The 60,948-nt window shown below is 52.7% G+C and overlaps 2 protein-coding genes across 9 annotated transcripts; one reads left to right on the top strand and one right to left on the bottom strand.

The window, feature by feature from the left end:
• The first annotated feature begins 5,000 nt into the window (after window positions 1–5,000).
• Window positions 5,001–10,083, top strand: MRPL16 (mitochondrial ribosomal protein L16). The gene is made up of 4 exons (XM_040259466.1): window positions 5,001–5,176; window positions 5,480–5,545; window positions 7,351–7,499; window positions 8,545–10,083. The coding sequence occupies exons 1-4, from the start codon at window positions 5,122–5,124 to the stop codon at window positions 9,028–9,030; spliced, it is 756 nt and encodes a 251-aa protein (XP_040115400.1). The 5' UTR covers window positions 5,001–5,121; the 3' UTR covers window positions 9,031–10,083.
• STX3 (syntaxin 3) lies at window positions 9,892–56,350 on the bottom strand. 8 transcript variants are annotated; one of them, XM_040259457.1, is made up of 11 exons: window positions 56,201–56,350; window positions 38,532–38,615; window positions 26,040–26,139; window positions 25,292–25,366; window positions 24,168–24,235; window positions 21,143–21,251; window positions 20,034–20,107; window positions 19,795–19,929; window positions 18,018–18,128; window positions 16,468–16,569; window positions 9,892–13,934 (listed from the first exon to the last, which is right to left on the bottom strand). In XM_040259457.1, exons 1-10 carry the CDS (start codon window positions 56,228–56,230, stop codon window positions 16,486–16,488), a joined length of 870 nt encoding a protein of 289 aa, XP_040115391.1. In that variant the 5' UTR covers window positions 56,231–56,350; the 3' UTR covers window positions 9,892–13,934; window positions 16,468–16,485. The 8 variants fall into 8 exon arrangements, with proteins under 8 accessions (XP_040115391.1, XP_040115395.1, XP_040115397.1 ...); XM_040259461.1 differs by lacking the exon at window positions 16,468–16,569 and having other exon boundaries at window positions 9,892–11,096; window positions 11,606–11,696; XM_040259463.1 differs by lacking the exons at window positions 16,468–16,569; window positions 18,018–18,128 and adding an exon at window positions 17,795–17,905 and having other exon boundaries at window positions 9,892–11,096; window positions 11,606–11,696.
• Window positions 56,351–60,948: the final 4,598 nt, after the last annotated feature.

Raw genomic sequence — 60,948 nt, 5'->3', positions numbered from 1 at the left:
AAACTTGATTAGGTATCAGAATCACTGAGAGGGCTAGTTCATGACAGGAATTCCTGAACCTCATCTTTAGAGTTTCTTAATAAGTAGTAGTATTACACTTGTCCAAGGTAAGGAGGAGCGGCTATGCTTGCTGGAGCAGCTGTGAAGAGATACCCCACGCCCAAGGTAAGAGAAACCCAAGTAAGATGGTAGGTGTTGCAAGAGGGCATCAGAGGGCAGACACACTGAAACCATACTCACAGCAAACTAGTCAATCTAATCACACTAGGACCACAGCCTTGTCTAACTCAATGAAACCAAGCCATGTCCTCCGGGCAACCCAAGACGGGCGGGTCATGGCGGAGAGGTCTGACAGAATGTGGTCCACTGGAGAAGGGAATGGCAAGCCACTTCAGTATTCTTGCCTTGAGAATCCCATGAACAGTAGGAAAAGGCAAAATGATAGGATACCAAAAGGGAATCTCCCCAGGTCATTAGGTGCCCAATACGCTACTGGAGATCAGTGGAGAAATAACTCCAGAAAGAATGAAGGGATGGAGCCAAAGCAAAAACAATACCCAGTTGTGGATGTGACTGGTGATAGAAGCAAGATCTGATGCTGTAAAGAGCAATATTGCATAGGAACCTGGAATGTCAGGTCCAGGAATCAAGGCAAATTGGAAGTGGTCAAACAAGAGATGGCAAGGGTGGACGTCGACATTCTAGGAATCAGAGAACTAAAATAGACTGGAATGGGTGAATTTAACTCAGATGACCATTATATCTACTACTGTGGGCAGGAATCCCTCAGAAGAAATGGAGTAGCCATCACAGTCAACAAAAGAGTCTGAAATGCAGTACCTGGATGCAATCTCAAAAACAACGGAATGATCTCTGTTCGTCTACAAGGCAAACCATTCAATACCACAGTTATCCAAGTCTATGCCCCAATCAGTAACGCTGAAGAAACTGAAGTTGAACGGTTTTATGAAAACCTACAAGACCTTTTAGAGCTAACACCCCAAAAAAGATGTTCTTTTCATTATAGGGGACTGGAATGCAAAAGTAGGAAGTTAGGAAACACCTGGAGTAACAGGAAAATTTGGCCTTGGAATGCGGAATGAAGCAGGGCAAAGACTAATAGAGTTTTGCCAAGAAAATGCACTAGTCATAGCAAACACCCTCTTCCAACAACACAAGAGAAGACTCTACACATGGACATCACCAGATGGTCAACACCAAAATCAGATTGATTATATTCTCTGCAGCCAACGATGGAGAAGCTCTATACAGTCAACAAAAACAAGACCAAGAGCTGACTGTGGCTCAGATCATGAAGTCCTTATTACCAAATTCAGACTCAAATTGAAAAAAGTAGGGAAAACCACTAGACTATTCAGGTATGACCTAAATCAAATCCCTTATGATTATACAGTGAAAGTCAGAAATAGATTTAAGGGCCTAGATCTGATAGATAGAGTGCCTGATGAACAATGGACGGAGGTTCATGGCATTGTACAGGAGACAGGGATCAAGACCATCCCCATGGAAAAGAAATGCAAAAAAGCAAAATGGCTGTCTCTGGAGGCCCTACAAATAGCTGTGAAAAGAAGAGAGGCGAAAAGCAAAGGGGAAAAGGAAAGATATTCCCATTTGAATGCAGAGTTCCAAAGAACAGCAAGGAGAGATAAGACAGCCTTCCTCATCGATCAATGCAAAGAAATAGAGGAAAACAACAGAATGGGAAAGACTAGAGATCTCTTCAAGAAAATTAGAGATACCAAGGGAACATTTCATGCAAAGATGGGCTCGATAAAGGACAGAAATGGTCTGGACCTAACAGAAGCAGGAGATATTAAGAAGAGGTGGCAAGAATACACAGAAGAACTGTACAAAAAAGATCTTCACAACCCAGATAATCATGATGATGTGATCACTAATGTAGAGCCAGACATCCTGGAATGTGAAGTCAAGTGGGCCTTAGAAAGCATCACTACAAACAAAGCTAGTGGAGGTGATGGAATTCCAGTTGAACTATTTCAAATCCTGAAAGATGATGCTGTGAAAGTGCTGCACTCAATATGCCAGCAAATCTGGAAAACTCAGCAGTGGCCATGGGACTGGAAAAGGTCAGTTTTCATTCCAATCCCAAAGAAAGGCAATGCCAAAGAATGCTCAAACTACTGCACAATTGCACTCATCTCACATGCTAGGAAAGTAATGGTCAAAATTTTCCAAGCCAGGCTTCAGCAATACGTGAACCATGAACTCCCTGATGTTCAAGCGGGAGTTTTAGAAAAGGCAGAGGAACCAGAGATCAAATTGCCAACATCTGCTGGATCATGGAAAAAGCAAGGGAGTTCCAGAAAAACATCTATTTCTGCTTTATTGACTATGCCAAAGCCTTTGACTGTGTGGATCACAATCAACTGTGGAAAATTCTGAAAGAGATGGGAATACCAGACCACCTGACCTGCCTCTTGAGAAACCTGTATGCAGGCCAGGAAGCAACAGTTAGAACTCGGCATGGAACAACAGACTGGTTCCACATAGGAAAAGGAGTACTCCAAGGCTGTATATTGTCACCCTGCTTATTTAACTTCTATGCAGAGTACATCATGAGAAACGCTGGCCTGGAAGAAACACAAGCTGGAATCAAGATTGCTGGGAGAAATATCAATAACCTCAGATATGCAGATGACACCACCCTTATGGCAGAAAGTGAAGAGGAGCTAAAAAGCCTCTTGATGAAAGTGAAAGAGGAGAGTGAAAAAGTTGGCTTCAAGCTCAACATTCAGAAAACAAAGATCATGGCATCTGGTCCCATCACTTCATGGCAAATAGATGGGGAAACAGTGGAAACAGTGTCAGACTTTATTTTTCTGGGCTCCAAAATCACTGCAGATGGTGACTGCAGCCATGAAATTAAAAGACGCTTACTCCTTGGAAGAAAAGTTATGACCAACCTAGATAGTATATTCAAAAACAGAGACATTATTTTGCCGACTAAGGTCCGTCTAGTCAAGGCTATGGTTTTTCCAGTGGTCATGTATGGATTGAGAGTTGGACTGTGAAGAAGGCTGAGTGCCAAAGAATTGATGCTTTTGAAGTGTGGTGTTGGAGAAGACTCTTAAGAGTCCCTTGGACTGCAAGGAGATCCAACCAGTCCATTCTGAAGGAGATCAGCCCTGGGATTTCTTTGGAAGGAAAGATGCTAAAGCTGAAACTCCAGTACTTTGGCCACCTCATGAGAAGAGTTGACTCATTGGAAAAGACTCTGATGCTGGGAGGGATTAGGGGCAGGAGGAGAGGGGGACGACCGAGGATGAGAAGCCTGGATGGCATCACGGACTCGATGGACATGAGTCTGAGTGAACTCCGGGAGATGGTGGACAGGGAGGCCTGGCGTGCTGTGATTCATGGGGTCGCAAAGAGTCAGACACGACTGAGCGACTGAACTGAACTGAAGTGAACTGAACTGAATAAGTTGTAACCAGATATTTACATGTTTAATGAAGGTCTGAGGAAAGTCTGAAAACCAGCTTTTTGGAGATGCTAGCAAACATTCCAATAAAACTCAGTCTGTCAAGATTCCCTATTTTGCACCATACTAGCTGTATAGCAACTCATGTAATCCCTGAACCTCATTTTCCTACAAAGAACTAGCCCTGAGCTATCAGAAGAGACGTGTAAGTAAACAGCTGTGAAAAATTTGAGGGGAAAAATCATTTTCTGTGATCTGGGGAGACCTCAGGTCCATCCTTCCATTTTTCACACCCTTTATTTATTCTTCTCATATCTCAGTGTTAGCTATTTGTATTCCCATCATATCCTTTCTACATAAATTCATAAAAATAGGATCACTGGATTTTCATATTTGTACCCTCCATTGTACTTAACTCTTACAAAGAAAAAAATAGACATTACAGTTACTACTTAAATGCAGAAATTTGAGTTAATGTTTAGTTCTTTTAAAATAAGTAATGAGGTAGACGTTTCAGGGTACCAAAAGACTTAAGAGCCCAATCAAGGAGTGTCTGTACTGCAGGTTTATTCTCCACCCAAAACAATATTATACAGCGTTCAGCTTGAGACTTTTAAATGCCTGAGCACGTGGGAATCGCCCACTTTTTGTGGAGAGGCAAGGAGAGCACAGAAGAGCTGCCCAAAATCTGACCCAGGCCGGGCAGGTGGGGGGTGGCGGGCAGTTTAACGCTTTCAGAGCCGTTCTTGGGACAGATATGAATGGCTGCAATAAACCCCACTAACTCATCTGATACAGATTCAGCGTGCAAACAGTCAAGAAGTACATAAAACTGTGGGCAGGGAGGGTTCTCCCAACAGCTCTGCGAGATTACAGGTTTTATTGTTGCCATTTACGAAATTAATCCTTGGAGAACCACGCGCGGATTTAGCAGGACTTGAGTACAGTAGATATCAGCCTCGACTGGTAATCTCATTTTCCGTCTAGAAGCTTGGGGAAAGAGCCGCTTTCTAAATATGAAAAAGCTTCGGGCCCATAAAGATGACTTGCCCAACCTTCTCCCAGAATAATCACACCGTTTTTCATTTTAACTGGATACCAGGTTTTGACATTGTGCGTTCACTGCGTTTCGGAATCGCAGACTAAGCTCAAAATCGGGTTGCACCACTTTCCCGGTGAGGGACGTGCGGAAAGAAACCTCTGGCCTGGCAGATGGAATCTGCGGAGTGTACGGACGCGCTGGTTGCAGAGATTTGTTGAGGACTCAACGCCAGGACGAGGCGCATTCAGTGCAGTGCCCGGGAAACGTTAAGGTGATCGTGCGTCCGTCGCTTTTTCCCACTCTCCCGGGAGGGAGGAGGTACGAGGGGCGGTGGGCTGCAGTGAACCGCACGGCAGCACCTCACCACGCGCGCCCGGCCCTCTCCGCGCGGTCCTCCGCGGAGACAGCGCCCGCCCCCGCCGGACCCATCTCGGGACGGACCGCCAGGCCGCGCGGGCGCCAGGCCGGAACCCAGGTCCCGAGCCTCCGCTTCCACCCGGGACTCCCTGCGGCCTGGACCGGCGCGAACGCAACTTCCGGCCCGACGGAGCGGCGGCCGGAACCGCTGGGGACGAGGCTCACGGGCGTCGCCTTCGGCGGCCCCGCGCGCGGGACCATGTGGCGGCTGCTGAGTGGCGCCCGCGCCCCGCTCCTGCGAGCGGCCCTGTCAGGTCAGCTGTCCCCTGTCCCCCAGGCCTCACCCCCGCCGCCCGTCGGGTGTCTCGCATCGCCTGAGGACCCCTCGCGAGTGCTGAAGCGCGGGCGGGCCTGCAGCGCCCTCCGCCCCTCGCGGAGAGACTCGTGCAGAACCGTCCGCGCGACCTGGGGCCGCCCCGAGTCCCCGGCCGGTCCTTCTCGGGGCCGAGAGCCTCGGGTCTCCCGGAGTGGAGCCCGCGGCCCCCAGGACAGCTCTGCCAGGAGCGTCAGGCCGCGGCCCTGCCGCCTTCGGGGTGTAATCTGACCTTTCTTTGTAGATTCGTGGGCAGCGCCGCCCGCCCGTGCCGGCCTGAAGACGCTGCTCCCGGTGCCAACGTTTGAAGGTGAGAGCTTACCTGTCTTCTGGTTGATAAGCGTCTTCGGTGATGGAACCTCGCGGGGGGTGGGTGACGAGCAGGCGTGCTCTTGTGCCCCCATCCCCGTTCATCCATTCAGTGATCGTGTGCTGAAGGCACACTCTGCGCCGGGCAGTGTTCTCAACGCTAACCTCATCAGTGCATTACCCCCGCTATGCCCTGCAACTGGTGCCAGACCCGAAACCCCTTCTCAGCTGCACCTAATCGGCCTCCCATTTAGACTTCTGGTGCTTGCTCCAGATGAGGTCACATGTGCATGTACCTACTGTGTGAAAAGCATTAGTTTATTAATAGAAACAGCAAGGTAAGCCACAATTTGATAAATTTGTCACTTTTGAAAATATATTGGAAATCTCAAAAATATGAAAGATGCCTGGACTTCTGAAGCGCCTCATCTTGTACAAATAGCTGTGAAACTACTGCACCCACTGGAGTGCATACAGCCTTGGAGACGGGAGAAAATGTCACTAGGTTTCTCTGTTGTGTGCTCATGGTGTCTGACTCTTTTGCAACTCCTTGGACTATAGCCCGCCAGGCTCCTCTGACAATGGGATTTTCCGGGCAAGAATACTGGAGTGGGTTGCCCTTTCCTTCTCCAGGGGATCTTCCTGACCCAGGAATCAAACACACAACTCCTGCATCGACAGGCAGATTCTTTACTGCTGAACTGCCAGGGAAGCCCAAGACACATAGAAATGGCAGGGGGCAGTTTTTTGTAGTCCTTAAAATCTCTTGTTTTATATTTGACTCCATCACAGACCCATGCTTATTTTACTATGGAAATAACTGTAAATGACAAGTTAATTTTTTTCCATATTGTCAAAGTGTCAGAGCTGATACAGACGTAGTGTGTGTGGCCTGGGTTTCTGCCCACCTACCTTCACCAGGCAAGCACATGGTAGGGCGTATACAGCTCCCAGTGTGAAATGCCCTTGAACGTGTGAAATAACCTTGAACATGTGAAATGCCCTTGCACAGATAAAGCAAAGAGCATAAATCAAAGGAGCACTAGGTTGTAAGTCTCCCAGTAAGAATGTGACAAGCAGGACAACTTAACTGCTTTTATGTACAATATAGTATCGTACTGTCCGGCTTTGCTGTTTTGGATGGCCCAGATCAAATTATAAAATGTCTCCAGGCCTGAAGTTCCTCTACTATAAAATGGAGATTAAAATTACCACCTTCCATTTCTTGGTCTGGATGATAGTCATGTGTGCATGTTTGTGTCTTCACTTTGTGATAATTCACATTTTATATTGGACCCTTTAATATATGTGTGTTAAACTTTTAAAAGTTTAAAAAATTTAAAAAGGAAGCCCTAAAAAAAAAACAGGGCTATAAAGTTGTTTTGAAGATTAAGAGATAATGCATGTAAAGAATTCAGCTTAATTGCAGCATGTGAAACATTCACATACACAAAAAAATGTTACCTTGTGTTATTTTGTGACTGTCTCATATCTCTATACCTTCCCTAACAGTCCCTTTAGGGTAGGCATTTTAAAAAGGCATTTTGGTTGGCAATTTAAAACTTTGCTATCTTAAAAGGTTCAAAAACACTTCTATCAACAACTGTCATAGTCAAACGATTCCAGTGTCAATGAAAGTATCCACAAGGTAAATCTAATACACTTTTGGAATTGTTGTTGAGTGGTAACTTTAAGGCTTTGACCTGGTTGTTATGAATCTGTCTAGGAAAAAAATGAATCCTTCAACATTGACCGAAGTCAAATCCTTTCGTTTGACTTATTCTTGCTTGTCTATGCTCCTTTTAGATGTCTCCATTCCTGAAAAGCCCAAGCTGAGATTTGTTGAAAGGGCACCACTTGTGCCAAAAGTGAGAAGAGAGCCTAAAAACCTGCGTGACATACGAGGTCCTTCCACTGAAGCCACTGAGTTCACAGAAGGCAACTTTGCAATCTTGGTGAGTTCAGCGTCAGACGGCTACAGGACGGAAGCCAGGGACTAAAACAGACCCCTTGGGTTCCTTCTGGTCTCTTCCTCCACAGCTTTCACTAGAACTGCCACCAGCAGCTCTTTAAACTGATGTGGAGCACCCAGTAAGCATTGAGTCATAAACGTTTTTTAATGTGGAGTGAAAATAATGTAAAAGCAGGAGACGGAAGAAGTTAACCTCATTTATCCCATAGTCAGACCGTGAGATCTACTCAAACCTCTGATCAGGATTATCCATGATTCAGTATGTGGGATGTCTAGACATATCCTGCTCATCAGGTAGCGTCTGTGAAAGCTTGACGTCGTTACCTACACAGATGGCTGTGGACGGCGGTTTTGTTCCCACCAGGCAGCCAGAGGTTTTCAAGTCTGCTTCCCAAAGCCTGTCCAACCAGCCCCTACCAGCCTTTCAGCACCGCGGTGTGCTCCGCGTTCCTCTCTCCACCCCAGCCACACTGGCTTCTGCTCAGGCTCACTGTGGGCTTCGCGTGTGCCATTCCTCTGCCTAGAACGCTCATCTGTTTTCCCTTGGCTGGTTCGTTCACTTCTGGCGTTAGCTATAAACCTCACCTCCTCAAAGAGGTCTTCCCTGGCTGTCCATTGAAGTGGGTCTGCAGTTATTCTGTTACGATCATACCCTGGGCTTTCCCTCCACTGCGCTTGTTAGAATTCATATTCTTACTTTGATGTGTATCATTGAAGCCACAGTTAGCATGAGAGACCTAAGAAGAGCACCCAGCCGTGCTAGATCGCTTCAGTTGTGTCCAACTCTTTGCAATGCTGTGGTCTCTAACCTGCCAGGCTCCTCTGTGCATGGAATTCTCAAGGCAGGAATGTTGGAGTGGGTTGCCATGGCCTCCCCCAGGGGATCTTCCCAACCCAGGGATCGAACCTGTCTCTCTCATGTCCCCTGCATTGGCAGGAGGGTTCTTTACCACTAGCACCACCTATTAAAGCACAAATGAAGGATATCTAAATTTCTATGTGTTTCTAATGCTTCCATTCACTTCTAGGCACTGGGTGGCGGTTACCTCCATTGGGGGCATTTTGAAATGATGCGCCTGACAATCAACCGCTTCATGGACCCCAAGAACATGTTTGCCTTATGGCGAGTACCAGCCCCATTCAAGGCCATCACCCGCAAGGGTATGGGGCAGCGCATGGGGGGCGGCAAGGGTGCCATCGACCACTACGTGACTCCTGTGAAGGCGGGCCGCCTCATAGTCGAGGTGGGCGGGCGCTGCGAATTCCAGGAGGTACAAGGCATCCTTAACCAAGTTGCCCACAAGTTGCCTTTCCCTGCCAAGGCCGTGAGCCGTGAGACTCTAGAGAAGATGCAGAAAGACCAAGAGGAGCGAGAACGGAACAACCAGAACCCCTGGACCTTTGAGCGCATCGCCACCGCCAACATGCTGGGGATACGGAAGGTGCTGAGCCCCTATGACCTGACCCACCGGGGGCGGTACTGGGGCAAGTTCTACATGCCTGAGCGCGTGTAGTGAGGCTCAGGAGCGGGAATCCACGCCTTCGTGCCCCTAAGCCAGTCCTTCGGGTCTTTGGGTACCTCTGATGTCATAACCAAGGAGCAGCATATGAAGAGACGCGCTGAAAAACTGTACATCACCTGTCAGATTCTTTTAAGTGCATTATATTAAAGTGTGAGCATCAGCTCAAGATGATGTGACTTCTCACTGGTCGCTCAGTCCCTTAAAGGATTAAGAATCAGACCTAACTGACTGGTTCTCAACGGAAAGAGGACTGTCTTCAAGGCTAAATCACGTTTCCTTTCCCACCTCTGATACAAGTTAACCTTTTATATATACACACTTCAGGAGCTAGTTTTTATGCCACTTTACTAGTTACAAACTTCTGTTTCCAGAAAAACAAAACAGCAGTACACAAAATAATTGACAACATATTTATTTACGCCCAGCTACCCATCTTCTCTCAGTCGTGGAAGGGGGGGTGTTGGGACAGTGTGGCAAGAGACATAGCCTTGCCTTTTAGCAAAAGGAACTGATGGAAAAGCTGAATGCTGTGGTCCTTCCTACCTAGGCCTGAAACCCTCTGAGGATGGAGGGTGCTTGGCTCTGCGTCTGTGTCCCTATAGGTCCTAGCACAGGGCAGGGGCTGCCCGGCACTCAGGTCCCTACTGCTGAATGAGCGAGGGCCTGGGTCATTCAAAGGCCCATGGTTCCAGCTCCATGTCTGCCTTGAACAAAGTTCATCTGGTTTTCAGAGCTAGCTAGCAGTGGTTGCCATCCTGTGTGCAAACCAAAGGAGATAGAGATTGATAGAAATATTTGCTTTGAAAGTGGGCAGAAAACAGCACACTGACTGAAGTGTCCATTTTTTTACCCCCCCCCCTTCTTAAAAAGTTAGACTTGATGGCAAAATAATTTACTTTCCAAAGTACAGATTCATCTAAGCAGTTGAGTAATGCTCAAGAATCGTATACTGTGATTTTAATGTATTTTTAGTGACTCTTGTACAATAATCACTAAGCTGCATTAGAACACACCCAAACCTTGAATAGAGGACAGTGTTTGGAACAGTTTGTTGTACACACGTTGCTGGCCACTGCAGCCCGTTTCAGCAGGCAGCATGAATCGGAATAAAGACGGGTTCATTTGGCCTTCTGACCTAACATCGTCACCTCTTTGTTAGGGCTCACGGAGCAGTGGTGTTGATGACTGTGGGGCTTTCAGTCACAGCATAAGCCTGTTTCTTTTGGGGTCCACGTTTAATTACAGAACCACAACCCTTGGGCCAGCCCTCTCCGCAAAGTCACAGGCTATGCACACCTCCTATCCCCGCCTCCCGTAGATAAAGGACTTTAAAGTGTATGTTGTGGAAATGGGGGGTGAGGGGCACTCCTGTACTTTTGCATAAGTGGATCAACCCACTCTGGCATTTTTATAGACTTATGATATAGATCATTTCCCACTGATGGCTTAAAGTGTTTAAGAATCAAATCCAAGGATTCGTCCATAGCAGAAATCAGCATAGTAAAGTGGACAGACAGCAGCTGTTAAGTGACGGGCACTGTGCTAAGCACTGTGGATACAGCAGTGAGGAGCCATGCTCGAGCTCTATCACTGTACAGTCGCCTCAGGGAGGAGGCTCTGAAGAAGGAAGGGGTCGGAGGGTGGGTCAAATGTGAGACCTGGAACCGGAAGTGCAGCAGCAGCAGCAGCAGCAGCAGCAGCGGGTGGACGGCCCCCCGCGGTGAAGTCCCGCCCCCAACAGCTGGAGTCGGGGGGCTCCTGCTCCAAGTCCATTTCCTAAGGGGGTCCCCTTCCTACGCAGTCTCATCCGTGTACCGCCGTCCTAACCCGCCACAAAGTGCCACGCCCCCCACCCAGTCACCCTGCCTGCCGCCCAAGGCCGTGTTCTCCTAAGTCTCCCTCTGCGTCACTTTGAATGGAGAGAAGGCTGAGGTCCTGTTTCCTACGAGGTTTCACAACGGAAAGAACGACTCGGGAGGAGTCTGCGGCGGCGAAGCAGCGGCCCCACAGAGGTGGAAGAAGCGCTGAGAAAGCAGGTGGGGGTCCATCTGTGAGGGCTGAAAGGACGACAGAAACGGAGGGGAGATCACAGCATGTGGCAGGGCAGCCGCGGCAGCGCTCAGGGCTCGGCTGCAAAAGCCTTCCTGGCCTCCGAAGGGAAGGACGTCACTTACTCTGGGCTCGCCCTGGGGCCCGCTCCAGAGCTTCAGGGTGCTTCTAGTCAATATCGAGTCTGTTCTCCACCGTTCCCATGTGCCGAAGCCCTCGCTGGGGGAGGGTCTTCGCCACAGGAAGCCAACACCCTTAGGCAAAGGATTCCCAACAAAACCCTCTGCTGCCAGACCTGCTTACAGGACAGACGGCCTCTTTCTGCCTCCTGGTCCACCCATGCTCTACCAGCTCCCTCTTCACTCGTGTCCCTGTTTCTGGGTTTTCTCCAACTGTTACTGCAGCACCCAATCCCACGCAGATTAAAGCACCGGGTGACAAGCCTTCAGGACACAAGCATCTCGGGTGAAAACAGGTCTGACCCCCTCCCCACCCCCGGCCCCCAGAGCTGGCTCACCTGTTGGTTTTTTTCAGGCAAATATGCCCCCAATAGTAGAAGCTAAGATGATCGCAAGGATAACACAGCAGATCATGATCATAATCTTCTTCTGTTCATCCAGACGAGGAAAGAAAAAGCACGTGAGAGATGACGGCACTGCAGAGAGGGTTTCAGAGGAAGGCGGACAGGGATGGGTCTGGGTGCGGAAGCAGACGTGAAGGGGGAGGAAGATGGATCTGGCTTCTAGAACCCAGGATGCTGAGAGACACGTCACCTCTCCGTGAAGAGTCACAGTCAACAGCAAGCTCAGAGGAGCGTTCTGCCTTGCGGCTGCGTGACATCAGGCTCACCCCACCTACCCAGAGCCACAGGTGTTCTCAGTGAGTCAGCCAAAGTCTTTCAGGGGGAATCCCTTGAAATCTAAGATCCAAATACATGGATCGTTACAGTGCATTCTTTGGGAGTTAAACCATTTTCAAAAATTGGAACTTTGGATCCACCTGCTCCAGCACACGGTTAAAAATTTTTTTCACCCCTTTCCAAAACAAACACAAGTCACCACGTGGGGCAGCCCATCAGCAAGTGTTTCACAGGGACCTGGAGCCAAAACTTCAGTCAGTACATAGAGTCATTTATTTTTAAATTAGCGATTAAAATTATCCAGTTTACATTTTTAAAAAAGAACAAAAAAACCCTTCACTTGTATCCAAACGATAAGCCCCAGGCCTGAGTCTCAGGAGAGCAAAGGTCTGATTGGAGCTTGGCTGCCTGCATTGCTGGAGCCAGGCCTGAGTCGGACATCACAGCCACAGGCAACGGGGACCCCCCGGCTCCGTCCGAGTGCTGGGCGCTGGCTGAGTGGCCCTGGCACAGGAAGGTGGGGTGCCTGGGTCAGGCTGCTCCCCTATCCTAGAAAGCACTCAAGTCAAAGCTGAAGTACGAATCGGGAGGCTGGCCGGGACCAGCCGGGAGCTTAAGAATTTCCTGGCTGTTGTTTCCTCCATGACGCGTGGGGGTGACAAGCAATCTATCAAGTCCACTAACCTGGGAGCAGGAAGAACTGCTGAGTGGACCTTGGCTTCCCGAGCTGCCTTAGTCCTGGACACAGGACAGCCCCACGGTCACGTGAACAAAACCAGACTGCGATGGGGTGTTCGCAGGACAAGCCCAGCCTGGGCAGCAAGTGGGGAGGGGTGGCGAGCTCGTCCCTCCTCGTGTCTGCTAGCGGGGACCCGCCTGGTGCCCACCCCAGCCATCTGGGTGGTCTGAGCGCTTGTGCAGAAAACAGCAAGTTTCCCGATGACAGGAGAAGATCACGTTTCTACCATGAATTCCTGATTTTTCGCCGAGCTCAAGTTACTCTCTTGAAGTTAGACTATCCTCATTTCCAGTTCCCTACTTCCTGAGAGACCCATGCACATGTGCACATACATGTCACACGTACGGTTATAGAAATGCATCGGGAACACATGAAATGCCTGACTCACAGCTGCCCCGTCTGAAAGCTCCCAGAGCCTGCACCTCGAGGGCCTGGGTCCCGGCTGCGTTATTCTGGGCCTCCCTGCGGTCAGCAGCAGCTCCCCAGACCCAGACACGGCAAGGGTGACGCCACAGCCCAGCCTGGACAGACAGTAATCAGATGACGGTCTCAGGCGGTGCGTCCCTGAGTCCACGTGAGGAAGTACAGCAGAGGCAGAGGTGGAAGGTGGCCACGGAGCTCAGCACACTGAGAGCGTCGTTTCAAGGCTGCGCTGCAGAGAAGGCAGCTTCCGAGACCACAGCGACCTCTGCCTGTGCCTCCTGCTTCCAGACGAGGACCAGAAGCTGGGAGGCCTGGGATCCTGCCAGGCAGAAGGCTCCGGCCCAGGTCTTACTGTTGCCAAACTTGGAAGAATCCCCTTGCTTTGTTAAAGATATCCCTCTTTAAAACAAACCATTACAGTGCTGGGGAGAACACTCTGTGAGGTAGACAGCACAGCACCTGGGGAGGTCTCGGGTGGGCTCCCCAAGACACAGGACACAGTCTGACACATCGGAGGGGAGACAGAAGCCGGCGTGGTTCCCACAGTCCAGGAGGAGGTGCTTCAGAGCCGGGGGGGCAGGAAAGGTGGTGAGGGGCTCAGGCTCCTCCCGGGCGCGTCAGGCCCAGGGGTGGTTACAGGGAAACAAAGGAACGGGGCTCTCTCAGGAAGGCCATTCACACTCCGCTCCCATCTGAAGGCAGGGGTGGCGGCCACACCAGGCTGGGGTGAAACCGGGCTCTATGACAGGCGGGGTTGGGGGAGATGCTGGTCGGGCCAGCACCCCGGCTGACGGTGAAGAGTGACAGTAAGACTCAGCCACACACCTGGAAGACGGAGAGGAGAGATGAGCTGCAAACAGAATCGTGGAAGAGTCACCACGCAACCCAACAGCCGACAGGCATCCACGACGGGGCCTGAAGGAAGCACCCAGCACGCAAGAGCCCAAACGTCCTGGTCTTATTGAGCGGCTCAGGTGTATCCAACTCTTTGTGACCCCATGAACTACAGCCCGCCAGGCTCCTCTGTCCATGGGGTTTCCCAGGCTAGAACACTGGAGTGAGTTGCCATTTCCTTCTCCAGGGGATCTTCCTGACCCAGGGATTGAACCCACATCTCCTGCTTGGCAGGCGCATCCCTCACCACTGAGCCACCTGGGAAGATCTGAAAGCCCTGTTACAAGAGACAGAGGGAAAAAGGGAAACCCCTGGGCCTCTTAGACCCTTCCCAGGGGCTGTCAGCTCCAGGGACGGACGTGTGGGGGGAGAGGCACGGTCGCTGGAGAAAGACACCCGTGCGGTGTGCAGGGCCCCCGTCAGCTCCTTCCGAATGCGGCTCAGAGGCTTGCTGGCACTGGAGTCTTCTCACTCCCTCAACGCCCACCCAGCCTGTCTTAGAAGCAGAAAGGCACAGCGAACAGGACACGGAAATGTCCAGGAGGCCTGTCACGGTGGCTCTGCCTTGCGAGCTGAGCTCCACCGAGCTTCCCCGACGAAAATGGGGGTGATGCTGTTAGCCTAGAGCACAAGTGGGGAGCACGGACGTAGGCTGTCTTCTGTTCTGAGGTCTGACTCCCGAGTCCAGGCCTGTGTGCCAGTCGGCCTGGACTCGGTCAGGGAACAGGGAAGCGACCCAGCAAGGGCTCAGCAACTTAGCATCTTAGAAGTCGGGTAAGTCAGCTAAAAACAATGGATTGATCTGCCTCCTCATTTTACAAAATGATTTACATTCTGAATTCCTGGAATTAGGAATGCTGAGGGGCTCTGTGAATTTGGAAGACATCTTTCATCCATGGATGTGGAGAGATACTGACTATTATACCTTTTCTTAATGTTAATATCCTTTCCAGGGGGATTGTGAAGAGTCAGAACAAAAATCTACAAAAAAAAAAAAAAATGTCAAGGACTAGAGTCCAAGTACCAGGAGGGGGAAAAAGCAAATCAATTAATTACTTATGAGAGATCAGTCACCTAATGGATGTATGTATCAAGAAGTTGAATGTTTAGGGTTAAAAATAATCTGACTTTGAGATCCTCTAGTCACATGGGAGGAGGAGGAAGGAAAAAAAGGCAAACAGGGAAAAAGTGAAGGGTCAGCTCTGGTATCACGTCTATGTATCTATTACCCCAGTAACCCACCTTCTATGAATTTGTAAGAAAGAGGAAAACATTGTAAAAGTTAATCATACGTTAGTCATAGCAAAACAATAATAGCAAACCTCCAACGTTGGGAACAGGTTGAATAATTGAGAGTATATTCACAATCTTGTTGACCATGAGATTCCCAAAGATTTGAGTGTTGAGAAATGATGCTTGTGACCTTGTAACTGGGTACCAAACTGTTGATGACATAGTGTGAATCATGTAAAACCACATCCGAGTGTGTGAAAGTGCCGTAAGATTATCGGCAATAATATCGAAAGTTAATTCCGTTCGCCTTTTCAGTGTTTACCAGTCTGTTCTTAACCATACATAACGCTGTGTTTTAGTTGAGAAGCCTCGGCAGTCCTCGCGGTCCCAAGAACAGGTCTCTCGTGCCGTGCTGCTGCCACATACGTGAAGCCCTGGGTCAGTGGCCAGCTCTGTTGTTTTAACCAGAGTTTTTACAAATTAATATCCTGAATTTTAAAGTCGCCATCCTCTGAGGCTCTCTAGACTTTATAGACGATGATAAATGGCCACCTTGTTTTACGAAGAGTAGCTCTGACATAGAATTCCCCTAGGTCCACTATTAGCTGTGTGCTCAAACTTAGCCCTGTTACTTAACCTCTCTAAGCCTGAGCATCTTCACCTATAAAACAGAGATGATAACAGCGCCTGTCTCCTGAAGGTGGGGTGAGGAGCCAATAATGCCTGTATTAGGTGTTAGCACAACTGCACAGTCAAAAAACCTTAGCGATTCGAGATCCAGCCAGTCAGCCACCAACAAAACCCTACAGCCATGAATCCCGATTCAAAGCTCCATTTACAAGGAAAGGAAAGGGAAGGCAAAGCCCACCAGCCCTGAAAGACAGCGAGAACTCAGAGGACACACCCCAGATCCCGGCCGGAGACCGCACCCAGCTGAGGAGCAGGCTTGCTCAGGACAGAGAGTGAAGACGAGGTGCTCGGGAAACAAAGAACACATTGACAAGACCAGAGCCAGACCCCTTGGGGCACAAACCAACGAGAGACCGAGCCCGGCTGCAGCCAGGACCCAAGAAGAGGACAAGACGGAGGTAAGAGCAGGCACAGGACTGACAGTGTGGGGCACTCGGCGTGTCTGCGGACAGCCGTGAGAGGAGACGCAGAACCGGAAATCCCAGGCTAGGTTCTCGAGAGCGAGCGGGTCCAGAGTCCCGAGAGCCTTCCCTTTACTTACATGTCAGCACGGCCGCCCTTACTTCAGCCCAACGGAAAGTCCGATAATCAACGCTAAAAGGCCCAGCAACACAACTACTATCACAATGATAATTACCAATTTCTGGAGAGAGGGATAAGAGAAATAAAAACAAGTCGTTACTACAAACCACCGAAAAGCCGCAGTCAGCCATCCAAAACCCACCTCTGCACTGGAAGCATCTTATCAACCCAGGCGGAGTGGAATGAAAAGCTGACATCCCTATGTAAAGACGCTCTGCTGGGATCTCTTGGTTAAGCTGCCTCTGCACTAGCAGTGCCAGCAGGCAGCAATACGGGGCCTCCTCCAGCTCCGCGCTCACACTGCAGCCCTCACGCGTGGACAGACGTGACCGCAACCGTCACGGGGTCTCCAAGCAGCAGTTAACCAAGATATAACGGGACTGAGCTTTTCCTTTTCAAGGGGAGTATGAAGACGTATTTGACACAGTCCTAAATGCAAACTCCCATCCCTCTCTCCCCCAAAGAACACTCCCACCTGTCAAACCCAGGACAGTGACTGAGGGCCTGAAAGTACAGGTCCTGTTGTGAACAGGACAGGATTCATCATGTGAAATAACTTCCCAGCTCCCTAGACACCTGCCCAAGCAACAGGCAGGGCAGGAAGAAAAGAACTGAAGCATGGAAGTATCAGAGCACCGAGTCAGAAACGAGCAGGCTGAAAAGCAGACCCCACCAGAGCTGGCTACTTGGGCAGAGAGGCTCCAAGCAACAGGGACACCAGAACCAGAGGTGGGGGCGGGCCGTGGAGCAGGATGAGGTGATGGGAAGAGCTGGGCTGGAACCCGAATGTGAATCCCAGGTTCCTACGCTTCCTAGGTGGCCAGGGACTAAAGTGATTCTCAACTGTTTGATCTATCAAGTAGAAAACACAGGTGTGCCCTGAGCGTTGACATAGACATCAGCACACAGCTGGGTTCACAGCAGGGAAAAGAGACCGAAGAGGACAGGTGTGGGCTGAGTGGAAGGCAGCGCAGAGGAAGCTCCTAAAGGGCAGAGGAGCTGCGTAACCCCGGACGGACCGAGAGTCCTGTCCAGCAGAGCAGCAGCAACGCTGGGCAGGGACGGGTCCATCCCGCAGAGCTGCCTGCCAGGGTGGGCTCTCGGGTGGAGACGGTGGGAGCCAGATCCATGCGGGACACACCGGGGAGGGAAGGGGAGCTATTCCCCAGGGAGAGCTGGTGGAGGAGGAGGCTGGACGGAGGGAAGGCAGGGGCACCTCAGGGACATGGACGGGGGTGGCCAGGGAGAGAAGAAGCCGGCCGGTCCCGCCGAGACGCGGGGCTCACCCTGCGAGCTTCACTCTGATACTTGACCGCCTTTTTGGTGTCTGCCACGGCCCGCTCCACGAAGCCCACGGACTGGTCCATGTTGTTCTCAATACGGTCAATCATGGCGCCCTTTCCCCGGATGCAAGAGGTGGCGGCAGCAGAGACAGAGACGGGGAGAGGGAGGAGACAGCGAGAGAGCGCACACGATGGACCTGTCCTCCGGGGGCGGCAGGGGGCTCACCTTCCGGGCCTGACCCTGGTACTTGACGGCTCTTTTGGTCTCCTCCTGAGCCTTCTCCACGTGGTCCACCGTGTGCATGACATTCAGCTCTATGTTATCTAACATCTCCCCCTGCGGAGGACAGACTGCGGTCACACCCTGGGCACGCACCCCCGACGGTCCCAGCTCTCGTGCGAGGCCACGGGGAGCGCCTGGAAACCTGCCCGTGCGGCCTTCCGCGGGGTAACCCTGCACACCTCCCCAGGATGGCCGGTGCTTTCCCAGGCCGAGGCGGCGGCCACCCGGCCTCGAAACATCCACTCAGTTACTTCTCCGTGCGAGACAGCGCCCTGCACACCAGGAGCACGTGGTCTAGATGCCTGGAATACCCTGAAGGGTCCCCCGCGCCCCTTTTTTTTTAAAATGAAACGTGAGAAGAGAAGCCAGAATGCATCTCTCATGCTGCTAGGAAGGCTGGCCTCTTCCTGGTCACTCAGATCTGAGCCAAGCTCGTTCAGTCTGGACCAAGTGCCCGCTACTACAGAAAGTGCCCGGTGCACAGCGGGTGCTCAGTAAACAGCTGAGGTGGGGACGCTTGCTTTCTCTAAGGTATCCCCAGGCCCTGTAAGTAACAAGACGTTGGTTTTCCCTGAGTTATCTGGTTAACAGATCATGGTCACTTAGCGAGAGTCCCGACCTTTCTCCAGCTGTTACTTCCTGACCTGAAGTTCAGTCTTTCCAACTGATTTCTGTGCATCTTAAGATGGGAATTCCCTCCACCCACCTGGACCTTCATTCCATGCAACCCCTGGCTTTCTGCAGAGAGAACAGCACTTACCATCACTTGAATCTCAAACCAGTTCCTCGGCAAGGCAGTGTGGGGAGAAAAAACAAGAGTGCAGGTGGAGGGACGGGAGGAACGGGCTCCAGGGCCGGAGGGGGTGGAGCAGAGGCACCCGAGCCCAGAGCAGGAAGGCGTCACAGCCAGCCACGCGGCGCTCGGGCGCCGTTAGGATTCCTGCTACACGGGAAGCAGCTTCTGATCCTTCCCAGGTGGCAGAGCCACTGGGAGCTCACGGTGAGAGTGGCTCCACACCGTTACGCGGCGGTGAATCTGACTGCACCCTAAGAAGCGGGGGCCACGGGACCCGTGACCCTGACCCCACAGGCAGGGAACAGGGCCATCCGTCCCTGGGCAAGCTGGCCCGGAACAGAGCAGGCTGTCAAGCTCGGCTCCGTGACGGACTCGAGTTCTCCTGCTGATATTATTGCTGTCCCTTCATTGCTTTTGTTGTTCCTCAGCAAAAAAAAAAGTCAACATTTTTGGAAAACCTCATCCAGAAGAAAAAGCAAAAGTGGGAAAACACAAAAATCTCCGTGACACCTAACTTTTCACCATAAACTGGGGGAAAGACCCCATGTTTTCAGTGTCACCAGTGAAACGCCGATAGTTCCTATGAGAAGAGTGTTTTAAGGCATCACCATTAAGAACCCGCATCACTAATAAAAATTAACGATGATGATGATCCCAAGGCCGGAGGGAACAGGTATGTTACAGAGCACTTCAGACCTCACGTTACTTAGACCTGACTTCCAGGCCAGAGTAACCAGCAGGAATAAGGCTGCGACCACCCCAAGCGTCAGCATCCCAGGTGCCTTCCTCTCCTGGGAAACTGGGACTCCACTACACCAATTCCCGATGCTTCTCCCTCCCGACTCGACCCCCGTGGCTTTCTCGGAGGCCCCCCGCCCTCCTCAGGAAGCCCCCTCCCCACCCCCGCGGTACCCAGCGCCTCACCTGGTTCTCCACCAACATGGCGATGTCGATGAACATGTCGTGAAGCTCCCTGATGCTGCTCTCCAGCCTCACGATGTCCTTGTGCCGGCCCTCGATCTCGCTGAGGGCTTGCTTGGAAATCTGAGAGTCGATGATCTACAGCGGGCCGCAGAGAGATGGACCATCGGCCCCCTGGCCTGCCACAGCCCCCCGGGGACCCCTGCGGGACTCCCACCCCCCAACCCCGCACCATCACTCACCCCGGAGGTGAAGAGGGCAGAGTTCCCGCTCTCCAGCATCTCCTCCAGCTCCTCGTCGGTAGTCTTTTTGCCGGCTTTATAACAAAAGAAGGAGAGCGTCAGATAGAAGATCAAAGCTCATCATTTCAAAAGCTTCCTGAAGACGGCCATGTTCCGTCGCTCAGTTGTGTCCAACTCTTTGCAACCCCATGGACCGCAGCCCACCAGGCTTCTGCCCGTGGGACTTTCCAGGCAAGAATATTGGAGTGGGTTTCCATTTCCTCCTCCGGTGGATCTCCCCAACCCAGGGATCAAACCCACGCCTCCTGTGTTTCCTGCATGGGCAGACAATTCTTTATCACTGAACCACCTGGAAATCCCAGTGGGAGCACAGTGGCCTTTACAAGCCTGCTCGCCTTTCTCCAATGTCTCCCCTAACCCAATCCAGCCTCAACCTTATCAGCAATTACCCTCCTGAAGTCTGTGTCTGATTATATTCCTTTCCAGCTTGGAACATCTCCTGGCCCCCCTCACTCTGCCACCGGGTCCAAAGTCCTCAGGACAAAGGGCCAGTTCCCAGGTGAGCCCTCCCTCCAACCGACTTACCCCCACCCTGCTCTGCCCAAGCGCACCCTGTCCCCAGGCCCTGGCCGGCCTGCCCTCCCTGCCTGCGACGGTGTTCATTTAATCCTGCACTCACAGCATGTTCCGCGCTGGGGAGCCCTGATGGCTACTGATTCCTAAAGTTACTCCTAAAGTTACTGATTCCTAAAGGGTAGGGCTGTATTAACTCACAAACAGGGCAACCTGCACCATTCTCTGCTGTCAAAGAGGCAGCAAAGATGCCATGAGCCCCAGGAAGCAGGGCAGCGGAGCAGGTATTCCCCTCCATGGATGTGGAAATGCTGGTTCCCATGGCAACCAACGCTTGGAGCTGGTAGCACGGAGCTACCCTCTTCCAGCCTAAGACACGACGTCCAGGCGGCGGCAGTGCCGTGAGCCCCGTCCTTGGCTGGGGCGCAAAAGGGAAGGCAGAAGCCACCTGGAGGCCCCGCCTCCCTGGCCCTGATGCCCAGACAGACCAGTGCCCGACAGGCCAGGAGGGCACAGAACGCGCTGCAGACACGCACTGATCTCGAGCTGCCGCTGGATCCGCCCTTTGCTGCGCTCACGGAAGTCCACCTGGGCCTCGTTGTACTTGGTCATCACCTCCACGAACTTCCGGGACAGGACAGAGTGCTGCGGGGACAAGGGCAAGGCCGTGAGCCCCCAGGAGTGAGGGGCACAGGCGCAGCGCCCCGGCCCCGGCCTCGCCCACAGCAGCACCAGACCCAGGACTGCGAGGCCAAGGGCAGCTCCTGGCAGGAAGGCAGACTGGTGCAGCCACTGGGAAACTGGAGATTTCTAAAAAAAAAAACAACTAAAAATAGAGCTACAATTTGACCCAACAATTCCACTCCTGGGTGTGCGTGTGTGTATATATATGTATGTATAAAAAAATGCTAATTCAGAACAATACGTGCACCCAGTGTTCACAGCAGCATTAGTCACAGCTGCCGCGAGACGGAAGCCCCCCAGGCGTCCATCGACAGTGGACTGGATGAAGAAGGTGCGACACACACACACACACACGCAGACACCAGGAAACACCACCCAGCAATTAAAAAGTGAAATCCTGCCATTTGTGACAACCTAGACTGGTCTAGACGATATTATGCTAAGTGAAATAAGTCAGGGAAAGACAAATGCTGTATAACATCACCTTATATGTGGAATCTAAAAAACACAGCAAACTATGGCCATAACAGAGAGGAAGCGGACTCACAGATACAGGGAGTGAACTAGCGGCGGCCGGTGGGGAGGCAGAGAGGGCACAGACGGCCGGTGGGGAGGCAGAGAGGGCACAGACGGCCGGTGGGGAGGCGGAGAGGGCACAGACGGCCGGTGGGGAGGCGAGGAGGGCACAGACGGCTGGTGGGGAGGCGGAGAGGGCACAGACGGGTGGGGGAGAGGGAGGTACAAAGTCCTGGTGTCAGACAGGTTCGAGGATGCGTTCTACAGCAGGGGGAATATAGCCAAGATTGTGTAAGAACTATAACTGGAAAGTAATCTTTCAAAATTGTAAAAGAAATGAAAAACAAAAACCCAAAGGCCAAGGGCAAGACTCGGCATTTCTGGCTTCCTAACTTCACACCAGCTCACCTTTTCAAAGCATGTTTTCAGTTTTCTGTTAACCTGTGTTGCTGAACTCACAGAGTAATTGAGGCCAAAGGAGATACTCTGGGAATCCCAGAGGCCCTGCCCGACTCCCCTCCACATCCAAAGACCCTTGCATTCTTACTCAAGCGGATCACCCAGCTTTTCCCGCTTCAAATCTTCTTGCTTCTGACTCAGTGCATTCCATCAACAGCCCTGGTACCTAAACTCAAATCATCACCATTTTTATTCCTTGCCCATTTCTCAGCATCAAGACCCAACAAAGGTTTTTCCTTTGCCAAATCACCAATATCTACACTTTTTTTAAACCCACCATCACCAGGCAAATTCAGACCAAAATCATTGCAAAAACCCAATGAGAGACCCACGTGCCCCACGCTGAGCCAGTTTTCAAATGGCTACCAGATTATCCTCCTAACAGACTGGAACCCAAAGTAAATGCATACCAGCTAGTTGATCAGATCCAAACTCCTGAGACCGCAGTCAAAGGCCCCTGGAATATGGCACTGGGTTCTCTACCAAAAACTCAACACCCACTATCCTGTGACAAACTTTTGTCTCTAGACAGACTGTTCTCTTCACGTCTGCCCCTACCCACCCTACACCACCCCTACTCTACACACACCACTCCTGCCCACATGCCTCCAAGGACAACCTCTCCCTGAGCCTGCCCATGCTGACACCCTACCCACCCAAGGCCCAGCCTCCTCTGGGCACCTCAGTCCTTCCAGGCTCTTCCGATGCTGGGAGCACAAGGATTTGATCCTACCTTCCTACCCTCTCTCCTGCGGGTCCTATGTCATCGCTTCCTTGTGGCACTGGAACGTCATGCCCGTTCTTCAGTGACAAGGACCGTATCTTTCATGACCGCCAAGCAGCCTGACTCCAAGCTGGACAACCGACGACCAACAGTCTCCAGAGAGAAGACTTCAGTTTCCTCTTCTATAAACCAAGGAGGCTCACTACACCTTCCTCTGTGCTCTGGGAACCTCAGGCGCCTCCTGAGAGGACGGTGTGAGAGGGGCCACCAGGGCTGGTCTCAGCCCTGTCCCCCACTTCGACCTGGGCAGCTCCCCTCTACGAGTTCTTCACACTGAGTTCCAAACAAGGTCTGTTTGTTTGTTTTTAGAGATCCACAGCTAGAAAAGGGAACTCTCCTCCATTGTTGGTGGGAGCGTAAACGGTGTCATGGAGAACAGGAGGGAGGTTCCTTAAAAAACTAAAACCAGAGCCACCATATGATCCGGCAATCCCCTCCTGGGCACAGATCCAGAGAAGATGAAAACTCCAATTAGAAAAGATACACAGACCCCAGTGTTCACTGCAGGACTAGTCACAAGAGCCAAGAGATGGAAGCAATCTGTGTCCATCAACAGGTGAATGGATAAAGAAGACGTGCCGCACATATGCAATGGGATAACCCTCTGCCGCAACAAAAGAAGGAAAGACGGCCGTTCAAGCAACGTGCATGCGCCCAGAGAGTAGCTCACTCACACGCACTAAGTCACAGACAGATGTCATATAACATCACTGGTATAAGTATGTGGAGTCTAAAAACTAATACAAATGAATTTATTTACAAAACAGAGAGACAACAAACTTATAGTTACCAAAGGGGAGGTGGGGGAATAAATTACGAGTATGGGGTTCACAGACACACACTGCTATGTATCAAACAGGGGTTACTGCATAGCACAAGGAACTAGATTCAATATCCTGTGATAACTTACAAGGGAAAAGGGTCTGAAAAAGCAATACACACATGCGTGCGTGTACATGTCATAACTGAATCACTTTGCCATGTGTCTGACACTAACACCATACGGTAATCAATTCTACTTCAATAAATATATTTTTTTTAATTAAAAAGACTCCACAGCTAAGGGAAAAAAATTTTTTAAAGACTGGGATAGATGGTTGCTAGGCCAAGAATCTCACCTGGGATTTCCGAATCCGAAGGTCTGCCGACGACCGCACCTCGTCTTCCTCAATATGCCTCTCCATGCCTGGACGGGAGAGGTTATTCCAGCAATGCAGCCCCTGCTCTCCTCCAAGAAACTCACTGTGCAGTGCAGCCTCCTCTCGCAAACACACACACCGGCCCCGGAGACTAACGGCAGGCAGGTCCTGTCTCAAAAGCCGGCTCACGTCTGAGCCCTAGGACACCTTCACTGCAGAGTCTCCCTCGGCCACGTCTCAGCGCAGCAGTTAACAGCACGAGTCCCCATCACCCAAGACCCGGGCTCAAATCCCTGCCCGGCCACGTCCCGGCGTGCCACCTGGAAAGGCCGCGTGCGCTCAGCCTTCCTGTTCTCCGTTCTGTAAAATGGGTGCGCTGCAGGGCCCCCCTCGGAATGCCAACATGAAAATCAGACGTGAACACGCAGACGGTGGGCACAGGCTCCCTGCCGGACTGGAAGCGGCCACCGGAAACCTCCACTCCATCCCCATGGAAACAGGCAGTGCTGCCCAAAGCGGGCGAAGAAATGACACTTCAGGCTCAGCAACGCCACCTCTCCCTGACCAACAGCGCACACTCATCACCAAAGACAGCAAGTGGGGCGAGAATGCAGATGACAGCCGCGGGCCTGAGGAGGCCTCTGGGCTCCCAGGCGAACTGAATCTATGGCAGCGGCTTCGTAGAGCGCTGCCCCAGCTGAGGGCTGGGAGTGGGCGTGAGGGGAGCTGGCACACCTGCCCCCGGGAGGCCTGCAGACGAGTCTACCTGGCACCCTCATATCACTAACGTCACTGTTCACACGCACGCAGCTGCTGGGGCAGGAAACGGGACCAGAAAAAGGCGAGGGGCTGAGTCAAGGGGCCCGAGCCACCAGACATTCACCAGCTGGAAGCACACTTCTGCTCCCGTCCCCAGACCTCAGTTCTCGCCTCACTCAGCCACACAAAGCTCTGGGGCTATCATCCGTCATGCCAAGACAGAGCCCAGAGCACGAGCAGAGGCCACGCGCAACGTCACCCCCATGAGGAAGCGTTCTGCTGCAGGAGGGCCAGACCCCCGACGCGGGGTGGCTGGGGGGCTGGCTGCTCCCTTGGCCCCTTACTCTTCAGCTTGTTCCGGACATTGTTGGCCCTCTTCTTGATCTCGGTCGTGAGCTGCTCCAGGTCGTCCTTGGTTTCTGGGTAAACAAAGGCCGGCAGAATCAGTTAGCAGAGACTGAACGCTTTGTCAGCGACAACAATCAGCGGAGGAGGCGTGGTGGTTTCTCAGGCATCCAGGGCAGTACGCATCCCCAGGGGCTCCCCAGACACCCATCATCAGAACGCAGCGAGCTTAACTTATAAGGGCATTTTTCCAGGCACCCTGCCCTTGACGACGTACAGAATAAAAACACCTCGTGGAAGAAGAGGAGGGTCTGGGGAAGCATTTCAAGCAGAGAAAACAGCACAGGTGTGCCTTCCAGAAACCCAAGGTGGGGGCAGAGGCAAGGCACGCCAGCAGCAGCAAGAGTCCCCGCCAGCCACGGGACTAGGCTCGTTGGGAAGGAGACGAGAGTCTGGCCAAGTGGAGCCACAAAAAGCAGAGGGGACAGGGGCGTCCCTGGGGTGCAGTGGCTAAGACTCCGCGTTCCCAGTGCAGGGGGCCCGGGTTCGACCCCTGGTCAGGGAACCAGATCCTACAGGCCCAACTAAAGAGTCTGCATGCTGCAGCGAAGAGTGAAGACCCCGCGTGCTGCGTCAGAGAGCTGGCGCTCACAGGGCGGTGAGGGCAGGAGAGGGGGAGGAGGGCGGGCGTGAGGGACACGCCCTCCCCTGCGACTCCCGGGACGGTGACCAGGCGCGTGCACTCACTTGGCTCGGGGATGGGCGCAGACAGGATAACACTGTGGAGCCTCTTCGCTTCCTCCAAGTGCTCGGAGATCTTGTCAATGTGGACGCGCGTCTCCTCGATCTGTAAGTGGAGAGGCGTCAGGAGGGGGAACCGCTCAGCCGAGCTCCCCGCCCAGCCTCGGGCTCATGCACGGAGGTGGTGACCCTGGGCAAGCCTTCCGAGGCCCACGGCCCCAGGGAGCGCCCGGTCCACCCCATCCGCAGCCAGAGAAGGGCGTGCCGGCAGCCGACCCGAAGCTCGGTCCGCAGTGCTCCCTGAGGGGACACGTGCCGCCCACCTCGGATGGGGTCCCGGCTGGAGTCAAGAAGAGCCAGGGAAAGCCAAAGGAGCGTCAGAGGGAAGGGTCAGGTCACCGGCAGGGCCTCAGCTGCTCCGGAAGCGGGAGCCACGGTGAGCGAGGAGAGGCAGGGAGAAAGCAAAGAGGCCAACAGCGAAAGGGAGAGAACGCACCGGAGTGAGAAACAGTGAAGGGGTAAGAGAGAGAGGAGCGCCGGAGCACGGCCGCCCGGGCCGGGCCCGCCCAGCGCCCCTGGACACGCCTCCTACCAGCTGACCGCCCCGGACGACCGGGACCGGAGCTGGAGCCGGGTCCGCCCCGTGCTGAGGCTCCTCAGTCTGCCAGGGGTGCGTGGGAAAGTCCCAGGGGCCTCCCTGGAGCTCCAGCGGCTAGGGCTCCCTGCTCCCAGGCGGGAGGCCTGGGCTCAATCCCTGGTCGGGGAACTAGAGCCCACGGACTGAAACTAAGAGTCTCCACACCACAGCTGAAGAAGCTCCTGCACACTGCGGCTAAGACCCAGTGTAGCCAAATGAATACAAAGAAAGCACTTGGAGGCGTGCCTGGACCCGCATGGACTGGGCCACCCACGTGTGAAGTTCAGCCTCAGCTCTGTCTTCACAGGCACCAGGCGCCCCGGCCCCACAGCCCCTCCGGGGGTGGCTGCAATGAGCAGAGCACAGCTCGCTTGGAAGAGGTCTCGAAGCCTCCACATCCACCTGCCTGCCCTCCACAGCAAGGGGCATGCCAACACGGCCACAGTCAACAAACAGAAACCTCATAAGATGCCACACAGGAGGGTCTCAGCCCGAGATGCAATGGAAAGACAACTCACGATGCAGCTTCCAGCAGCCCTTTCCTCCAATGAATAATCCACTTCTTTAAAAAAAAGAAGAAAACCTGATCACAGCTCTGCAACTGGCAAAGCAAGCAGGGCAAAGAAACTTGAGTTCTCTTCTATATTTACTCATATTTCTGGTTGCACTGGGTCTCCGTTCTGGTGTGCAAGCTTCGCAAGGCGGGGGCATGTCTTGCTGCAGAGCACCGGCTCTAGACGCAGGGGCATTAGCAGCTGTGCCCGGGGCTCAGCAGCTGCAGCCCCAGGCTCGAGGCATAGGGTCAGGAGTTGTGGCGCATGGGTCAGCTGCCCCGCAGCACGTGGGGTCTCCCAGACCAGGGGTCGAGCCGGCGTCCAGCCATCTCATCCTCTGTCGTCCCCTTCTCCTCCTGCCCTCAATCTTTCCCAGCATCAGGGTCTTTTCGAAAACAGTGAGTCAGTTCTTCCCATCAGGTGACCAAAGTACTGGAGTTTCAGCTTCAGCATCAGTCCTTCCAATGAATAAATACCCAGGACTGATCTCCTTCAGAATGGACTGGTTGGATCTCCTTGCAGTCCAAGGGACTTTCAAGAGTCTTCTCCAACACCACAGTTCAAAAGCATCAATTCTTCATTGCTCAGCCTTCTTTATGGTCCAACCTTCACATCCATACATGACCACTGGAAAAACCATAGCTTTGACTAGATGGACTTTGTTGGCAAAGTAATATCTCTGCTTTTTAATATGCTGTCTAGGTTGGTCATAGCTTTTCTTCCAAGGAATAAATGTCTTTTAATTTCATGGCTGCAGTCACCATGTGCAGTGATTTTGGAGCCCCCCAAATAAAGTCTCTCACTGTTTCCATTGTTTCCCCGTCTATTTGCCAAGAAGTGATGGAACTGGATGCCATGATCTTCGTTTTCTGAATGCTGAGCTTTAAGCCAACTTTTCTCTCTCCTCTTTCACGTTCATCACGCGGCTTTTTAGTTGTTCTTCACCATAAGGGTGCCATCAGGGTGCCGTCATCTGCATACCTGAGGTTACTGATATTTCTCCCTGCAGTCTTGATTCCAGCTTGTGCTTCACCCAGTCCAGCACAAACAGAAACTTGTGCGCACCAGGACCCAGGTGACAGGAGCTGTGACCCCACAAGAGACTGATTCAAACTTGCCTGAGTGTCCAGGAGTCTCCGGCGGAGGCGTGGGTTGGCAGTGGCCTGCTGCAGGGTTGGGGGCACTGAGTGGAGCAGTGCATCATGGGACCTTTTGACGGAGGTCCCCATTATCCTCATTACCTCCACCATAGTTTGGCCCCAGGTAAATAACAGAGGGAAAGAGCCCCAGCCATCATCAGAAAATTGGGTTAAAGATTTACTGAGTTCGGCCCTGCCCGTCAGAACAAGACCCAGTTTCCCCCTCAGTCTCTCTCCCATCAGGAAGCTTCCATAAGCCTCTTATCCTTCTCCATCAGAGGGCAGACAGAATGAAAACCACAATCACAGAAAACTAGCCAATCTGATCACACGGACCACAGCCTTGTCTAACCCAATGAAACTATGAGCCATGGCATGCAGGGCCACCCAAGACGGGCGGGTCATGGTGGAGAGGTCTGACAGAATGTGGTCCGCTGGAGAAGGGACTGGCAAACCACTTCAGTATTCTTGCCTTGAGAACCCCAGGAACAGTAGAAAAGGCAAAATGATAGGACGCTGAAAGAGGAACTCTCCAGCTTGGTAGGTGCCCAATATGCTACTGGAGATCAGTGGAGAAATAACTCCAGAAAGAATGAAGGGATGGAGCCAAAGAAAAAACAATACCCAGTTGTGGATGTGACTGGTGATAGAAGCAAGGTCCGATGCTGTAAAGAGCAATATTGCATAGGAACCTGGAATGTCAGGTCCAGGAATCAAGGCAAATTGGAAGTGGTCAAACAAGAGATGGTGAGAGTGAACGTCGACATTCTAGGAATCAGCGAACTAAAATGGACTGGAATGGGTGAATTTAACTCAGATGACCGTTATATCTACTACTGCAGGCAGGAATCCCTCAGAAGAAATGGAGTAGCCATCATGGTCAACAAAAGAGTCTGAAATGCAGTACTTGGATGCAATCTGAAAAATGACAGAATGATCTCTGTTTGTTTCCAAGGCAAACCATTCAATATCACGGTAATCCAAGCCTATGCATATATGTGCAATCTGAAAACTGGTATAGATGAAGCTATTTGCAGGGCAGGAACAGAGACACAGACACACAGAATGGACAGGCAGACGCAGCGGGGGCGGAGCGGACGAGATGGACTGGGCAAGCAGCACTGATGTGGAGACACAACATGCGGGACGCAGCCCGCAGGCGGGAAGCCGCTGCGCCGCACAGGGGCCAGCCCAGCGCCCTGTGACGGCCGAGAGGGCCGGGCTGAGCGGTGCGGCGGGGGAGGCCAGCAGGCAGGGGACACACGGGCCCAGGCAGCTGATCACAGCAGGAACTATCACAACATCATAAAGCAATTATACTCCAATTTTTAAAAAAAGTCCCAAGCGTAAGGTTTTGATGACTCCTAAGGACTGGATGACTTGAAAAATATCTCCCGGAATATTATTATTCCATAACGTGAAGAGTATCCTGACTCAAAGTCTGTTCAGTGGTAGGAAGACAAGCTAGGAAGTTGGTAGGATGAGACTGTCGGACCCCAAGCTCAGAGTCGCTCTAGACACTTGACTAGACGGCCCAGCGGATGGGAGAACTGGACCCCAGGCTCCGTCCTCAGCCTGTCCACAGAGCTTCCCGGGTCAGGGGCCTCCACTGCCGCCTCCACTCCTCCTCCAGCCACAGAAGCTGCCCCTCCCTCTGGCCTCAGTAGGCTCCCCATCTGGAGCTGCTTCAGGGACTCTGAGTAATCCAGCGATTTAGTCAGTGCACCAAGGAATCGCAGAACCCTTCAGGACTTCAGGATGGGCAAGTGGCCAACCGCAGAGCTTTTTTCTTCCTTCTTCTAACTTTGTCTGTCTTTTCTTGGAAGCGTTGGTTTTTCTCAAAGGTGCCTTTCTGAGTGCTTCATGGCAGCAGGCACGTGCAATCAACTTCCTTTCCATGCATTTGCCAGAGAACGAAAGCCGGGGAAGGGCAGGGCGAGCAGGAGATCTACGTGCTGAAGCAAAACACTCAAGTGCTGTTTGTCTGTGTGTTCGGGTTCTTTTAAAGAGACTGACATTACCCCGCACAATAATGTATTTGAGAACTAAACCTGATTTAACTCACACCTGTCCCAGAAACCAGGCTCTTCCCTGGACGGCTGTGACGTCACCATCACTACCCTGTTCATGGGCGAGAACACTGCAGCTCAACGCAACCGAGGGCGTCAGTCAAGGCCATACTTTGGCCACCTCATGCGAAGAGTTGACTCATTGGAAAAAACTCTGATGCTGGGAGGGATCGGGGGCAGGAGGAAAAGGGGACGACAAGAGGATGAGATGGCTGGATGGCATCACCGACTCAATGCACATGAGTCTGAGTGAACTCTGGGAGTTGGTGATGGACAGGGAGGCCTGGCGTGCTGCAATTCATGGGGTCGCAAAGAGTCGGACACGACTGAGTGACTGAACTGAACTGAACTCTGGAGACAAGCTTGCTCCATAAACCACTATGAAAAAGAAAAGTTTATGACAGCATTCTCGTCAGTGAGTTCATTTCTCTCATTAGCAGAAGTCGCACGTCAGAAAGGGCTCCGTGAAAAAATAACTGTTGAGACAGGTAGCCTGACCCGGTTCCTTCACTGCAGGGCTCCTTAGAGCCTGCAACAAGCTCGTGTGCGTGTCCAGTCTCCACGGGAGGAAAAGAGCAGGGAGTGTTTCTCAAACAGGATTGGAGTCTTCGGGCATCTCATACCGCAATCCAAACAGCCATCCCCACCTGGGCCTGCCCTTCCGTGTTAACAGAGCCATTTCCTCTGGGCAGCGGGGTTGCCAGGCCTAGAGGCTGGATTGTGGCTGGTCCTCTGGTAATCCTGACGGTCCTGCCCCTTAGCCGTTTCTCACTTTTCTGATCTCCACTCTAAGCGAAGAGTGGACACGACCATGGGATCCGTCGCCAGCCAAAGGGCCACGAGCAAGGGCAGCGTGAAGGATCTGGGTAGTTTTCCTCCCTGAGAAGAGGGTTTCTGAACGTTCTCCCTGCCTGTGATGCTGGTGTGTGCGTTCACTCACTCAGTCGTGTTCGGCTCTTTGCAACCCTAGAGACTGGAGGCCACCAGGTTCCTCCGCTCGTGGGAGACCCCAGGCAGCAGTGCTGGAGTGGGTCGCCATGTCCTCCTCCAGGGGGTCTTCCCGACCCGGCGATCGATCCCAGGCCTCCCGTGAAGTGATGCTGGTGTAGGGTGATGCCACATGGAGCTGTGACTCCGGTGGTTTTAAAACATGGCATGGGGACTTGCTTCCTGGCCCGGTGGCTAAGGATCTGTCTTCCAGCGCTGAGGACATGGGTTTGATCCTTGGTCGGGGAACTAAGATCCCGCACGCCGCAAGGAAACTCGGCCTGTTGTGCTACAGCTACTGAGAAGTCTGCACAGCATAACGAAGAGCCCATGCACCGCAGTGAAGGACTCTGCACGCTGCAGCCAAGACCCAGTGCGGCCAAAGAGAGAGAAGAACAAGTGATGGACCACACGGTCACGGCGCAGTCCCGTCCACTCCTCATGGAGAGGCCATCTGTGCAGTCCTCTCTTGAGTCAGGCAGGCTTCTGACTGCCTCAGCAACAGCGCACAGTACAAGTGATGGGCGGTGTGACTGCCACAGCTGCCGGGCCCGCCCTGGAGCCCTGAGCTGCCCCGCAAACCAATGACCCTGAGTCCATCGTGCTGAGAAGCCCAAGACACAGAAAGAGGTGAAGTACAGGTCTCCTCTGAGACACCCTGGTGTCTCCCTCAGGCACCAGACGCCTGAGTTAAAAGTCTCTGAGATTCCAGACTCTGGCTAGTCAAGACGCCAGAAACTGTGCAGCAAAAATAACCCACCTCTGGGAGTTCCCCGGTGGTCTAGTGGTTAAGACTCAGTGCTTTCACTGCCGGGGCCCAGGTTCAATCCCTGGTCAGGGAACCGAGATCCCGTAAGTCACACCGCAGGGCCAAAAAGAAAAAAAAACAAAAACCTCCACTGGGCCCTTGTCTGAACCCTAAATCCCTAATCCACAGACTCCATCAGTATTACAGAAGGGCTATTCTACCCCACTGACTGATAGAGGGATTTATTATATAAGCAGATACAATCAGAGCAGACGCCATTTCTCAGGTAGGTGCTGTTTCCTCTAAAACTTTGTCCTCTCTGCCAGCTGAACAAAAAGACCAAGGCAAATATGCAGACAACTGCAAATTAGACAAAAATCTGAGGTTTATCATTTGCTAGACCCTGGCTTAATCAGCCTGTGAGGCCTCAACACCCAAGGGTCAATCCTTTTCCGTAGTAACTGAGAGGCGAGAGAAATCATTCGAGTTTCACAGAGCAAAGTACATTTTGAAAACCTCCTGGTCTTGTGACTGGATCTGTACCTTGAAGTGCCTCCCTGACCATCTGTGATTCCCACCGTCAGGCCTTGCAAATAACCAGGGGTGACCTACTTGCTGGAAGTGGTCCAGAAGCCCGAAAGGTGAGGGCTTGTGTGCTCTTTCACAAGAGCACACTCACAAGCAAGCCTCTGCTCCATCCTGCAGGAGGCACTGGGTGTGCTCCTCGGACCCGTGGAGAGGGAGCCTTTCCATTTCCCCAACCCCCATTATCTGGAATGCACATTAATCCACCTTCGAGGATATTTCCAGGCGACATTCTCTAAAGTAGACTCTGTGATGTATACGTGCGCGCTGAGTCACTTCAGTCACGTCCGACTCTGTGAGACCTTATGGACAGCAACCCACCAGGCTCCTCCGTCCACAGGATTCTCTAGGCAAGAACACTGGGTGGGTTGCCGTTTCCTTCTCCAGTATGTATGTGTGTGTATGTGTATATATATATACATACACATTAACAAATATACTGGGGAACAGAATGGTGAAAAAGCTTAAATTTACTGAAGACAAACTTAGCATAGGTCACACGCTGTGCAGGTATATCCATTACTTTCTCATTTTATAACAACCAGCAGGAAATACTGCTGGTTATTATGAATATAATAATAAAAAAACCTGCAGTCACTCTCACCAGAGTCCCATTTGATGTCAGGAGGCATTACTTTAAACCTTGTGATGCCTCGGACAGGCCCATCTGTTCCATCAGAAGTTGAATGCTAAGTTGCATCACTTGGAGCTTACTGTAACCTTCGCTGATTTGCCTAACCTTAAAATCTTGTTGCTATTTTTTTCATGTAGCTTTTTTCTTTTTCCAGTCTTTTAAGGAAAGCTTCATTTCCCAGCACATCCCTGTATGTGCACCTATTTTAATGCACATCTCTGAAACAAAGATTTTTTGTTCACAACTATGACTAAAGCTGGAAAGTCAGCCTTCAGGGAGGGAGGATAAAAACATCCTATTAAAATTTATTCAGGAAAGACAAATTGGGTGGCAGGGGAGGGAAAGTCCTCCTTTCCTACCCTTTACCCCTTTTTATCCCCATGAGAAACAGTCTCCCTCTGTAATCAGGGTAATCTGCATTTTTGAGCTCTGATAGGTATACATGAATGTGTTGGCAAAGAAAAGTCTTTCTCACGTGCAGAAACTGGCATTATGTGGGCAGGGCCACCCATAACCCAAGCGACCAGAGACAGTAACATACAAGAGACTTGGGGAAGGTACTGGAGCTGCTGGGACAAGTGTCAAAGATTGGGATCCATTGTGCTAGCCTTCATGTTAAGAAAAGGAAGCTGTATTTTGTTTAAGAAGATTTAAAAAATGGGGGCTGATGTTACTCTGGGGACCTGTTATCAACATGGTTTGCATGCAGCCCCCTGACCCCAGCTGCAGAGCCATGCCACAACTGTGGGGACCTCTCACACTGGGCTAGAGCTCAAGGTGTCTACCACCACATCACACTTTAGGATTTCTTTATTAACTATTTAATAATGCCATACATTTTTATAAGGTTAGATTGATTGTTTGAAAGCATCTGTTTACATTCCATATTCCAATAAAATTGTATTGGTATTGGTAGCAGGTCCTATCTCTAAATGTAGATTATATTTTTGTCATTTGGTCAGTGGGAACTTAAAATACAAATAAAACAAGATCCCAAAGCCAGGAAATGCATTAAAAAAAAAAAAAACCTTTGATTATTATACAGTCAAAATCAAAGTTATTATAAAAATCAAAATCACTGTGGATGGTGCCTGCAGCCATGAAGACGCTTGCCCCTTGGAAGGAAAGCTATGACCAACCTAGACAGCATATTGAAAAGCAGAGACATTACTTTGTCAACAAACATCCGTCTAGTCAAGGCTATGGTTTTTCCAGTAGTCATGTACAGATGTGAGAGTTGGACTACAAAGAAAGCTGAGCGCTGAAGAATTGATGCATTTGAACCGTGGTGTTGGAGAAGACTCTTGAGAATCCCTTGGACTGCAAGGAGATCCAACCAGTCCATCCTGAAGGAAATCAGTCCTGAATATTCGTTGGAAGGAATGATGCTGAAGCTGAAGCTCCAAAACTTTGGTGACCTGATGTGAAGAGCTGACTCACTGGAAAAGACCCTGATTTTGGGAAAGACTGAAGGCAGGAGGAGAAGGGGACAACAGAGGATGAGATGGTTGGATAGCATCACCGACTCAATGGATATGAGTCTGAGCAAACTCAGAAAGACAGTGGAGGACAGAAGAGCTGGCATGCTGCAGTCCTTGGGGTCACAGAGTCAGACACGACTTAGTGACTCAACAACAACAACCACACTGCTAGGCCTGTTCTAGAGGAAAGTGGGGCTGAGAGCAGCTACACAACTTTTCCAAAGCTACACCACTGCCACGAGCCGAGCTGAGATGCAGCAGACCAAGACCCGTGCACCGGCCCCTCCTGTCTCTGCCTGAGACAGAGCCTCCAGTACGGACCCTCTCTGCACCCCATTAGATGTGAAGGGAGGGAAATAACCTTTACCGACGTCCCCTGTGAGCACTTTCTCCGTGTTGGCTGCTTTCACCCCCAACTTATCTAGGAGATGAATATTTTTCTCCCCACTTCACAGCTAAACCCACAGACACTTAGAGAGGTTAAGACACGTGCCCGATAGAAGAGCATCTAAACAGACATTTCTCCAAAGAAGACAGGCAGATGGCCAAGCAGGCACGTGCAGAGATCTGCAACGTCACTAGTGACAGAGGCGTGAGAATCAAAGCGACAGTGAACTATCCCCTCACACCAGCCAGAACGGCCGTCACCAAGCAATCCTCAAATAAGTGCCGGAGACGATGCGGAGAGAAGGGCGCCCTCCTACACTGCTGGTGGGAACGTCAGCTGGTAAAGCCACTACGCAGGACGATACGGAAGCTCCTTAAAAACTAAAAATAGAGCTAGCCTGTGACCCTGCAATCCCACTCCTGGACATACGTCTGGAGAATACGACTCGAAAGGATACATGTACCCCCGTGTCCACAGCAGCACTGTTTACGACAGCCAAGACACAGAAGCACCCTACACGCCCATCAGCAGAGGAATGGATAAAAAGATGCGGTACGTACAAGCGATGGGATATTACTCAGCCGTGAAAAAGAAGGGGAAAATCTGCAGCCACAGGGATGGACCTAGAGAGCGTCACACTGAGACAAGTCAGTCAGACAGAGAAGGAGAAATACTGTGGGACATCCTGACAGGTGGAGCCCGAAAGGCAGCGACACACACGAACTGACTCACGAAGCAGAAGAGGTGCACAGGCTTTGAGACCATGCTTACGGTTGCCGGGGAGAAATCGGGGGAAGGGATAGTTAGGGAGTCTGGGATGGCCGTGTATACTGTGGTGCACGTATTTAAACCAATACCCAGCAAGGACCTACTGTGCGGCACATAGAACTCCGCTCAGTGTTACACGGAGGCCTGTAGGCCTGTATCCCAGGGGAGTTGGGGGAGAATGGTTACATGTATATGTATGGTTGAATCCCTTGCTATTCACCCAAAACTATCGCAACATTGTTAATCAGCTACGAATGTGAAGAGACACTTAGTCACGCCCAGCTCTTTTTAACCCTTGGACTGCAGCCTGTGTCCACAGAATTTGCAGGCGAGAATACTGGCATGGGCAGCCATGCCCTTCTCCAGGGGATCTTCCCTCACTGCAGGCAGATTCTTTACCCTCTGAGCCACCAGGGAAGCCCATTAATCAGCTGTGCCCCAAAACAAGATAAAATGTTGAAAAAAAAAAAAAAAAAAGACATGTGCCCAAGATCACACAGTTAGTGGCAGATAAGGAATTAAGTCCAAAAGAATCATGCTCTTTCCAGCCAAGCATGCTGTCTCCTTCTCTACCTTAAATATGATGGGGCTTTTTTTTTTTTTAATGATAGAAAAACATTTAACAAAGAGAAAGCAAGAAGAAAAGCAGCAGCCCCCGAGACCTTGTTAAGTCTCCAAAAATAACTACCCTCCATCTGGCGCTTTCCAGCTCAGATAATGCTTTCCAGATGTACGATCCTTATGTGATCTCAAGGGAATCCTCAGGCCAGGCTTGAAAGGTAAGTTCTGCTGTTCCTGATTTCCAGAGCAGGGATTAAAGCCCAGCTGGGTTCAGGAACCAGCCCAAGGTCAACTGCTATTTAAAGGCTTGAGGGTAGACTCAGACCAGGTCGCAGAAACCAAGGCCCACCCATCTGCCCACCTCCCAAGGAACACTGCCTCTCAGGTCCCCACTTACTGGGTTAAGAGAAAAGGGAGGACACCGTTACTGCAGAAAGTCCTGATCTTAGGAAAGAAGTCAATGTAACTGGTTCTCCAAGGCAAGACCAGGGCAATGAGCTGCAGTGACATCACACAGCTCCTCACGCCCACCCCCAGCACTGAACTGAAAGAGCTTTTCCTTCCAGGGTCCACACCTAGAACAACACTGGACCCATAGATAACTCAAGCATCGTCTGATCTCATTATGACTCCTCCAGCAAAGGGACGGGCCCACCGTCGGGAAGGGTGGGGCGCAGTCCGGGCTAACTTCCCAATCAGGCGTGCACACGCTCACGCTCACCCTGAACCCGCTCTGAGCCTCGCAGATGAGTGGCGGGAGCCATCGAGCCCCGCTCCACTGAGAGGCAGACCAGAGGGTGGCTTTTCCACACCCACAGCCCGGAGGCCGAGAGGAACCCACACCTGCCCTGCAGAGAGCGCAGGACACCTCTTCAGATACAGCAATTAAAAGCCTAAATAAAGAAGCCGCGGTATGGCGGCAGTGCAGCGCTGGAGCTGGAGCGCTTTGTACGGCAGGTGCTCATGAACGCTTCAGAAACAGGAACCCGCTTAATCCTCCTAACAGTCCTTAGGGAATTATATTATCAGTCCCAGTGTACAGATAAAGAAAGCAAGCCTGGAAGGAATGTTCATAGAACGGCAGCTGTCAGAAGGGCTGAGATGTTTTTTTATGGGTCATTCATTTTTAAAGCCTTAACTGAATTTGTTCCAATATTGCTTCTGTTTCATGCTTTGGTTTTTGAGTCATGGGGCACGTGGGATCTTAGGTCCCCCCCGACTGGGGAGTGAACCCACCTCCACTGCGCTGGGAGGTAGAGTCTTAGCCTCCGGACTGCCAGGGGAAGTCCCCAGGGCTGAGACGCGAACCCAAGCTGGCTCCAAAGCCTGCGTTTTTGTCCGTGATACGTGCACCCCTTCCCCAAGCTCTCCGTCACTCTCGTCTCCCATAGCACCTTCCAGCAGGAGCCTCTCCCTCAAAGGCCATGGGAATCTGTGCACACAGGCCACCCATTTCTGCCTCTGCTGAATTTCAAACTGGTGGTCTCTTGGTTTGTGAGTTGTTACCAGAATTAAGTCAAAGGGATTGAATTTTTGGTAACAACAATTCTGATCTATCTCAATTACAGGCCTAAAAATTCCATGAAATGCATTTTTCTTTTCTTTTCTTTTCCTTACATTCGTGGCTGGGTGCCCTGCTTGGTTCCCTATTTAAATTCTGTACTGTAGGAAGAAAGGGCATTATGAGAACGTCATCAGGAGCGTAAGACTCTAACAGTGTCTCTTTGCTGTGCACGGTCTGCCTTCTGCTGGGTTTCTCAGTGAGATTAGAAACCCACGTCCTCCCCAGTAACAGGAGGCTCTCCTCGCAGCCTCTCGGCCTGGCTCCCCCCAGCAGAAGACTGGCTTTCCTCTGCTGCCTCTGAAAGGCCTACAGGCTTTATTCTTGCCTAAGGAAGCTGTGGTTCCTTACGTCCATTCAGAAGAAACACACCGGAAGGCACCCACCTCGGAGAAGAACTCGTCCATGAAAGCTGTGTTGTCAACAGCGATCTCGACCTCGTCGGTGTCGTCATCCTGCGTCAGCTGCTTCTGTGAAGGACGAAAAGGACGAAAAGGACGAGGTGAGACCAAAACCCCCAGGAAGCACTGAACGCGTGCCAAGCACCGGGAGCTGTATCTGTAGTGCGCGCCTCAGACACGGCCCGCAGATCGCAGAGCAGCTCTGCGACACACCAACCCTCTCACACATGAGTTTAAATCCTAGCTCCCAAAAGAAGGTATATATGTGTGTTGCTGAATCACACCAGAAATTAATGCAACATTGTAAATCAACTACAGGGAGCTCAGCTGGTGAAGGACCCGCCCGCAGTGCGGGAGGCCTGTGTTCGATCGCTGGGTTGGGAAAATCCGCTGGAGAAGGGAAGACTACCCACTCTAATGTTCTGGCCTATGGACTATATCACAGAAAGTCAGACATGACTGAGCAACTTTCAATTAACTATAGAGAGAGACAAAAAAGAAAAACACCAATCAGTCGATCGACCCCAGCTTTCCTCATCTATAAAGTGCTAATCATAACACCACTTAAATCACAGGTTTGTTTACAAAATAAGTGACCCGATGAAAATGAGACTTGTACCCGGTACCTGGCGTACCGCCAGCACTCAGTGAACACCGTGTTTCGGGGGCTGGTGATGATGGCATTGGTGCTGTTATTGCCACTTATTCCAGTTGGAGACTCTAGAACAGAGAGGCTAAGTAACTTGCCCAAAACCACACAGCTAGTGTTGGAGACGAGATTCCAGCCTGTCCTTCAGGTCTGGATCCCGTGTTTCTAACTGTTCTCCACGATGTTCGGGTGCATGAACTACCCCACCAGGGATATATGTATCAGAACAGTTCTGATTCCTCCAAAGCACCAGCTTCAAATCCTTACAGTGGGAGCAAACCTTTTCCTGTTTTCAGCAACTACCTGTTGTAAAGGAAACAGTACCACGAGAGCTCCCGGTCAGAGCTCGTGTTCACAGGAAACAGAGAGCTCCCTGCAGCCTCCAGCGACCCCAGCTTTCTGAGTCTCCTTCAACCACCTCTGCAGGACCACAAAGTGGCAGCAAAAGGAAGTGCCCCCATTCCCACCCGCCAAAGGGCCCGAGCTGCTTCTGCGTTCTCCCCCAGACGCCCCCCGGACTGCTGCAGCGCACACAGCGCCCCACCTCCAGGCACGAGCGAGAAGGGGTGCCGGGGGTGGAGGTGGCGAGGGGGATGAACCTCGATCCTGGCTCTCCACCCGCTTCAGGGGCCCATGGCCTCCTGAGCCAAGACGCGCCACTCTCAACACAGGACTCCAGGAGCAAGCAAGGCCACCAGGGCCCCCGTTCCCTTCCCGGGCACCATCCCGGGGATGGTCTACGCCTGATGGAGTTCCTGGAACTCCCCCTGAGAGGTGGGGCTCTCCAGCCCTCTGGGAAGCCGCCTTTGACTGCCGCCCCCTCATCTTGGGCTTCCCTGAGAGCTCGGTGGGTAAAGAATCTGCCTGCAATGAAAGAGACCTGGGTTCGATTCCTGCATGGGGAAGATCCCCTGGAGGAGGAAACAGCAACCCACTCCAGTATTCCTGCCTGAAAAACCCCGTGGACAGAGGAGCCTGGTGGGCTGCAGTCCCTGGGGTCGCAGAGAGGCGGACACAGCCGAGAACTGAGCGCCCCCCGCCTCGTTCTCTGGTGTGTCTGCAGCCCTCAGCAACCCAAGGGTGACAGCCTCGTGCAAGGACTTGGACGTCGAGGACGCCGCTCCGGCCCCGCGAGCACCTTCCTGACATTTCCCAGGATTAAAAGTCCCAAAGCCTAGTGGCCCTGTGCCCAGATAGGATGTTTCCTACCTAGAAAATCCCAGGCCCTTTCCTGAAACCAAATTCATTCCTTAAGAATTCAGTTAAGTGCTGTTAGGTGCTTAGATATTGTTGGGTCAGGTACTCTCACCTCCTTCAGTATTCTTTAAGGTTTTGTGTTCAAGAAAAGGAAAATAGAAGAGGGGGAAATGCCCCCAAAATGGTCTAAGGGGAAAAAAAAGTCCCGAAGCCTAACAGAGCTCACGGGCCCCCTAAGATCTGGCTCCCCTCACAGCTCTTTTTTGTTTGTTTAATTGAAGGGTAACTGTTTTACAGAATCGTGTTGTTTTCTGGGAGCCCTCTGCATCAACCAGCCACAGGTGCACGTGCTGTCTTCTCTGTGGTGCGCCTCTGGCCAGGCGCTTGGAGCCCCTAACACGTTTCTGGACACGCCATGCTTTCATCTTGCCGAACTGTCATCTGAGGACTTCTTCCTGAAACGCATTTGTCCAGCTGGCAAAATTTCACTGAGCCTTTAAAATTCAATCTTGAACAAATTTCTCTGTCTCCCTGATCTGACACTCCCCCACCCCAACCCCCTGCAACATTTAAAACCTCCCTGAGCTCCCAATGCATTCTGTGCAAACCCTCTTCAGTCCCACCCCGCCCATATTAATCACCCCTTCACCTACTGATCCTTCCCCACCGACCTGAACTCCGGGGGGCTCGGGGCTGCCTTGGGCTTCGCCTGGAGACTTGGAGTGTGTCCCTGCCCAGAACACCTTCCTTCGGGAAGGTACCTAACCTCCTCCACCTTCCACACATGATTCTGGGAAAGTTATCGGTGCCCACCCAGGCTTCTGGAGGATTCTGAATCAACAGAACCAAATCGCCCTCCAGCAACACCCAACAGAGACGCTACCCTCGTCTCCACTCTCCCAAAGCCAGTCCTCGGCTCAGAGCAAGCTCTACAGACCTTCCGCAGCCCTCTTCCAACAGCATTCTTGTAATACTGCTTTTCACTTCTTCAGCCAGAAGCTTCTGTCACTTGCAATTAAAGTTACTCGTGCTTGGACCTCCCTGGTGGTCCAGTGGGTAAGACTCCGCGCTCCCAGCACAGCGGGCATGCATTCAATCAGAGATCTCACAGGCCACATGGCAAGGCCAAAGGGGAAAAAAAGTATGAAATGAAATCAACTGTGGTGGTAGTGGTTTAATCGCTAAGTTGTGTCCAACTCTTGCAACGCCATGGACTGTGGCCCGCCAGGCTCCTCTGTCCATGGGATTCTCCAGGCGAGGATACTGGAGCCGGTTGCCATTTCCTTCTCCGGTTCCTTCTCCAGGGGATCTGCCCAACCCAGGGATCGAGCCCTTGGCTCCCAGGTTGCAGGCAAATTCTTTACTGCTGAGCCACCAGGGAGGCCCTGAAATTACTTGTACTTGTCATTAATTAACCTATTCTGAACGTATACCGAGCGGCTTCCATATACTGTAGATGCAACAAAAACTGAATCAACTCAGTTTAATAACTAACTCCCACTGAGACCAGCAGCCTGGATCCACCTAGCAGTCTCTAAAGTTTGAGACAAAATGCTGCTTTTACCAACTATCACTGATACCTGGGCATCTCAGTGGACTCCAGAGGGCTCCATCTCCCAAGAAGGGTCTCCAAGACCCTCGCTCGAAAACAGGAGCCCGACCTTCCCACAGGAACGTGACTTGGCACAGCCCTGATAGAGACCCCCACTGAGGGAAACACCTTGGCTTTGTGACAGACACGTAGCTCACACACAAGACACACGGGTGTGCCCACTCAGTTTCATTCAAACAGGCACATGTGCTAAGGAAGTGAGATGAGGCTGCATCGTGGGGTGGACTCAGAGAAGTTTCTGGAAGCTGGGAACGACCGTGTCCCGGAGCACGGGAGGCAGGCTGAGCCCTCCGTCATGATACGCACGAGAGTCCTGGCCTTTGGACAGGGACTCCCCACCTGCCGGCTTTGAGCAGGTACCTCCAGTGAGAGGGTGCCCGAACTGGGGAAAAAGCAGCCTTGGGTCACCCAGAGCTGCGGTTCATGGCCTGTCGTTATCACTTAGCTGCTGTGAGGCCTGCGACAAGTTCTCTGACTGCTCTCCGCTTTCCTGCTGCTAAGTGGTCAGAACACCACAGACCCTGGGACTCCTAAGAGGCTCACCGGTGGGAAGCTTCGCACAGCACACAGGAGTGCCTAGTAAGTGTCTCTTTGCCCACCACCTAACTGTAAGGACGTGCAGTCTAAACGCACAGAAGTGCTCACATAAAGGCTTAGTCAAGGTCAATTCTGCAGCAGCAGGACCACCAGGGCTCGGTAAGTGAGTCCCTCGCATGTTCGTCGTGCCTGCGCGCTCAGTCATGTCTGACTCTGTGAGCCCGTGGACTGGAGCCCTCCAGGCTCCTCTGTCCGTGCGATTTCCCAGGCAAGAACACTGGAGTGGGCTGCATGCTCTTCTCCAAGGGATCCTCCAACCCAGGGATCAAACCCACATCTCCTGCACTGGCAGGGCTGGAATCTTCACCACTGAGCCACCCGGGAAAGCCCCCTTCATGCTAGTCACTGAGGCTCAATGACTGTTTATTTACTTGGCTCAACATCTCTGAGCCTCAATTTCCTTACCTACAAAACAGGAGCAACAGTGTCCACCAGGGCTTTCGTGAGGATTAAATAAGACAATCACTTGAAGTTCCTTACACGATGAACAGCACACGGCTGTTGCTGTTCCGTCGCTCAGTTGTGTCCGGCTCTTTGCGACCCCATGGACTGCAGCACACCAGGCCTCCCTGTCCCTCACCATCTCCCGAAGTTTGCCCAAGTTCATGTCCCTTGCATCGGTGATGCCATCCAGCCATCTCAACCTCTGATGCCCTCTTCTCCTTCTGCCCTCAATCTTTCCCAACATCAGGGACTTTTCCAATGAGTCAGCTGTTTGCATCCGATGACCAAAATACTGGCATATGGTAACATCTCAATAAAACAACCATACGCAAGATCTCTACAGCTTTTATCTGGATCTAAGCGCTCTTAAACAGGAAAGAACCAAAAATGATACAGAACGTTAGAGCCGAAAGTAACCCTGCAGATTCTATCATCAAATTCTCTCACTTGAGAGATTCTCTCACCACAACCCAAGACCAAATCACGAGTTATCGGAAGAGCCGGGAACAGAACCCAGGTTCCTTGACTCCCATCTTCCCGGGATGGGAAGCTTTTCCCACAGTTTTTCCCACTGCAGCGAGCTGCCCCCAGAAATGACAACTACAGCAACAAAGCTCAGTCCAGATGAGACAATTCCAGGAAGCGGCCGTCGGCCCAGGTCATCTGAGCCACGTGACACCGGGCCAGGGCTTCCCTGAGAACAGATCCACCAGATGCTGGGCGGGGGGCCTTCTCTTCAGACACATCCGTGCTCTCACAGGGGCCAAGGGGCCCCGGAGCCCCAGGGCCAGCAAAGCACGTGATGCGCCTTAGCTCAGGCCAGACTTCGCACCGCCTGGAAGGGCACTGGGCCGTCTCTATCGAGCCGCGTGGCAACAGCAACGTTACAGCAGCTGCCACAGCGGCCGCAGCGGAAAACGCCTGCCAGGCCGCGCGCCCGCCACCCGCGCCCGCCTCCCCGACTCCTGCTCCTCGCCGGCCAGGAGACACGGCCGTGACTCAGCCGCACTGAGCTCGCCTCTGTCCCCCACCCCTTCGCCCCGGCCCGGGCCCCGGGCCCCTGAGGACGGCAGGGCCGTGCCGCCCTCTCTGGACACGGTGGGAGGAGGACGCAGACCCAGGACTCGGTGCCACCCGCAATCCCGCCACCCAGCCTGACCGCGCCTCGGGCCCTTCTCTGTCGGCTCAGCCTGTGGGCCCCCTTCGCGGGCTCCTTTCGGAGGAACCTCTGCCGCCCGCAGGGCCCTTGCCGTTTCAGTTGCTCGGGCGTGTCCGTCCCTGCCACCCCGTGGACTGGACCGCAGCCCGCCGGGCTCCTCTGTCCACGGGATTCTCAGGCAAGGATGTTGGAGAGCTTTGCCATGGCCTTCTTCGGGGCTCTTCCCGACGCAGGGATCGAACCCACGCCTCCTGCTTGGCGGGTCTGCCGCCTGAGGAGCCCCCGGGAGGTACTAGGTGGCCACCACTCTCTGGCTGAAAGCGGGGCTGAGATAGGGGCTATGGGGGCCTCGGGCCGGCACTGGTCCCCACTAAGCCTCGGTTTTCTCACCAAGTAAGGAGCTTAGCTTTCCAACACGACTCTGTGGACCCCCAGGAGACCTTGGGGATGCCTCAGAAACCCCCCCCAGGGAATTTGGGTGGGGGAGTCAAGCCTGCACCCCCTCTTCCACCTGCAGAGCTCCACCTTCATCTGCTTCTTACACTGAGGCTGAAAACACGATTTCACTTTCAGAACCAGGCCTCTTGCCAAGAGAGAAAATGGAAGAAAAGAGAGAAAGAACGAGAGAAAGAAAGAGATACGCTTAGCCAGCAGGAACTCCACCAGAGCACATGAATGGAGCTTTCTAAAGAAAAGGGAAAAGAGATGGAGCCCCCTCCCTCCTTTCCAAGGTCAAGCATGGCTGCAGCATCCATCGGAATCATCAGCAATTCCTGAGGGATCCTTCCAATCAGCGTCCAGGTGGAAGGGACAAACAAATGGACGGAGGAAAAGGCCACCCCAAGTGCGGAGGCCTCTGCTTACGGGCTCTCTGATGCCCCTCCCGCAGTGGGGGTCAGGGCGAGGGAGACTCAGGAGTGCTCGGGAGAGTTTCAGGGTGAAGGAGATGGTAACAGAAAGGGAGGGACCAGCAGTCCGGCCTGGGGAGGCGCGTCTGATCCCCATGTCCCCGCTGGGGAAGGACGTGGTCGGGCCCTCCTATTGCTTCCTCCTCCCCGCAAGGAAAGAGCTCTGTGCTTGGGAGGCTCCTGTTTACAGACCCAGATCCTCACCCACTAAATTTGGTTCAAAGAGACAAGGACGTGTGCTTCTCCTCGTCCCTACGGCCTACCTCCCCCACCCCCCGAGCCTTCCTTCCAGGATGAGGGGTTGTGGATTCCCAAGGACAAATACCAGCACATCCAAGGACTCCAAACACACACACACCCCTGCCTGGGCCCAGCGTCTGGTTCCTCCAGTTTCTCTCCTCCAATGAAGAGAGCCAGAAAGTCTGAGTAAGTGTCAGCTCGCAGCAGGCACTCAGGGCTCTCTGTTCCCCATCTCAGGGTCCAAGGGACCTCCGTCACCACCCCTTTGCCCTCCTAAACCGAAACCCTACTGGAGCAGACGTTCCCCTTTCTGCCTCTTCCTAACACCCTCCCACTGAACCAAGAGGAAACCAGGCGAGAGTGGCTTCCTGGGTGAGCCGCACACGCTCGCCTTCAAGATGTGCTTCTGGCTGAACAGTCTGAGGCAAGAGCTAGCCCCATTTGGAAATGAAGACGCTGAGGAATAAACTCATTACCAGATAAGCCCAAGGCCACCGAGTCCCTGGACAACTGGACAAGAGCCAAAGTCCCAGCTGACCGAGCCCCAGGCGTTCCACCGTCACGACGATAATAAGGGTATTTTGTTGCAGGTACTCTTGTGGTTTCAAAAGTCATCTTTGCTTCTCACGGCAACCCCAGGAGGGACATGTGTGACACCCCATTGACAGCTGAGACTACCACTCCATTCGGTTAAATGGCTCATCCCGGGTGACCCTGCTAATAAGGAGCAGTGTCAGGGCTCAAATGCAGGGCTGCGGAAGCCGGTTCTCCCAGCTCTTACCCTCCACACTCTGTCTGAAGACGCCCTCCCCAGGCCGGCTCAGAAACACACCCACACTTATTTCAGGGACACTGCAATGTCAGTGAAACTGAACTGGACTCGTCTACATGCAGGACTGAAAAAGATTCCAGTGTAGGGACTTCCCTCGTGGTCCAGTGGCTAAGACTCTGAGCTCTCAATGCAGGGGCTTGGGTTCGATCCCTGGCCAGGGAGCCAGACCCCACAAGCTGCAACTAAGAACTCGCACACCACGTTAAAAGATCCCACCTGCCACAGCTAGGGCCTGGGGCAGCTGAATAAGTAGTGTTTCTAACCTTTTAAAGAAACATACCGGTGTGCATAAGCCCACAGATGTGCGGGTTTGCAGAGACACCCATGACTGCCTGCACTGGAGACCCAGCCGTGCGACCTTAAGCGAGTGGCTCGACCTCTCTGAGACTCAGCTCCCAGCGTGCAGCCTGAGTAGCTGCCCCTGGAGCTGTTGTGAGGGGTAAATGAGTGAATGTGTGTGAAGTGTTTCGAGCAACGCGGGTGCAGATTAAACTCCCAAGACCGTGCCATGCTACCGGCTTTCACGAAAATGAGTTTCTGCTAAAGATGCAACTCTAATGCCAGTTCTCAGGTGACAGCAGGTCCCTTAGACTGGACTGACATGTGGTTCATTTATGTGAATGAAGCCATCTCTCTACACATGCATTTAAAGAAATAGAGCTCTCTGTAACTTTTGCTTCTGCCATTTCTCAAAAATGTCGACCTTTACTCCTCATCATTCATTCCTAAACAGTTTGTCGTTTCCATTTTGGTTTCTTCTGAGCCCACGAGTTATTTAGAAAAGTAGGCAAACTCTCTAAATCAGTTCAGTTCAGTCACTCAGTCGCGGCTGACTCTGCGGCCCCGTGGACTGCAGCACGCCAGGCCTCCCTGTCCACCACCGACTCCCGGAATCCACCCAAACTCATGTCCATCGAGTCGGTGATGCCACCCAACCATCTCATCCTCTGTCGTCCCCTTCTCCTCCCGCCTTCAATCTTTCCCAGCATCAGGGTCTTTTCCAAGGAGTCAGTTCTTTCTAAACACATTAAGAATTTAAATCTTCAAAGTGGGTAACCCTAAGGAGAGCTATTACTGGATAGTGAATTTCTAACTTTATTACGTCGTCATCAGGGACCAAGTCCTGTGTGACTCACATTCTGTGAGATTCAGCGTCTCGTCTGTGTGTCAGCCCACGGGCAGTATTTGTAAATTGTCTGTGAAGCTTGGAAACATCCTGCACTCCCTTTGCTGGACACAACACTCATCGAGGCTTCACCCCCACACACCGCATCCACTCCGCTGCTTTTGATGGGCAGGCCTAGAGCAAGATGCAGAGGGGGTGGAGTGAAGAGAGATGGAAGCTCATCTAAGGAGAGGGAGGAGGAAAAGCAGAAGCACCGTGCGGGGAGACTCATCTACACCGACGAGCAATCTGTGATCAGGGAAGTTAACTCCCCCAGAACCACGCGGCTAACAAGGAACAAACGGACCCCTGCGTGGCCCAACCCCCGGGTCACAGTGGGTTATTTCAGACAAAGATCTGGGGTCTCAAACCCAAGGGCCTCGCCCACAATGTTCTTCTCGTTCACAAGGTCCCATCCAGAGTCGCAGCTCCGTCTGTGCACTAGCTCAGCCAGCGGCACTGACTGATCATCTCTCATCTCCAATAGCACAGACCAGACCGGGCACCCTGCTCCCCCCGGAGCCCCACGGTCTCAGATGCGAGGCACTCAGGCCACTCCGTCACCGTGTGGAGGGAGATGACAGCCCTCAGTCCAAGGGGCCGACGCCCAGGCGAGGACGGGACATCAGAGAACGGATGGCAAGGTGACTCCCAGGGAAACGGCAAAGGATGCCGGCAGGAAGCCATCTGGGGCGGGAAGGCCACACCTTCTTCCTGCTGCCCCTCTCACCCCAGGAGCATTCAGGGAGATTCAAAGGTGAACCCTTCGCTTCCTCTCCCACCCTGGGCTTCTCCACACTTCCCTGGCTTCCTCCCCTCCCCCCAACCCCATCAACACCCCACACCCCCAGCGTCCAGCTGCCAAGGATACAGGAAAGAGGAAGGGACTTACACTGTCTGCCTCCCTCAGCCTCAGCCTCCTCCCCAACTTGCTCTCAGCCTCTGTCCCCCAAACCCCACCCCCCCAGGAGCTCCGAGAGCACTGCACACCAATGGTTGTAAAAGTGAAAGTCCCTCAGTTACATCCGACTCTTTGAGACCCCATGGACTACACAGTCTACGGAATTCTCCAGGCCAGAATGCTGGAGGGCACAGCCTATCCCTTCTCCAGGGGGTCTCCCCCACCCAGGGACCAAACCCAGGTCTCCCGCCTTGCAGGCAGATTCTCTACCGGCTGAGCCACCAGGGAGGCCCAGGAATGCTGGCAGTTACTGAGCAGCCCACCTGCGAGGAGGACTCTAAGACACAGGCTGGAACTTCCCAGGTGGTCCAGCAGATAAGACTCCGCATTTCCAGCCCAGGGGCTTCAGGTTTGATCCCTGGTCAGGGAAGTAAGATCCCACACGCCGTGTGTGGTCAAAAAATAACTAAAAATAAGACCAGAGCCTAAGACATGGGTTTTAAATTTACCAAGGCATTTAATCTCTGCAAGAATCTTCTGGGGACCCTCCCCACCTTACAGCTGAGAAAACCAAAGCATAAAGGCACCAAGCAACCTCCTCAGTCCCTGAAGACTGAGCGCCAGAGCCGGGAGGAGGGTGGGTCGCTGGACACAGATCCCTGAGGCCCATCACCCTGGAGAGATGTGTCTTAACAGCAACTGCCGCCGCCCAACCACAGCCCTGGTCCCCCAGAAATACACGTCCAAAGCGCTAACACACAGAGGCTGTGCCAAAGAGGTCGTGATGAATGAGAAGACTGAGAGACCGTCCCAGCTCAGAGGACGCTGAGGGAACAGGACGACTCAACGCAGCGTGGTGCCCTGGGCGGGACCATAGGCCAGAGACAGGACCATCGGTGGGAAAACGAGTGGAATCCACAAAAAGCCTGGAGTTGAGTGGCGAGCAATGCACCAAGGTCAGTTTCTCAGTTTAGACACGTGTCCCATCACAACGTGAGACGTTAACAATGGAAGAAACTTGCAGACAGGAACTCTCTGTACTATCTTTGTGACCCTTCTGCCAGTCTAAAATTAGTCTAGCATAAAACACATATTCCTACAAAAAGCAATCCTGCTGCCTTCCTGCGGGTTCCCTGACCCAGGGAGCCAAACAAACCCAGACAGCATACGCTCCACTGATCTCTTTAGGTGGGGGGTGAGCCTCACTCAAGTTGCCACATGCAGACAGGGGAACGTTGCCATGGAAACGGCCCAGCCAGGAAACAGGCTGACCCAACAGCAGAGAGGGGAGGAAGTTGCAGAGAGGCCTGACATAAAACGCTGGAGATAAGGCCCCCTCGGGACCGCTGAGCCTCCCAGCAAGTCCATCTGCTGTCGCAGCTCAGCTGCTCAATCGTGTCTGCCTCTGCGACCCCATGGACTGCAGCACGCCAGGCCTCCCTGTCCACCACCGACTCCCGCAGTTTACTCAAACTCATGTCCATCGAGTCAGTGATGCCATCCAACCATCTCATCCTGTCGTCCCCTTCTCCTCCCACCTTCAGTCTTTCCCAGCATCAGGAGCTTCTCCAATGAGTCAGCTCTTCGCATCAGGTGGCCGAAGTATCGGAGTTTCAGCTTCAACATCAGTCCTTCCAGTGAATATTCAGGGTTGATTTCCTTTAGGATGGACTGGTTGGATCTCCCTGCAGTCCAAGGGACTGTCAAGAGTCTCATCCAGCAGAACAGTTTGAAGGCATCAATTCTTCGATGCTCAGCCTTCCTTATGGTCTAACTCTCATATTCGTACATGACCACTGGAAAAACCACAGGCTTACAGCTTCCTGGGCTGTAGGAGTGTGGTCTGGACTCTCACAGAGGGCTTCACTGGCAGGCAGCTTCTAAAGCCGTAACAGTCTGTGGCTGCTTCTACATATCAACAAAAATAAGCAGTCTGTGGAGGCTCCGGGAAGGCCTGCTGGGAACCTGGTAGTAAGCCTTCAGGGATGCGTGAGATTTTCCAGGGGAGCAACGAGGTGGCTGGATTCTCACCGTGATACCCACACGTTCTCCTTTGTGGTCTTCCTGAAAGGGGACACCCCTCCAGGAGGAGCAGGGCTGGAAGTTCAGGTACAGGGAGGAGCCCTGGAACTCACCCATCCTCATCCTTAAAGGTGGAACCAGCGACCTCTGACTTCATTAGCAAATCTACAGGGTCCAGAGTAAATGCTGCATTTCAAGTGGGTCAAGTTTCACTAACCCAGAGGGGATGGAGCCAGAAGGGTAAGTCCCAGTGAAGAGTAAGGTACTATAAGGGCCAAGATGTTAGTGATCAGTCGACAGACAGTTTACCATGCGGAAAGGTGCGGTCCCGTCTGCCACCACGCCAAGGGGAACACAGGGCAGCTGGGGAGGCAACCAATGACACAGATGAGCAAGACAGGCTCGCTCAGCTCCTGATCTCACCACTCGAACCTCAGGCCCATCTGAGCCTCAGTTCCCTCACCTGTAAGATGGGAATACTATACCACCACCTTGCCTTGCAGGGCTGAGAGGATTAGACACACACACATCCTTTCCAACAGGAAGCGGCAGCTCATCGTTACCATAGTCGATGTGGTGAGGTGACGCCAACCAGTCTTCGACCCGTGGGTCTGAGAGACAACAGGTCTTAGGGGACTAAAGAGTCCAACTCATAAACGACAGATGGAAGGTGCTTTCAAGCCCACACCATGGTAAGAAAAAAAAAGAAAAGAAAAAACCCACTGACAATAGAAGAGAAATATTTTGCTCTGAAGCAACGTGCAACCCACCAGGGCTGCTGGCAGGCAGGGGGGCAGGTCCCAGGCTGTGTTTCAGGAGCGTTACCTGCAAGGAGCAAGCCTGGGAAGACGGGCAGGAATTTTGCCAAACGGGGAAGAGAGGGAAGACAGCACGCTCCCCCCCACCCCCAAGGGAGTAAAAACAGAACTAATCGCCTTCCCCCAGCCCCCCATTCTCTCTCTGACCTCTGGCTGCTGGGTCTGTAATCCCTCACAATCCCTGTCACTCCCGTCTCAGCTGCACCGCCGTCTGCTCACCCGGGGCAGCTCTCCCAACCCCGGGACAGCTCTCCCAGGGAGCGAATCCGGCCAGGGAGACAGGGGAGGCAGGAAGGAACCCCCACCACTAGAAACCTTCAAAGGGGAAGCACGGCCCCTGTTCTGACAGTTGTACAACCGATGTGACCGTGCTCCTGGGGCACTCATATGGGGAATTTCAAAACGGGAAGGAGGCCAGAGACAGGCCCTGCAGGACACAAGACCGAACAGAGAGTGAGAAGTCGGTCTGGTCTTTAGCGCCTCAGGTGTCGATTCATTCGTGCATCCTCATCGGCTCTCTGTGGAGGACCCGGTAAACCCCAAGAGGTTTCCAGCGCTCTGGACACGCATCCCACGTCCGTGACCTCCATTGCACGCATTGCTGCTGCTCTGTGAGCAGGATCAACCTTGATGTTGCTGTTGTTCAGTCGCTCAGTCGTGTCCAACTCTTTGTGACCCCGTGGACTGCAGCACGCCAGGCCTCCCTGTCCATCACCAACTCCCGCAGTTTACCCAAACTCATGGCCATCCACTTGGTGATGCCATCCAACCATCTCATCCTCTGTCGTCCCCTTCTCCTCCTGCCATCAATCTTTTCCAGCATCAGGGGCTTTTCCAATGAGTCAGCTCCTCGCAGCAGGTGGCCAGGGTACTGGAGTTTCAGCCTCAGCATCAGTCCTTCCAATGAATATTCAGGGTTGATTTCCTTTAGGATTAGACACAGTCTTAGGGACTCTCAAGAGTCTTCTCCAACACCACAGTTCAAAGACATCGATTCTTCGGTGCTCAGCCTTCCATATGGTCTAAGTCTCACATCCACACATGACTACTGGAAAAACCATAGCTTCGACTAGAAAAACCTTTGTCGGCAAAGTGATGCCTGCTGTTTAATATGCTGTCTAGTTTGGTCATGACTTTTCTTCCAAGGAGTAAGCGTCTTCTAATTTCACGGCTGCAGTCACTGTCCAGGGTGATTCTGGAGCCCAGAAAATAAACTCTGTCCCTGTTTCCATTTGATGCTGGGGGTCTGCTTTTCATGGACCATATCCCTTTGTTTTCCCTGTACAACCACGTGTTCTTTCAGACCAGGGCTTTGTATAAAAACTCTGCCTAGAATTCCCTGGTGGTCCAGGGGTTAAGACCTGGCTCTTTCACTGCTGTGACCTGGGTTCAATCCCTGGTTGGGGAACCATTATTAATAAGATCCCACAGGCCTTGTAGCATGGCCAAAAATAAAAAACCTCTACATATCAAGATGCCCAGCAGAGGCAGGCAGAGGTTAGAAAGCACCAATAGTGGTGTCTCCATGAAGCCCAAAGGGAGAATGGGTGAGAAGTTCCAGGATCTTTGCGCTTCTTCTAAGGAGCCTCTCCAGCCTCTGAACAGAGTAGATTTCAGTCTCAACAAGGACTCAAGTGGAAGCACCACTTCTTCTGGGAAGAGCCCCCGGGCCCTAAAGCCCCAGCGCTAGGGACCAGCCCACGGGGTCTTCAAGGAGTTGTTTCCGTCTCAAGGACACGATCATAGGTCTGTTGCTCGTGTGCCTCCCTCGCTAACTGTGATCCCCAAGGCCCAGCAACTTGTGTCCCTCAGCATCAATTCCCTCCCTCGCTCGGGAGCCTCTGGGAGGGCGGGGACATAGAAGGTGCTGGCTGAACACTGGCTGAATGAAACCAGGGCCGGGCAAGAGGCTCCGGGATGGGAAGGGTCTGGACTCAGCGGCTCCAAAGTTCAGCGGCTGAGACCTCGGCAGGAACTGCCTGGTGAGACAGGCTGGGCGTGGGCACCACAGCTCCCGGCCAGCCTGACGTCACCAAGGGCAGGCTTCTGGGCCGGCCCGCCAGGAGGAGAAGGGCAAGAGACGATAAGTCGAGGCCAGTGACTGCGGCAGCAGGAAGCGGCACCCTTGAGGGAAGGTGCTCCCCGCCCGTCCGTCTGGGGAACTTGAGTTGACTGCCCTGGGTGATTATCAGGGATTATCTCATTTCACCCTCAGTGACCCTGAGGGGAGGGTGCGGTGATCCTCTGAGTGCTTGGAACAGGCTCCCGGTGAAGCCCTTTTAGAAACACACACCCTCAGGGTTGACGGAGACTTTGAACCTCTCACGGGCTGCCCCCCTTTCCAAGAAGGCGCCGATTCTTACAACAGTCAACATCCCCCAAGCCTCCCTCCTGGGTCCCACCAGCCTGGCCCCACCTTGGGCAGCTCTGAGTATCATAAATGCCTTCGCCAGGCCTTCCCTGGGTGGCTCCGGGGTAAAGAATCCACCTGCCGATGCAGGAGACACAGGGTCGATCCCTGGCCCAGGAAGATCCCACAGGCCTCAGAGCAACAAGGCCCGGGCGCTGCATCTACTGAGCCTGTGCTCCAGAAGCCGCGGAGTCGCGATACTGAAGGCACACGCTTCAGATACTGGAGCCCACGGTCTGCAAGAGAGAAGCCACTCAGAGAGAAGCCGGTGCACCACAGCGGGAGAGGGGCCGCCGCTCGTGGCAGCTCCAGGAGAGCTCGGGCCGCAACAAAGGCCCAGCACAGTCAGTAAATAAGCAACTAAAAAAAAAAAATGCTTTCTAGAGTCATCACGTCTGCCCATCAGCCTCCTGGCTTCACTATTCTCCTCCTACCTACGTGGAGCAGCACTAACGCCCCGCACAGGGCGGCTCTTCAGCTGTCTGGGGGCAGGTCACTCTCCGCGGGCCCCAGGGTTTAGAAAGATCCGGCTCACACTGCTGCTCAGGGTGAAACTGGCTTTGGGCAGGTTAGTAAACCCTGACAAAAGGAATCAGAGAGTGAAGATGGTAACAGTGTTGCCGTGAAGGGGCACGCTCTCTCTCTCAGGGAGTAAGAAGGGGCTGGCTAGGGGAGGTGAGCTAGAAGCCAAAACCCACCAAAACCTTAACACTACCAGTTTTCAAGGAAAACGTTAACATTGCTGGAAGGGACTCGGAGATCCACCGAACTCCACCTGTGTTACAAAGTGGCGTGAGAGGAGCAGTGAGGTGCCGTGACACCGAGGAGCAGGTGCTTGGCGGCAAAGCCACAGTCAGAATCTCCTGCACCCGAGCCCCGTCCTCTTCGCATGGCGCCATCCATCTCCCTGCTCCACGAGGCCGCACTCCCAGCCTCACAGCTCCGTCTACAGTCTCACTCCCGCCGCGCTCCCAGAGGAAAAGGGAGAGACGCAGCATTGGCGCCATTTTACAGATGGTAACACTGAGGCTCGGAGAAGAAAAGGGACTTGCTTGGGTTCCTCCCAACAAGCTGAATTTATACTTGGGACTCAGAGCTCAACTGAGGCTCTCTGCTGTCTCTTGAAAGGGCATCTCGCCCTGGAAATGGACTTCCTCACTAAAGGAAGGGCACTGCCTCTCCCGCCGACCAGCTCTGCACCGCCCCGTGACGGCAGATTGTGCTGGACCGGTGGATCTTCAACACCACGCTCTGCTTTGCTCTCTGCCTCTGGGGCAAAGGCTCAGGGAGATGTCAGGAGCCTGGCTCCTCCCTGGATCGGGCTCCCATCCGCCCCGTAACCCGGGGCACCCGTCCTCCCCAGGCTGAGCTCTAGTCTTCTGCTCTTTACAAACAGAGGCAGCCACTTCTGCTCTGTCATTTCAGGGATGTTGTGAGGCTCGGATGACAAAGGGCAAGGAGGCTGACACCCCCCACCGGGGCCATCCCCTCCCCTCCCCTGCCTCCAACGTGGTCCTACTGCGAGAGGTGAAAGGGTCAGGAAGGCCAGCTCGGGCGAGGGCCGAGAAAGAAACCAACTGAGACCTCAGCCCAGCACTCCCTCACGCTTGCTCAAGGCTTCACTTTTCCCAGGAGATTTTACAGTGACCAGCGTGAGATTCACCAGTGCTTAGTCCTGGGTGCCCCATGCACCATAAAAAGGGCTGTGCGAGCTCTCTTGATTTTAGTCCTCAGGAATACCCATTTCACAGATGACAAAACTTAGGCTCCAAGGTCACGGGCAGAGCTGGTGCGGGGAGGCAACCCCTCTATCCAGACCCCTGTTGCTCAGACTTCATTCAGTGTGCGCATGACCACCTGGAGAGATTTATGGATCATCAGATTCTGATTCCCCCACTCTGGAGGCAGGCCCAAGCGGCCGCGCCTCCCACAAGCGCCCGAGTAGATGGGACGACATTGCATCAAGGGCTAGATCTTAAATTCCCCTAAGATAGAGCCTGAGTCACCCAATCCCCGGGGCTTAGCGCTGGGTTTGCCCCATAGAGAACATTCAGTAATTACTTATTCGACGAGTCAATGAATATTGCACGTAAAAACCCAGGCTTTACCCCTTCTCTATACTAAGCCCGATTACATCATCCGATCTCAACACAAATCTCTAGGGTACCATTAACCTTCCTTCGACAGACAAGGAAACAAGTTCAGAAGAGTAGGTTGCCTAAGGTTTCACCGCTTCTACGCAGCAGGGCTGGAAGCCGACCCCCTCCAGACCCTTGGCTCTGATCACAGCCGTCCCACGGATGCGGGGCGCAGGCGGGGGGATTAATAATTACAGACACTGGGGGGGCCGCGGCGCTGAACATCCGCGGGACCAGATCAGCTCACGGTCAGCAGCTCCCGCGGGCGAGGGCAGCGGGCTCAGCGCCCCCCGAGGGGAGAGAGACCAGGGGGCGCCCGGAGGCGGCGGGCCCGGGGCGCAGCGCCCCCGCCCTTCACGGGGAGCCCCCCCGGGCCGCCCCCCGCGGACCCCCGCTCTCGACAGCCGCCGTCCAGCCGGGCGGGGCAGGGGCGTCCAGGGAGAGCGCAGCCGGCGACGCAGCGGCGGCGGGCGGCCCGGGAGGGGGCTGCGCGCGCCCGGCTCGCGGGGAGCAGGCCTGGACCCGGGGCCGGAGGAAGCCGCCCGCCCGCCCCCGGACTCACGGCCTTCAGCTGCTCCAGCCGGTCCTTCATTCTGGCGCCGGGGCCGGGTCCCAGGTGAGCGGCCGGAAGAGGCGGCGGCCCGGCGAGAAGCAGCGTCCGCGGCCCCGCGAGCCCGCCCGCGCTCCCGACGCGGCTCCGGGGGCGCGGCTCCGGCCGGCGGCCCGCCCTCACCTGGGCCGCGCCCCGCCCTTAAAGGGCCCGCGCCCGGGCCGAGGGCCGCTCCCGCCTGCGTGCCGGCGCTCAGGCGGGTCCGGCTCTCTGCGACCCCATGACTGCAGCACGCCAGGCCTCCCTGTCCGTCACCAGCTCCCAGAGCTGGCTCAAACTCACGCCCATTAAGTCGGTGACGCCATCCAGCCATCTCAACCTCTGCTGGCCCCTTCGCCTCCGGCTTCAGTCCTTCCCAGCAGCAGGGTCTTTTCAAATGAGTCAGCTCTTCGCGACCAAAGTACGGAATTTCAGCTTCAACATCATCCTTCCAGTGAATATTCAAGACTGATCTCCTTTAGGATGGACTGGTTGGATCTCCTTGCAGCCCAAGGGACTCTCTAGAGTCTTCTCCAACACCACAGTTCAAAAGCATCAATTCTTCTGCACTCAGCCTTCTTCACAGTCCAGCTCTCACATCCATACACGACCACTGGAAAAACCATAGCCTTGACTAGACGGACCTTGGTCGGCAAAGTAATGTCTCTGCTTTGTAATATACTGTCTAGGTTGGTCATAACTTTCCTTCCAAGGAGTAAGCGCCTTTTAATTTCATGGCTGCAGTCACCATCTGCACTGATTTGGGAGCCCCCCAAAATAAAGTCTCTCACTGTTTCCGTTGTTTTCCCCTCTTTGCCATAAAGTGATGGGACCAGATGCCATGATCTTTGTTTTCTGAATGTTGAGTTTCAAGCCAACTGTTTCACTCTCCTCTTTCACTTTCATCAACAGGCTTTTTAGTTCCTCTTCACTTTCTGCCATAAGGGTGGTGTCATCTACATATCTGAGGTGATTGATATTTCCCCTGGCAACCTTGATTCCAGCTTGTGCTTCATCCAGTCCAGCATTTCTCATGATGTACTCTGCATAGAAGTTAAATAAGCAGGGTGACAATATATAGCCTTTACTACTCCTTTCCCAATTTGGAACCAGCCTGTTGTTCCATGTCGTTCTAACTGTTGCTTCCTGACCTGTATACAGATTTCTCAAGAGACAGGTCAGGTCAGGTCAGGTCAGACAGGTCAGGTGATCTGGTATTCCCATCTCTTCCAGAATTTTCCACATTTTGTTGTGATCCACAGAGTGAAAGGCTTTGGCATTATCAATAAAGCAGAAGTACATGTTTTTCTGGAACTCTCTTGCTTTCTCAATGATCCAACGGATGTTGGCAATTTGATCTCTGGTTCCTCCAACTTGAACATCTGGAAGTTCACCGTTCGCATACTGTTGAAGCCTGGCTCGGAGAATTTTGGGCATTTCTTTGCTAGCATGTGAGATGAGTGCAATTGTGCGGTAGTTTGAGCATTCTTTGGCATTGCCTTTTTTTGGGATTGGAATGAAAACTGACCTTTTCCAATCCTGTGGCCACTGCTGAGTTTTCCAAGTTTGCTGGCATATTGAGTGCAGCACTTTCACAGCATCATCTTTTAGGATTTGAAATAGCTTAACTGGAATTCCATCATGTCCGCTAGCTTTGTTCGTATCAGCGGAGAAATAACTCCAGAATGAATGAAGAGACAGAGCTAAAGCAAAAACAACACCCAGTTGTGGATGTGACTGGTGAAGGAAGTAAATTCCGATGCTGTAAAGAGCAATACTGCCCAGGAAGCTGGAATGCCAGGTCCATGGATCGAGGCAAACTGGAAGTGGTCAAACAGGAGATGGCGGGAGTGAACATCGATGTTTCAGGAATCGGAGAACTAAAGTGGGCTGGAGTGGGAGAATTTAACTCAGGTGACCATTATATCCACCACAGTGGACGAGAGTCCCTCAGAAGAAATGCAGTAGCCGTCACAGTCCACAAAAGAGTCCAAAAGGCAGTACTTGGATGCAATCTGAAAAATGACAGAATGATCTCTGTTCGTTTCCAAGGCAAACCGTTCAATATCACGGTAATCCAAGCCTATGCCGCAACCAGTAACGCTGAAGAAGCTGAAGTTGAACGATTCCATGAAGACCTACAAGACCTTCTAGAGCTAACACCCCAAAAAGATGTCCTTTTCATTATAGGGGACTGGAATGCAAAAATAGGAAATCAAGAAATACCTGCAGTAACAGGCAACTTTGCCCTTGGAGTACAGAATGAAGCAGGGCAAAGGCTAGTAGAGTTTTGTCAAGAGAACTCACTGGTCACAGCAAACACCCCTCTTCCAACCCTTTGTGACCCCATCGACTGTAGCCCACCAGGCTCATCTGTTCTGGGCATTCTCCAGGCAAGGATACCGGTGTGGGTTGCCATGCCCGCCTCTGGGAGATCTTCCCGACGCAGTGATTGAACCTGCGTTTCTTGTGTCTTCTGCATCGGCAAGCGGGTTCTTTACCACTAGCGCCAACTGGGAAGCCTCCCAATAGATGGGAGAGAGAGCTACTAATTCTGCCTGGAGGAAGAGCCTTCCAAGTAAAGGAATGTGTAAGGTCTGGGAACTGCGGGTTGGAGCTGAAAAACTCCAACTCCAATTTTCACTTCGTGAAAATTACTGGAGGTGAGGCAGGGTGGGGTGGGCTGGGACGAAGAATTTGGATTTTATGATGTCGGCCATGAGGATCCGTCAGAGAAATGTACGCAGTTCAGTGATGCAGTCAGAACAGCTGCCACTCACCGTGTGGACGCCTTTGCAAAGTTACTGCTTCTCTAGGGGGTGAATCAGAGATATTACAGCTTCCCCGTTTGCTGTGAGGCCTGTTGCCAGAGGAGGAGCGGCTGATTCGTCTCCTGTGGGGCAGAGGTGTAAAAGGAAGATGTTTGTATTGGAAACCTTAAGCTGTTATTTCCTATCCGATTTCTCCAGGTGGATCAGTTCAGTCCAGTCGCTCAGTCGTGTCCGACTCTTTGCGACCCCACGGACTGCAGCACGCCAGGCTTCCCTAACCATCACCAACTCCCAGAGCTTGCTCAAACTCCTGGCACCGCGTCGGTGATGCCACCCAGCCATCTCGTCCGCTGTGGCCCCCGGCTCCTCCTGCCATCAGTCTTGCCCGGCCGGTGCTCCCTTCCGAGAGCTGGGCGTGTTTCCCCCCTGCCCCTCCGTCTCCCCACCCCCACCCCCGCGCCCCCGCACCTCCACTTTCCTTCCTCTTTCTGTCCCTCTTCCTGCTCGGGAACAAACGCTATGTCCCGCAGATGAGGAGTGGCGCTCAAAAACTGGGACCGGCGGTGGCGAAGGGTCGGTTCTCACTTCAGGGAAAGAATCTGCGCTATCCATGCAGATTAAATGCTGCGAATACTTCCCTGGCTCTGTGGCTTCCCTCCCGTGGTTAAGACTTCCCCTTCCCACGGGAGTGAGGGCGTGCAGTGTGAGTTCCATCCCTGCTCAGGAACCGAGCGACCAAATCATGAGACAGGAACAGTATTATAACAAGTTCAGTAAGGACTTTAAAAATTATCCATATTTTAAAAATTAGTTTTTTCCATAACCCTAGCAGAATTCGGCCTCCGGTCCGATCTCTATGCGCCATCCATGCTGGCGTGCTGGCCTCCCGTGGAGGCGATCTGCGGCGGGAGGACGGTTTGCACCCTCGCCCCGCCCCGGTCTTCGCCTCGGTCCGCGTCCCTGCAGCCGGCGATCCGGGTCCCGCCTCGGGTCCGAGGAAGGCTCGTGCGCCCCCAGGTGGTCAGCAGTGGGAAAGGCGAACAAGTCAGAAATCGCATTCCAGCTTCTCTCCTTAACACACGTTTGTTAACGAGGATGGCGAAGCTCAACGCTCTAGAACAGTCTTATGAGGACGCAGACGCGTGAACAGCTCTCTACATTAGAAGTCTGAAAAGGACCTAGGAGATGATCAAGGGTAGCCATTCAGCCTCTACCTCAACGTACTGTATTTTTTTTTTTTTTTTACGATTATTCCAAACACTCCCAAACACTTTCTCTGGTTGGACAGTTCCACCTGATGTTTAACAGTTTTTTGTTATGCAGAACAAAAAATTTCCCTCCCTATAACTTCCACCACTCTTTCTTACTCCTTACCTTTGGCTGAATAGTTAAGGAAGTTTTCCTGTCACCAGATGGCTTTTCCACGCGGGGAGGGCAGCTCTGGGGCCACGGAGCAATTGCTGACACAGGGCCGGGAGGAGCGCATTCTAGACAGTTTCCACCACAAACCAGCTGTCGCCTGACATCACACAACCTGTGTTCTTATCTGTGAGACAAGGAGTTGATCCAAACTGGTGCTTCTCAACTTTTCTCTTTTTTAAGTTTTTTTTTTTTTCTTAATGTATATACTTTATTTAGGTATAGTTGACTTACAATAGTTCAGGTGCACAGCGGCCTGATTTGGTTGAACATATATTATTTTTTCAGATTATTTTCCATTATGGGTTATTATAAGATTATAGTTCCCTGTGCTCTACAGTAAACCTCTGCTGTTTGTTGCATATCTTTTTTTTTTTAATTAGAAATCTAGCAGTCTATTCTTACTAAGTCAAAGATCCAGAACATCACACATTCTTTATTTTTATTTGTGGCTATTGTGCTTGAATGATTCTATAACACTTAGAAAATACATTTACTAGATAATCAGACATTTGATTTCTGCAAACTCAT

Source organism: Oryx dammah, unplaced genomic scaffold (genome assembly GCF_014754425.2).
Source record: "Oryx dammah isolate SB20612 unplaced genomic scaffold, SCBI_Odam_1.1 HiC_scaffold_17, whole genome shotgun sequence".
NCBI classification, from domain to species: domain Eukaryota; kingdom Metazoa; phylum Chordata; class Mammalia; order Artiodactyla; family Bovidae; genus Oryx; species Oryx dammah.
Note: the sequence above shows the minus strand (reverse complement) of the source record. Positions and strands in the feature narration are given on the sequence as shown.

Bases quoted from the DNA above. Each gene is read 5' to 3' on its own strand.
- MRPL16 (XM_040259466.1), top strand. From the start codon at position 5,122: ATGTGGCGGCTGCTGAGTGGCGCCCGCGCCCCGCTCCTGCGAGCGGCC. The intron at 5,546-7,350 runs GTGAGAGCTTAC...TGCTCCTTTTAG, and splicing joins CCCGGTGCCAACGTTTGAAG to ATGTCTCCATTCCTGAAAAG. The intron at 7,500-8,544 runs GTGAGTTCAGCG...ATTCACTTCTAG, and splicing joins AAGGCAACTTTGCAATCTTG to GCACTGGGTGGCGGTTACCT.
- STX3 (XM_040259457.1), bottom strand. From the start codon at position 56,230: ATGAAGGACCGGCTGGAGCAGCTGAAGGCC. The intron at 24,236-25,291 runs GTAAGGGGCCAA...TCTCCCGTCCAG, and splicing joins TGTCCGGAACAAGCTGAAGA to GCATGGAGAGGCATATTGAG. The intron at 21,252-24,167 runs GTGAGATTCTTG...TTGTCCCCGCAG, and splicing joins TTCGGATTCGGAAATCCCAG to CACTCTGTCCTGTCCCGGAA.